Source organism: Leuresthes tenuis, unplaced genomic scaffold (genome assembly GCF_036924035.1).
Source record: "Leuresthes tenuis unplaced genomic scaffold, fLeuTen1.0.hap1 SCAF_8, whole genome shotgun sequence".
Taxonomy (NCBI): Eukaryota; Metazoa; Chordata; class Actinopteri; order Atheriniformes; family Atherinopsidae; genus Leuresthes; species Leuresthes tenuis.
The window spans coordinates 35,089,657-35,140,905 of record NW_027325362.1 but is presented as its reverse complement, the minus strand read 5'-3'; the positions used below and the strand labels follow the sequence as shown (position 1 = coordinate 35,140,905).

The window sequence follows — 51,249 nt, the reverse complement described above, 5'->3', positions numbered from 1 at the left end:
ACAAGAGAGAAAGATGTGGCACAGTGAAACATACCACTCCTTGTTAACAGGACTAACCAGGTTTACAAAGAAACAAATGCATAACAACACAGTCTCTCTCTCTCACACACACACACACACACAGAAACCTTTCTTATATTTGATGTCACTCCTTCGCCTCTAATTTTTTAATGTTTTTTTTTTTAACATTTGAACTAATTTTTCCGAATTTAGAAATTTATGCTGAGTAACTGGATTCTGGGTCCTGATAAGTGTTTACAATATTTCAGGCCATGCTATTATTTCAGCAGGCCACATCATGACAAGCAAGTTCCTGAGCTTCATGTCCGCCTCTCACTGTTGCGTGTTATCATTCAACATGATACATGATACATGATAATAATGCTTCATGTATGCAGTCTATAATCTTCGCACAACAGGGATGTAAATGAAAACAACTCTGACACATTCTGAAACTTAGTTGTTGTGCTTCATTTGTAAATGTTTATAATGTAAAAGGGGCCTGATTAGCTGATTAGCTATCATTAGGCTGAGAAAACAGTTAAGTCCATTGGCTCATGATGTCTATAAATGTCTATGAAATACAGCAATATCCAACAAACACTCAGCAATGTCATTGGCTGAGAGTTATGAGAAGTATTTCTAAATATAAAAATACCTTCTGGAAAATGCAAGACCTCACAGAGCTAAAAATGAACCCAGGTTGGATCAATCAAGTATTACCAAGCATCTATGGGTTATGCTGAGGCACAGATAAAGCTAACCTCTTGTTGATTTATTTTTAATTTGCTCGATGAGACCTAATGATCTTAATATTTTGTCAACTTGACAACACATTGAAATAATGATGTAATCTCAAACTAATCACCTCTTTTCATTCAGTAAGTAAATGTGTTACTAGCGTCCTTTTACCTCAAAACCGGCAGAAGGGAATTTTTCTTTTTCCCCACACTTACCCACCACCCATTTCATGTTCAGGACTCACACATTAATGGAAGTGAAGAATTGATTTGATCCATTGGTTTCCTTTTCAAGGCTACTTTTTTACAAACTGGATTTTATAAATGCTTTCATTTAGTTAAATTGGTTTGTATCACTTTATAATTAATTAATCTGACTTGGCTTGGTTTATAACTAGACTGAATTGGATTGTATTCAATTGGACTTGAATTTAAGTTGTCTAATCAGATGATTTTTCTTAATAAATTGGGGCTGTATTAATAGGTTGACTTGAACTTGATAATATTTTTCCAATTCTCTATGAGCAGAGCTGAATATAATGTTAATGTTCAGTTGTGCTATACTGCTAGTTTCATAAAGGTATCTAACGTGTAGAGTTGTTACATCTGATTTGTGCTGTTTAAGTTTGAACGTGAGGGGAAAAAATACAATAAATACAAACTTGTAGCAATCCAGAAAACAAGAAATATCGTGTTAGAGGAATAATTACTACTTCATTATGCTGATTATTCAGTTTTCTTGTAAATTTTCCAACACAAATTTAAGCGCTGATCGGGTGAGCTGAAATGGCTTCAACGCCCTCCTGACCAAAATTCATACCAAAAAAAAGACTGAGTCACAGCCCAACCCTTCAAACAAATTAACATGATGAAGACTGAAAAGGGTGTTGACACAATAATACCATCACTAAACAATGAGTAACTGAATCTAGAGTTCTCAACTAGGAAAAGTGGGCTGACTTAATCTGTTAAAGGACTCTGAATCTAATTTGATATAAAGTAGAGTCTTGTTTTGTTTGACATCTTGCAGCTTATCTCAACAGTAGTGCTTTGTCATCAATTTGATATGACTTAATCGCCCCTCCTCTTTCAGAGGACCTCAGGTAATCTGTTATCAAGATCAACCATGTTTACCAGCTTTTATTCTAAAACTATTTTCAACACGACCAATTTTGCAAAATTCAGTCAGATTGACAGTACTTTTCTTAACAGTCAGTGCTTTGGTAAGATGAGTTTCATTTACATGACAACCTGGAAATTTCAGCTGTTTGTTCATTATACTTGACATTTTCTCACAACTTTACAAACTTTATAAGCAATAAGGTGAGAAGATGTTTATTTTTCTCATTTATCTATTTATCCTCTCAGTTGCTTATGGCTTAAACCTTTTAATTGATTGCTTGATTCTTTAAATTTTATGGGAGACTGTGGGCTCCTGGGTACAGTGGTTGTCTGCCTTTGGAGAGTTGATGGTTCAGTCCCTGGCTTCCACAATCCACATGTTGAAATGTCTTCAGGCAAGACACTGAACCTCATATTGCCCCAAAGTGTTTGTCTGTGTGTGAGGAAAAGCACTGTAAACTGCAGGTGCTGCATGAATGTGTTTGAGAATGGGTAATCTGGCTTTGGTTTGTAATGTGCTTTGAGTTGTCAACAAGACTAGAACAGTGCAACATTAATGCTGTCCATTTATCATTAATCATTACAATCATTCTTCAGAATTTGTACCTGGGTGGACCTTTGTCTCATAAGCAGCTATATCGAAAATATAATTAAGATGATTATGCTGATGATGTTTTACTTTTCCTTCAGAACTCTCAAACGTCTCTCACTCACACGATCACACTCATAAATAAATTCTCAGCACTTTCTGACTACTCTATCAATTGGTCTAAGACCACAGTTCTGCCCATTAACTGCAGAGTCCAGAATATACCTGCAATCACTTTACAGTCAGGAAATATCAGATATTTAGGCATAAACATTTCCTCCAGGCTCTCAGAGCTAACAAAGCTAAATTATGTGCAATTATTAAAGACAGTAGAGGACGATCTCTCTCGTTGGAAGTCCTTACCTATATCACTTATGGGGAGAGTTACAACCATTAAAATGATGATACTACCAAAAGTTAATTATTTGTTCTCAATGATCCCCATAAAACCACCTGCTACTTGGTTTAAGTCACTAGATTCTTGCATCTCCAAATTTCTGTGGAACAACAAACCACCACGTATTAGTTTAAAAACTCTACAGAAGACCAAGGACTGTGGTGGATTAGATTTACCTAATTTTCAGCACTATTCCTTAGCCAATAGGTTACAGTATATATCAAAATGGTTTAAACCTAGCCCAATAGATGAACCATGGATAAATGTAGAACAAGCATTGTGTGATAATCTGGAAATCTCTGACCTGCCATTTATTAGTCAAAACGTAAAAATTCACAAATGTTTCAAAAGCATTAACATCAGCACCTCTCTGACAGCCTGGTGGGAATTTCTTAAAATAACAAAGTCTTCAATTGTCCCGTGTAAGCTTACACCCATCTGGAACAATCCTGACATACTGCAAAACAAAAAAATGCTAAACTTTACTCTGTGGAAGATCAAAGGAATCAAACATCTGGAACATATAATCCAAAATGGACATTTTATTTCATTTGATGAGCTCATATCACAACACGAGATAGGAAGCAATAAATTCCTAGAATATCAACAACTTAAGTCTATAATAACAAAGAAATATATCCTCCACCAACCAGACTTACAACTCCCGATTAGGGTAGCAGAATTTCTAAGCATCTGCACCCCAAAACTACTATCAAAAATATATAAATTATTGTCTAAAATAGATGACACAATGTCTCTTCCATCCTCAAAATGGGAGGCAGATTTATCCATCAGTTCTAGTCATAGCTTCTGGCCACAAATATGTTTGAACACCTTCAGAATGACTCAGAATTCTAATTTACAGCTCATACAATACAAAATCCTTCATAGAACACACTATACAGGACAAAGGATGTTCAGGATGGATCTAACACACTCAAACATCTGCTCACATTGCACAGATAACACACCTGATGATTATGCACACGCTTTGTGGTTCTGTGCGCCTGTCCAGAAGTTCTGGCTTGAAGTCTGTGCGGACCTATCAACATGGCTAAAGTGTAGCATCCCTGCATGCCCCAGACTGTGCATACTGGGTGACTTAGACAACATCAACATGGAAATTAACTCAGCACACATGGTTCTCACAGTGTTATGTATCGCAAAGAAAACTATTCTCATGAACTGGAAAGCGAAGAACAATCTGTGTATTAACCAGTTTAGAAATTTTCTTTTAGATTATATTAGCATGGAAACAATGTCTGCCTCCTCAAAACATCAATTGGCTGAATTTAACTCTCTCTGGTTCCCGCTGATTAGCTTTATCACATAGTGGTGGTGGTGGGTTGCTGTCCCGTCGCTCTGGGCGGTTGGGTGTGTGCTGGGGGGGGCTGTGTGGCTTCGGGCGTCTGGTGGTCTCGCGGGTCGTGGGGACCGGGTTGGTCATTGCTGGGGGGGACTGTGTGTCGGGCTTGGAGGGCAGTTTTGGGGGCTTGCGGGTGGGACTGTCTTGCGGTGTGGGGCGGGGTCACTTAGAGGCCTTGGGGTGGTGGCTGCTGGCTCTATGCCGGGTGGCTGGGCCGCTCCGGCATGGGTGGTGGTGCTGGGCCTGGGCCCTGGTGGCTGGGCGCTGCCTTGCGCCCGGGGGGGGGGCCTGCCTGTGCCTGGAGGGGCTGGGTTGTCCTGGACGCGCCACAGTATGGGTGGGTTGGTGCAGGTCCTGGTGCCGGGCTTGTTGCTCTGGGACCTCCAAGGTGTCCGCAGATGGTTGTTTTTTTTCAGGGTGTTGGGGCGTGCGGTGGGGGGGGGGGCGGTGCTTTTCCCCTGTTGGGGGGGGGGGGGGGGGGGGGGGTGGCCTGTGTGATGGTGGGTCTCAGGCCCGGGCTGCTGCGACTGGTGTGACCGGGAGGTTTGTTTGTTTGTTTTTTGTTGTTGTTTGTTTGTTGTTTGTAGAGGTCCTCCGGGGTGGGGTGGGGCGGGATGGGTACCTTCTGGGGGTACAGTAGCTCCCGCAATATGGTCGCTGCAGGCCCCGAGCCTGGTGGACATCAGCCCCTCCTGCCCTGGGTTGGCTCCCAGGTAGCGGGGATGCCTATTGCAGCCAGTCCCTGGCTGCCTTCTCCGGGGGAGAGTAGCTGCCCCGGTGTATATCCCCATACCCCTCTCCCTTCTGGCTCCTGTACACAGCACACACTCACACATGAAGGGTTTTGGGGGCGTGTGTGTTCGGTGGGGTGTAGTGGATGGGGCCACGTAGGTGGTCCCCTTTGGTTGCACTCTGTAGTTCCCCGCCCCTGTTTTAATTACACCTTAGACATTACTACTTATCAAACACACACTCACACACACACATTAGGTCTTGGGGGGTGGTTACACTGAGTGGCATCTGGTGGGCGGGGCTCTTTGGGTATGTAGGCTGCCCAGAGGGCCGCGCTCCCAGTCCTACAAGTTGGGCTGCCCCTCAATTTTAATCGCTCACTATTAGAAAATATTGAAGAGCCAGAAGGGTGAGGGGAGGGGTCTTCCTCCCACACCCCTGCTTCCTGGTTGCTGCTCGGGGCGGGAGGGGCCAAGAGGATTAATTAATTGTTCTGCTGGTTCGGGGTCTGTGGTGGCTGGGGGGCTGCTGGCCCCCTGGTGTGCCCGCTGCGCTACAGGCCTGCCTGTGCTTCTCCCGATGGGGGGGCGGCGTTGCCTCTCCCCGCTGCTCGCGACTTCACCCACCTGTGGGCACGTCTTGACTCCCAGGGCACTTGGCCAGGGGCGCTGGGGCAGGCGCTGACCCACTGTGTGGCTGTCTGGGGCACTTGGCCCTCCTGGGTATTGGGTGGGGCCTCTGCCGGGGAGTTTGGGGGCGCTCGGGCTCCCGGGGCCCGGGTCCAGTGCACGGCCCATGTCTGGGCGGCTGGGACCTGGCGGGGTCGGTGGGCTGTTGCCCCTGGCTCCCGGGGGGCCTCTGCCCTATGCTTATGGGGGCTCTGTCCGGGGGCTTCCTCTGCAGTCTTCTGGGTGGATGCGTGGTTGTCCCTGCGGTGGGCTTCGTGGGTTCTGTGCTCCGTGGGGGCTGCTGGTGGCCTGGGTCTTGTGGCCCTCTCTGCCTGCTTCTGATTGCTGGGGGGGGGGCTGTGGATTGTGGCCCTGTACACTTATACACTCATAACTAACCACGGTTACCATGTAGATCCTGTGCCATGGGTGTTGCATGTTCTCACGCACACACACACACACACATTCATTAGTCCAGTAGCATGGTCGCTAAGCAGTTTATGTGTTATCCTGTGGTTTCAGGTCATCTCTCCACAGCTGTGTTGTATGCGATTGCCGCTTCTTGTGCTTGTTTTTGTTTGTTTGTGTGTTTGTTTTTTCTCTGCTTTCAGGTGCTCCTGGTGGCGCTAAGGCTGGATTCCCCTCAGAGGCCGTGGATTGTTGTCTGTTTTGTTTTTTACAGGTGTAGCAGCTGGTTGTCTGGTTTTTGTTTCTATTTTTGTTCTGTTTCCTCTTCTTTCCTCTTCTTCTTTCCTTGTCCCCCGGTCCGGTTCAGTTCTATTACATGTCATATATTGTAAACAGAAATAAATAAATGGGCATCAAGGGGAGCTTTACATTTATAAAACTTCCCTTGGCAAAGCAAATCTGTTTGGCATCAAAGGTATTCAGACTACAATTCTGCTGCCATAATGCTGAACAGGACAAGGGAAAAAAAAAAAAAAAAAAAAAAGAAAATATAATTAAGATTTTTACATACAAAAGCATGGACCAGCGAGGGAAATGTTTTTTTTATTATCCCAACCAGAAGGATGACAGACTTCCTGTTGAGAAACTGATATATTCATCAGTACAAAAAGGATTAATTCGGTGCCAGAATGTATAGAATATACCAGGTCGGTCATCCAGCTGATCAGGGAGTCACAAGAGGTGCGCTGCTGATACTGTGGCTGGACCTTGCCAACCCATAAGGGTCAGTCCCTCAAAAGTTGATTTAGACCACAATGGACTGACATCACAAATCAAGCAAATCAAGGATGTCATCCTGAATTAATATGAAATTTAATATCTAACTGGTATCAACTTGAGAGAGGTATTATAAAAGGTTGAATCATCTCAGTTATTCCATGAGTACATCAGCCAAGGCAGCTTGTACTGATTGCAATAGCTGTCTTTCATCAGAGCCTTATGAATGACCTGACAGTAACACTTCTGCCTGACAGCAAATCAATCATTCAGGGCCTGATAAAGTCCATCTGCTGGACAAGAAAGAATACCAATTTGATTAAATCCAGCTCTATGATCCTGAAAATGAAATACCATCCATCATTAAGAAATCAGTCAGTAGTGTAGACAAGACCTTTAATAGCCTCTGAGAAGCAGCAACAATCAGAGCAACCATCAAGAGGCTTGCAAGTTGGCTGCCTTCAATAGAAATGTCTGGCCTACGCAGGAGGTTTAAGGTTCAGATGTACCAGCATAGCATCTCATCCCGTATCCTCAGGCATATCCTTGTGTATGGGGTGGCCATGTCCACAGTAGAGTCCTGTATGGCAGGAAAAACAAACTGCTTCCCATCAGCAACATGGGCATTGAGATCACAGTTTCCCACACAAGATAGGAACTGCATTATTATAATTCCATTGACTCCAGAGTGGCATCAGCAGGCATAGTGATGACAGGTAGGAAGTGATCAAGGGGGACTGGAGCTGGCAGATTCTCTGTTAAAACTCAAGGATGTAATGGACACAATGCAAACCATGCTGGGAAGCATACTGCAGCCACAATATGACAGGGCCCATGGTAAGGACAAATGCCATCTAGTCCTGGAGGAAGTGTCGGCAGGTCTCAAAGAGTTCAAGGTCAGCAGGATGTGAGCATGCAGCAGCAAGGGACGCAGACGTAAAAAATGAGTCTCCATCACATCCTCTTTGTCCTCTCTGAAATGCTACACAGAAGCACATACTGACAGCTGCTCAACAGCCCAGGGAAAAGGACATTACTGCTGGCGATACAATCAGGTGTTTAAGGCAGTGGCCAAGGTCATATTCAGTGTAGTAGTCAGCACCTAATATGTCTAGAACAAGAGGAAAGTCTTCTTTGTATAGGCTGGATATAAGGCACAACCACAGCCTCACAACATCAGCAGCAGACTGAGAACTGAGAGCTGACTTGGACAGGCAGCACATTCCTACAACATATTGACATAAACCTCTTTGAGACCATTACTGGTGCCCACATCCACTTCTTCAGAAGGGGTCCTCTTGGTAAAGCTGATGGTCCCCTTGGAGGATCGGCAAGCACAAGAGTCCAATGAGGACAAGTGGCTCAGGTATTGCATGCTAGTTTAGAAGTGCTGGAGGAGTGGCTGGAAATATGTCAAAGTGGTTTTACGTTATCACCTTTGTGACTGTTAAAATGATTCTTAGTGTTAATGGCATAAAGGAATTACTGTGTAATCATAAGTGTTGTTTTGAATATCTCCATGTAATGTTAATAAAACTAATGCACCTATAAGGATGTTTGCCACACGTGGTGCCACAATGCTCTTATCATGCTCGTATGAGTTAGCAGTAAGTGAATGATGTGTTTTCTAAGGAATGTGTTGTAGCGGAGATGATCTGACTGATCTGATCAAATTCCACTTCCAACCCATTATATTGTTACACTCTGCATTAATTTACATTTTCTTTTACTCAGGCACCCAAGTTTTCTGCATAGAAGTCAGATGCTGTTACCATCCCCTTTTTACAAGGCAATGTAGTAAATATGTAAAATCTGTACAAACAAAACACTGTCAACTTTATGAACACTCACCTGGCTCCTTATGATTTTTTGTTTTTACATTTTAAAGAAATCATGTTGTAATTCATTCACCCAAAAACAGACTTGTAACAGTTTATGTTACATTCTGTTACATATATATATAAAAAAAATTAAAAATCACTTCTATTGATTGTAATAAAACTGCAAGATCAATGGCAAAAGGTCAGTGTGTAAAGTATGCATAGTGTGGTTTGTGTAATACTCTGAGAGCAGCAGTGTTTATGCTTAAGTGTGAGCTTTGACCAGGGTTCAGAGGGAGGAATAAGAGTTGCTATGACTGGTAACCAACTGAAGGCAAGACAAGGCAACCGTATTCATATAACACAATTTTACAAAAGGTGATTAGAAGTCATTTACTCGGAACATACAATGCATTCAAATAAAATGTTCAAAAAATTGAATTTAATCTAGTCGGTCAAAGGTGGTGGAAACTACAGTTGAAAGTTTTAAGATTTGACTTAAAAGAGGCGAGAGCTGACACAGAACTGCAGCTCTCTGGGAGTTTATTCTACATGGTGCACAGAAAGTAAAAGCAGCCTCATACGAGGCCAAGTGTCAGTTACATTTTAAGATATTTACTCCTTTTCACAATGGTTTGGATATGTATATGGATCATTCAGCATTGATACTGAGTTGTAATTTGTCTGCCGTGTACATTAATTGATATATAGATTGATTGAACTTTGATAGAACTCCACCAACTTTCACCGATGACAGATATGTTGTAGAGTGTTGGATTTGTGATATACAAGAACACATTTGCTTGGATTTATAATCCAACTATCAAACATTTGCAAAGAGACTATGCAACTGTTCAAACTGTAAGTAAGGGGTCTATGGGGGATTTTTTTTGTACACGTCTGTTAGCCTATGGCTTCTTTTCTAGAATCAGAGAGAAAGAGGGAAAAAAAACTTTTCTTTGATCCATGTTTCGTTTGCTGTCTCCTCTTCAGGTCTAAACTTGTGCTTTATAATGAATACCTGTAGAACTGTGTTGAGCAGGCTGGGGTGTGTAAAACAAAGATGCAGTCACATACAACACATACACCTCTGTTCTTACAACATCATGAATATTTGCAGCAGACATTTAAACTATTTAGAGGTTTTGCAGCAGAAGATTGTGTTTCCTAGTTGTTGAGCAGCATTCTCCTCATAGCTGGTCCTCTGCTCACTTCAAAGCTAAATTCCTCTTTTATCAGCACTGAAATGCATGGTTGGGGCTTTGGTGCTGTGTAGATGTTGCTAGGTGACTTCACTGACATTGTCATTGCAGTTGTGTTCTCTGTTGTGTTGTGGCCATAGTGAGGAAAGGCATGTGGAGGAAAGTGAATAGCATAAACTAGTACTGAAACTTAACACTTCACACAAACATTCATATTCATTCCAATCCTGAAGCGTGCCAAGGGCTACATAGCACATGTTTGTCATGTTGCAATACATGGAAAACATATTTGAGATTGCTCAGTTAGATTAGAAGTCAAAACAGGAAATATGGTACACAAGAATGCAAGTGACTCAAAACCAGTCATCTTCTCATAAGCTTACACAGCAGTGTGTCGTGTGGGTCCAAATTGCTGGCCAATATCATTAATACAGAAACAAATCTAATATGAGCATATATCAAACAGAAATAGGACTGATCCTTATTAAATGACTAGTTGATCAGCAACTATTAACTATTAGCAAGCTCAACCAGAAATGGCTCTAACAAAAAGGTCTTAGTGAAACCAGAAGTTCTTGGCAATGTTCTAAAGTAACACAACCTTACTCAATCTCACAGTGATGTGTAATTTGCAACTAAAAATCTTAAAGTATCGTTATAGGCAGTTTGGTTACATTCAATTTAAATCCTAAAATTGTTTTATTTCTTATCTCTCAGTGATTCAGATCAGCTTTTTTCAGTTTTTATTTTTTTTCAAATTATTTTTTGGCCTTTTATGTATGTTGTGCTATATGTGTTTTGTTTTTTACCACCATCTCACTTGACAGTAGCTGATGTATTTTGATTTATTTTACTAATTGTACTGTGTAACTAAAAATAACATTTTAATGATATGAACATGGTCCCTCCCTATCGTGTATGAAAAATGTGCTGAAAATCTAATGCACAGGGGTCTTCAGTCCTCTGCCAGATATTCCCAGTTCACCCTCACTACTGCTTTGGGTTTACCAAGTCTGTCTGTCTTTCCCCACTGCCATATCTAGCTGGGGGAGGTGGTCAGTTGACACCTCTGCTGCTTTCTTCACCCAAGTGTCCAAGACATACAGCTGTAGGGTCCATCAAGGTCTTTGAATCACACTTAGACTGACCCTTTGAGACCCTACCAGGGTCTAAGGTCTCTATACAGCTCACGGGATAACTGAGGTACTCAAATACCTCCAGCACTTTAGGATGGCAATTTTGCAGCTGTAGAGTGGCAGACTGGGATTGTGGTCCCCATTTTTAAAAGGGAAACAAGAGAGTATGCTACAATTATCAGGATATTACACTACTCTGTCTCCCTGGGGAAGGTTACTCTAGGGTGTTGAAAATAAGGCTCTTACTGATTTTCAAACCTCAATTCAGGTGAAACAGTGTGATTTTCACCTGGGACAGAGAACAATGGACCAGATCTTTACCTTTGCAGAGCTATGGGGGGGTCATTCATCAAATTTATGTTGGACTCTGGGATCCCCCTTGTCACCGGTCCTGTGTTTGGTGTTGCTGGAGAGGCTCTTGAGGCATAGTTGAGGAGTGGAGGGTATCTAGTTTGGGAACTCCAGGGCTGCATCTCAAGCCATGAGTTCCAACTTGCACTGGAACTGTTTGCAGCAAAGTGTGGAGTCCCCAGGATGAAAGTGAGTCCCTCAAAATCCAAAAGGCAAAGTTTTTTATTTACTTCCTCCAGACGGTGGCTGGGCTCAGCCATAGGATAAGGTCAGAAGCTCATATATCTGGGGGGACCTAAAAGTAGAAATGAGTTAATATCTATTGAAAGGTGTCAGCTGAGATGGTCTGGGAATCAAATTAGAATCCCCCCTGTTTGCCTCCCTATGGGGTTTTTATGGGCATGTACAACTAGAACAGGATCATGGGCCAGATTTTATTTTATAGATTGTATATCTCTTCTGGCTTGGGGGACACTGCAGGATCCCCTGGAAGAATGTAACTGGGGGGAGGGTATGTCTGGGCCTGTTGCCTCTGCTGCCTAACCTTGAATAAGTGGTGGAAAATTGATGGATAGATGGATGGCGTGCCAAACACTTTATACACAATACATGGACTTATGAGTGGACAATGTTGATCATGTCACTCACACACCCAAAACACAGGAAGAGAGACATGAGGTAAGCAGTTGTTTTCAGAAATTACGTTTGGAAAAATATTATCAGCTTTGCATTTCTTACTGAAAAATTACATTTTTGTATTCACAGCTTTGTGTAATAAAGTCAGTGCATATATGCCTGTGAAAGTAAAATATGCACCTGCCTTCTCCCCTCTCTGACTGTGAGGATGTGGTGAATGGTTAAAGAAGACTTCCTTTCAGCGAGATGTCATGAGAAGATGGAAGAAATGTGTCAATTCTTACCCTTTTTTTCCAATAATTTCTCATGTCCAATTGTAGCATTGACAATTAAACTTGCTCCAACACTAAGATCACGGTAGAGAATTAAGGCAAGAGTAGAGAGGTGTTGCTGAAGATAAATATGCAAGGTGTCTGTTTGCCACTTTAATAGGACCACACAAAGCAAACTGGATTACATTATTTGATTTTTAAAGATGTCTTACAATAAAATTGGATATTTGAGCACATTACACAGTAGAAGATACATACTGGAAAATGAAAATGGAACATTGGGCTACTTAAAGTAGTAATAAAGTGCGGAAATATACAAGCCTGTATTACTATTAGAGCCTGCAGTCACCAAAGTGTGGGACTCACATTTTTGCATGATAGCAATCAAACTGTAGGTGTGGACAGTAGCAGGTGTTAAAGTTCCATGAAGTTAGAATTACATCAGTCCATGATACAGGAACAATGCTGTACAATAATGTGCAAAAAATGTAAATGTAGGTATCTGCTCAGTCTAAAAGTCTCTTTGCTAACTTAGTTCTGTCGTTTGATGTTGGTCAGAAATTAATTGCTCACACTCCCGCAGTTCTGCTTCCTGAAAGTTTGTTTTAACTAAATAGTTCAACCTGATATGAATTAATATTAAAAGCCTGTAGACCTATTTAGCCAGTAAATGTTATACAATGAAGTACTTATTATTGTGTTGCTTACTTAGATACCAATGAGAAGAAGCAACAGTCAGGACACCTGATACACTTGCTGTTCATTTCATGTTTTAATGGGAATGTGGTAAACCTGCATTCTTAGCATACTGTGGTGCAGAGTGGAGACACATCACTACAACACTTTAGTTCATGCTGTTACAAACAAACACTGATAAGACAAACAAAATTCTGCTGTAAATAGTTAGACTAATTGGTATTATGTGTTTTAAGTGAATTAAACTGTTCATCTACTTTGCTTAATTCATTTCAGAAAACTTATACCAAACATTCTCCATTTATTACACAGCAGAGCATTTATTTCCAAAGCGTTCCATAAGAAAATGGATAAATATGCTTCCATAACCTGTAAAATAATCCAGTGTTTCATTTAATTGACAACTGGACATGTGGAGTGTATCCATGCTCCATGTTGACTTAATAACCCCCATACTGAACAACAATTTTCAATGTTGGATCATGTGATCCAACATTGTCATTTAAAACATACCATAAAACATACCATAAAGAATATAATACAGATAGTAATTAAGTATAAAGAATAAAACTCTTAAATAAGGTGCCTGTCCTAACAAGTAAGCAGGTATCGGGGCTAAAGCAGTCAGGCAAACACTTAGCTGGCCCTTGTGCAATAGTAAGTCAGGCTGGTTGAGTAGAGACAGAGACATGTTTGGTATCTCTGAGAGCTCAGGCATTCTGCCCAGCAGCAACGCTGTGGAATGACTAATGTTAGAAAATCCTCCATGTGCGCGTATATCTTCTGACAAATCTTGCACACTATGACAGTCCTGAGTGACTTTTCAGATTAAAGGTCACCCTCCCATGTAGACATAAACTAATACAAGTCATCTTCATGTTGTGAGGTACCAGCACAGAAATGTAAGAAAACACTCAATTAGGAGGAAAAGTTTAGTACACTTATTCCCAACCATTCATGTTAGGGATTATGACAAGATCAACGACACAGTGGAAGGGGGTTGTAATTATTATTTTTTTAGTTGTCGTTTATTGCAATTCTGGAAAAAAGGACATTTTAACGTGTGTGCAGGCGGATCCTACTATACACTGCTTTATTTGTTGAGTATCGTGTACCAGAAAAAAAACAAAAGATAAAAAACAGACACTGGTTTAACTTGTAACAAATCACTGCATTTCAAATGTAAAATGTTCATCCAAAACTAAGTTCTAACTATCAGCAGCAACAATCTAACAGGATCTACGATATCAAAGTACAGAAGTGAAGGCAAAATACAGCAGAAATGAGCACTGAAGCTTGAGCTACTGAAGTTACAAACTTCAGCACCCACACATGTACTGACATTCCCCTACCCGCTGAAAGCACCTCGCACTGCATAGGTCACATTTTTACCTCATCTTGATTAATTGTGATTAGATATGATAGACATTAAGTGAATGTAAAACCAGGTACTGAACTAGTGACCCACCCAGGAAGTATCCTGTCTCTTGCACAATGGCAGCTGGGATAGGCTCCAGCTCCACCATGTCGCTGAATGATGAAGTGGGTGTAGAAAACAGATGAAAAAAAAAATTTTTAATAAATAAAAATCAGCCACATATCAATCAAACACATTTAAGAGTGCACTCAATCTGAGGTCATCTGTGAAAAGAGATGATTCACTCAGTTTTAATTGCTCAAATCCTGCATACTCAATATTGTTCTGAAGGCACAAAGTGCCTTCAGCCTTGTCGCAACATTCCTCAGCTTGCATGCAGGTAGAGAATTCTCAGTACACACAGGTAAACATTGTGCAACATTTCATATGGACATCTGTTTATAAAATAACAGATGTCCAGTTGTGCTCAAGTAACAGGCGATAAGAAAATGCAACCTCACATGACAGCTCGTGTGCAATGAAATGAATCCAGACTAGGCACAGAAGTTTCTTGGATTAGAAGAATGGAGTTTTATTAAAAACTATACACTAAGAAAACAGGTTGATGAGAAATTGTTAACATACATGGTATGTTTAAGAGCTTTTCCCCCATACAGACCACTTGGTACAGAGTGAGGCATTCAAAGCCTGCTCAAATATTGTGATAAAGTTTAGTTGGCTGATGTCAGCAAGTTGTCTTTGACTGGAGACATGACCTCTCCCGTCTTAAAGGCAGTCATCCTCTGTGTGTCCCTGAAAAAGCACAGATGTGGAAGTTTTACACTTTTACCATGAGAAAGTACTTCACAGATAAAAGTTAAGCTTGCGATTTAACATGAATATGTGGCTTCTGCTTTGACAGCATATTTTCAACCCTTGAATACAAAAAATTATGCAAGCTTGAGCTGGCCTCAGAAAATTATTGTAACCTATGTGTTATGGTCTTTACAAGGAAAAAACATGATTTTCTTTCAGTGAAACAGTGATGGATAGATGAGCAGCATAATGCCAAAATGTTGCTCAGATCAGTGTGTAAAATAAACATTTATTGGTGCCATATTGGGAAGGGACTTACATGCTGCTTTCATTTACCAATTGAGCTATTAGTCAGCTGTCAAGATGTTTAAAAAAAAAAAAATCACTGCCATATGTGGCCTTATTGGGTTTTTCCCCTTTGTTTTTTAAACTCTTGATTAAGTTTGAAAAAGCTTCATTGAATTTTCACTGAAAATTCATTATGTTCCATAAATGACAGTCTACACAATATTATAAAGAAAACGGATTGTTGCGCTTCACTGCAAAGTAACTAGAGTGATACTTTTTGAAAGTGAAGTTCTTCCAGAGGCTGCTGATGGTGGCCTGGACACTGGGGTTGTTCTCGTTGTTGGTGGAGGAGCCTTTCCTCCCAGAACCAACAGATTTCTTCCTCAGTCCACTGGCTCTGGCTGGGCCTAATATTTGCTCTTTCACAGCTGGAACCTGGCTGTTGGACCTCAACTTTGACAGTCCTGAAACCTTAACACAGAGAAATATCTTTAATACACAGCTAAACGTAAAAACCTTTTCTTTTGACTGTAAAGCTTGTGACTTCCTAAACAGACATCCTTGCCCTCAATAACACAAATGCAATATTTTTGGCTGCAACACTGAGCTTCACACAGTATGCGGTAACATTTGTAGATTATTCGATAAGTTCTGGGGGCATGACATAATGTCAACTTTCTTGTTGTTTAACAATCATATGGGATTTATTAATAGCTACAAAGTAATTTATTGTTGAGTTACATTTTCATAATTTTGCCTCGCTGAAGTTTGAAAGAAGAACAGGAGCATCAGCTCTCGCATTCCCACTTCCCTTTAAAAAGGGGAAAAGCTGCACTTGCGAGAAGTTTGAAATTCAAAAGCTTAAGAGGAGGACAGAACCAGTGCAGAATCAAAGGTGTTGGTCAAGAGGTCAGAGTTCATGCTGAGATTTAGTGCTTCCGCACAAAGATGTAAATCTCGCTCATAGGCACACCCTCAAGTTTAAAGGCATCTAACTTTGGGCTAAACCCAGGTGGTGGGACATTTTAATGGTGTATTTAATTTTTTACTCACTTTATTCAAATATACAGCAATATAGCTTTGTTGTGTTTGGAAATACAAAGACAAGAGACAGACTATACAGGAGGGAAAGCAAGAGGATGTGAAACGTCTATTCTGTCCCCAAGCCTGTGAGAATAAACAATACCTGCTAGCAGGTGTAATTCTGAAATCATATGGAGTAGAGAAAAATCAGGTTGCCGGCCTCCAAGATACCAAGGTACAATTCTGCAACTTTTATCATAGCATTATAACAGTAGCACAGGGAACCATATATCTTTAAAGAAAGAATTAAAACTATTTAAAATAATAATAATAATCCATATGCAACTCTGGCATAAACCCACCTTTGATCTTAGCATGCCGGGTTTTCTGTCTGCTTCTGCTGAACGCATGGGACTGTCCGGCTCAGGCTCTAAATTGTTGCTCAAATTCATTTCCTGAGGAAGTACACAACAGACACACATTAGAACTCAAAGCTGCATTACCAGAATTTTTTCTTTCTACCTCCTTATAAAACATTAATGTCTGATGATGTGTATGTGGGTTGACCCAATCACAAGGGATTCAGAGTTTTCTGTGAACGTACAGATGCAGCATCCTCCTGGCCGGACGCTTGGAAGCTGTAAGTGAAGGTTTCTTCTCTGTGGAGGGAACTCAAGAAAGCCTGGGACTGAGAAAAGTAAGCGCTGTCCTGGGAGCGAGGTGAATCTGAGAGATTGCCCCTGTCCTCCAATTTCCCGTCAGGGGAAGACGAGTCTGCATAGAGTCCATGTGCCTTCTGAGAGAAGGAAAAACTCTCCTTCTTATATTGAAACTGCTGCAGGGTGGCGAGGCCTGTAGTTGACTTTGGTACCGTTGACTGTTGGGTTGAGGAGGAGCTACCTGACCACTGGAACAGCCTGAGGCCCTGACTGGCTGACGTGCTACTAGGGGATGGTGGTGGACTGGGAGTTTCCAATGACGGGATGTCAGGACCATCACTGTCATGGATCTTGACGCTGAGTGAGGATTTGTCTCCGCTGAGATCTACAGCCGTGGTCTCAACTTCCTGGTTGGACTCCTTTGTGCTCAGATTAGCTGCTGAACTGGAGCTGCTGAAAAACCTGAATGTCAGAATAAACATAGCCACATTAGAACATACAAAGGGTTTCCAGAAATACTAAAGCTGCAGAAAAATAGTAAAAGAGACACATTTATGGTTGCTATATGAATACCATGGTACAATTTATATTCTCACAACAAAGAGCCTCATCTGTTTTTCCTCAAAGTTTTGTTAAGAAAACACTGATTTTCACAGCCAAATCTTTGCATCATATCCTGTCACCTGCACCCTATAGATAGAAGTTTCTCCCTTGTATTTTCGTCAGTGAGAACACATCCAGACAAATAAGCTTGGTTAACAGTTATAACGTGGCCTTTAGTTAACGTAGGACAGGTCTCTTAGCAAACTGTCCCGTCTTTATTCATTCATTTATTTTAAGAGTTAGCAAGAATGAAATGCTAGCCTGCCTGATATTTGACAGTTTATGTCCACTAATTTGTAAACTATCAAAAAGCTCAATGAGTTTAGGAGTTTTTCCAACTAATAAAATGTTCATTGAGCTCATTAATCTCTTTATCAATGAAATTGAGTTAACTAAACAACATGTTGTGGGGTTTTTCTTTGTTATCCCCAAGTAGAAATCCATCTGTGCATCCCACTTTTGTAGTAGTTTGATAAACTTGATCACTTTTTGTACATACAATTATTCCAAAATGGCTTCATGGGAGAGACACACACGTATATACATGGGGAAACTGCATTGAAAATACTAATTTCGTTACCCCTAATCTCACCTTAAAATGAAGTCATGTTTTCCATGTTTGTGTATGCCCACTGATGAGAACTCTAACAGATGTCCAAACGGTAGTATAGATACTACCTTTCAGGTCAGCTATGCCAACGCTTTGCATGCAGGGATGTGCAAATTGGTCTACAGTACATTGTGGAGGTGTAGATACAGGGGATTCTCCTGCAGTCTCTCCTGAAAACAAGTGGACCCTCACAGACTGGTGAGGATGGGCCTAACAGCTGCTACTAACCATGACAACTGAATGCTTAACTTTAAAACTAACTGTACTTTGGTCCCAGTGTTGACTGCAAGTTCCCTTCAAACAATGTCCTGCCAACTTGTGGCCCCAATCATGAAATTAAAAACTCAAACACACACAAAAGAAGGGGCAACATATGTTGAGAAAACAAAAAGGGATTTTTCTAATCACAGACTTTCTTTTTCTTGATGTTAACATTTTCAAGTGGATTATGATCTCAATATACTTCTTTCGTTTGCTTTCTCTATATTGACTCATAGTGCAGGCCATTAGATGCCTTGGAGAAATGTTTGTTGGTGTGGCAGCAGTGGTTTCAAAATTGTTCCATTTTTCATCCTGTTAACGATCAACAACTCTTTTTGTCAGGTCTTTACAATTGTTCATGTTCATGTCACAAAACACCTTCACAAATATGTGAGGGACAGGCTTTTTAAATATAAAGTGAGTGCCCACTCACACTCAGTTATCACTCAGTTGACTGAAGACTTGACTCCAAAGGTCCAAATACTTTTACAACTCTATTTACAATATTTATGTGTTATTAAATCTGTCATTTAATATCAATTTCTTTTTTTTTTTAATCTTTAAGACACTTGTTCAATGTAGAATTACCATATTTTCCTGACTATAAGTCGCACTTTTTTCATAGTTTGGCTGGTCCATTGACTTATAGTCAGGTGCGACTTATATTAGGGATGTGAAATCGGCCCCGTCTCAGATCAGTGGATCGTGGCCACTGTCGATCGCTGATAGGCGATCCGATCGAAAATCACTCCATCCCTATTACAGCCTGTTATTTAATTAGAAATATAGGTTTTGCTCCACATCTGCACAGACAGAAATGTCTGCGGCTCAAGATTATATTTTGGTTTGGTTATTTGTGTGAGGGGCATTTAATTTACGCACGCTGATCCCTCGATTTAATAGAGTTATTGCAGTTCAAATACATGCATTAATTATTTCTTTTGTGACTAAAAAGAAAGATAATATCGCACCCCACTTGTGGCGCAGAGAAAAGTGTTTGGTAAGCAAGCATCTCAGAAAAAAAGATGCAACAGGGTGTAATTAAGAGTTTAATATTCACTCCTCAGTTGCACAGATCAAAGGGCTCTGTATGCAGACATGCTGCTCCATGAGAAACATTTTTAAGTACACAGTAAAGCGCAGGTTCTAGAGATTTTTTCTTTCACGTCTTATGGCATTAATTTAATTCAAGAACGCCTTAAAGATCGCCTTTGAAAATAAAAAAAATCACTCCATCCCTAACTTATATATCGAAATATATGTAATTTAACATGTTTTTAAATGTTAATTCATACTGACTGACATGAACCAAGGAGTAAACATTGCTATCTACAGCAGCACGAGGACACGCTAGGCTTGTGGCAACTTTATGCTGCTCCTGTACCACTGAAACATTAACTTAAAGACAACTGAGAAAGAAAATCCTATTCTGCAGATTATAAACTGCAGGTGGTAAAATATGCAGCAATCAAGCAACAGAAAGAAAGTTTGGAGTGAGTGAGAAACAACCGGTGAGTGAGGGAGTGGCATAAAACAGAGCTTAACCCTACTGCAATGAAGAAAACAAAGAAAGCTAATCGCAGGCTGAAAGCAAGATGGCCAGAGCTGGAGGAACCAGTCCACAGGTGGGTGCTTGAACAAGGTCCTGCCGGGAGAGGCTCGTCAACGGTGCAGTTACGTCTCCATCCCTGGTTCTTGCCAAGGAGAAGAATATAAATGACTTTGCAGGTGGGCTTCTTGGTGTTACTGCTTCATGCAACACAACCGCCTCTCTATCAGAGCCTGGACCACAGTGTGTCAGGATTGGTCTTGGATTTTGTGAAATAAATTTCGACATAAATGTGACTTATAGCCCGGTGCGACTTATATACCGTAAATTCCGGACTATAGAGCGCACCTGAATATAAACCGCACCCTCTAATATTAAAAAGAAAATCCATTTTGTACTTGTATAAACCGCACCGGATTATAAGCCGCGGGTGTCCACATTGTAGTATGAGATATTTACACAGAAAGATGTTACACGCGAGGATTTTTAAACTTTTAATTAAATCCGTATGGTAACATAAACAAATACTGTAAATGCTTTTTTTTGTACAGTGCCTGTAACACAGATGGTTTTAACTTAAATACCTATCGGTAAGGCACAAATATGTGGCGTAAATGCTTTTTTTTTTCTTCCTCCTCGAACAGCTTCTAACACGGCTGGTTAAAAAAAAAAAAAAAAAGGACAGTAGCCTATCAAGAAAAGTCCTCGATCGCCTTCTTCATCTTCCTCCTGCGCACTAAAACCATCAAAGTCATCTTCTTCAGTGTCCGAATTGAACAGCCTCAGAACTTCGTCACTCACTGCATCATATGCATTTCTTCGTTTGTTTTCCATGTTGAGGGTGAGTACAAATGAACAATTTACCATAATTTAGCAGTGTAAGTGCGTTTGATTTATCGTACAATTTCATTGGACCACTGTGAACTATTCGTTCATTTTATTGGTCTCATGCTACAAGGCAAAATGTTTTTGGCGGCATGAAAAAAGAAAAAAAAACAAACAAACATGTTAGCTGCACCGTATTATAAGCTTGGGGAAAAAGTAGCAGCTTATAGTTTGGGATTTACAATATATAAACCAAAATATTCATGAACTTTAAGTTTTATTATAAATCTTGAGCTACCTATTTGAGGAGGAAGTGGTCCGAGTCTCAGAGTGTGTGCCATTTTGGTTTAACCAGAGATTTCTCTGAATTTTTAACAGTCAAGCTAAATTCCCTCTACCTTTGGTCCTTCAGTTAAACTACATTAACTTGACATCAACACAGTATTAAGTCAGACATGGAAATATCAAAATCAGTACAGATTCTAATGTGCATCTACAATTCAATAATAGAAAGTCTGATAAGTTGACAATCACATGTGGTAGGATCACAGTGACTTCACCTGCTGCGGATGGCCTGGCCGTCCTCCTCTGGTTCCTGGTTTCTCTTCTGCAGCAGCGTGGCAAAGCGATTGCGTGGCTGGATGCTTAATGTGGACTTGTCTGGCTGCGGGTCTGACTTGGATCGCTTCTGCCCAGAAGCAGAGTACTGCTGGAGCACTTCCTCATCAGATATGCATGAGTCTACAGGAGGACAAAAACAAAGATGAGTTCAGATAAACTAGTGCTCTGTACAGTGCATATAAATAACTAATGTTTTAGTATTACTTAATTTTGTTTTGATTTCCATTTATTTAGATATTTTTTTGATTATTCGTGCTTCTGTTCAACAAATGGAAAAAGAGTCATGTCTCAAGACAAAACCCAGACGATAGTCGATTCCCAATTAGTTTATTTTTCTAATCTAATCTTTTTTTAATTGCTAATGTTAAATGCACATGTTTAAGTTAATTTGCACTTTGAGCCATAAATAAATAAAGCTACAAAGAAAACACATTTCTAATATTAATGACACAATCAATTATTACTTATACAATAAAAAAAAAAAATCAAAAAGACTCTTTGAAGCAGTTTTTATATATATATACACACACACATAAACAAGTGGAGCATCTACAAAAGAAAATCTACTAGCAGCAGAAAAAAAGAAAAATCTGCCCAATATGATATGAACTCCATCACTTTTCATGGTTATAAGAACTGGTCTCAGTAATTCACAGGGAAAGACCTCAATATAAATATGAAAAATCTTGGTTTCCCTTTAAGACAAGCAGCACACAATGCAATTCTACATATTTCTGCATTTTGTATGATTTTGATTGGTTTATCTATCTTGTGGACGATTTGTATCTATTTATGCCAGGGATATATACGACATTAAAATATGTAAAGAGAAAAAACATCAGCTAATCAATAAAGAAAATACTCAAGAGTTGTTGTATTACAAAATGAAAAGCAATGTTGGAAGTGCAGTAATTATGAACCAATTTACTGCTAATCAACTACAGCAAAAATAAAGAGAAATAAAAAAATACACAGTGTAATAAAACTCCTTTCCCTTATTGCAGATCGGAAGTTAGGAAGTTGTTCAAGATGATATATGCTTGATCACTGTTGAATACAGTGATGATGATATGACTTGCGATATATAAACAAATACTTAATTATGGAGTGTGGTATGCTCAGGTGTATTCATAATGGCATATTCTCTGCTTGCTGATTAGTTGTGCAACATGTACAAGAGCTGACCTTCCTTTAGGTAGAATTCAGCCTACATTTATACACTTGTTCTACGATTTCAACTAAATATCAGTGAAAGAAAAAGGCCTAATGATTCCCCATTTGTTGCAGTCCATCTGTCACTTTATGTTGCTTCATAATGCCCAATTAGTTGAGAGATATTCATCCGGTAAACCACTAGTTCTAACGTCACTCCTTCATTCTTTGTTTTAAATGTCTTGCTGGAATCAGTTTTTACAATAAATATATAGAGAGCTTAAATCATGAACATTTTACACATCATCTTAACTTTTCAGTGAACAGGGTTGTTAATAAAAGGTTTTCAGTACCAAAGGGGACAAAACCATATAAAGTATGATTCAATACAACACAGTTTTGATTTTACTTATGAGTCGCTTGCAGTTGGACAGAAAACTGGCATGGCTCAACTGACAAAACTAAGGCTGGGTGTGGTCAGTCAAACTGAGCTGAATGTATCTACTCTATAAATTACATAGAATGTAAAATACTTAAACAAGACAGATACCTCCCATAAGTACTAAAGTACATTATTTTAGTAAATGTTCCTGGTTGTCTTTCATTGCTGAGGAATGAGAGCAAAGCATAAACAGCTCACCCTCTCTCGGCCTCTTCACCTGGAGCTCTCTGCAGGGCAGCCTCAGGCCATCCAGGCTTATGACTCTCTCCTTCCCCCTAGTGGAGGAAGGCTTTTCTGGAGAAGCAGCAGGCCCAGGAGGACCAGCTGGGGCTGGTGTGAAGCTCCTGCTCCAGATACTGGGCCCAGTGGAGGTTGGTGCAGCATTCCAACTATGGCTACGGGGTTTAGACAGCTGAAAAGAAATTTGGAAAGCTGTCATTAATAAAGAGATTTCATCTTGAGCAGCATGTCACCTTTAACTGGCAGGTATTATCTAATACCTGTGGCTTGAGTTTGTCTGGATTAAAGTCGTCTATCCTCTTCATGGTATTGATGTCAAGGTTTCCCAAGGCCATGTCCAATCCTTTGTCATCTCCTAGATTTCTGAATTAATTACTATAAAGGACACAATATTGTTTAAGTAATGGAGAGGAATTTCTCATGTCTAAATCAGTGATAATGACCAAAAACGACTCTACACCAGATATGCTTCACACAAGAGGATACAGTCCAGCATAGGTGAGGGTGGCAGGGTCTATGTGCTCTGGGTACGGGTTGAGAGGTACAACCTTTCTCCTGACAGGATCAAACACCAACTGGTAAAGGAAGGTGTTATTGGCTCTTACAAATCCTTCGATGTACTGTTCAGGAATGACTAGATTCATTTTCAGATACTGGCCCATCTTTTTAATCACCTGATGAGAAAAGGGTAGTTCACAATAAACAGTTTCCAATCAGAGCAGTACAACATTTATAGAAAAGTGTTGAAAATAGTCCAGTGTAAAAGAAAAAAATGCAAGTGACTTCTTGTGTGTATTAGCTGAAGTACTATTATATACTGTGTATATGTACACACATACATATACACGTGTATGTGCATGTGACGCGAGTATTATATCAGACTTCTCATTCTTTCAAGGCACAATGATCATCTTTTCTTAAGAATATTAATAAGAAACATAGTATCAAAGTCAATCATTTACAAAAAGGCAAACATTACCAAACATAACTTCAAGTGTTTTTTTTATTTTATTTCATAGGTTCTATATTTTCTTTAGTGGCTGAGAAAAAGCAATGCTCAGGTTATACCATTTATTTTCAAATTGCACCTTTGGTCTAAATGGATTTAGGTGACATCAGTCTCACCGTCCGTACCAACCTTGAGGATGTCAGGGTCTTTGGCAAGCCGGAGAAGCTTGCAGGACTTTCCAAGACCAATGCCATGCAGGGAGGCCAGGTAGTCACAACCAGCCAGGATGCACATGTAGCGAAACTTCTCCTCTGTGAAAAGATTCCCCAGGGAGCGACAGCGGCCCAGGTTACTCTGGTCTATCTCTAGGCCATTGCCTTGCTTGTCCATTTTGAGAATCACCTGCAAAATTGTGAGACAAGTTTGTTGCTATAGCCTTGGTTCCCCCTAAAAGTTGTAGAGAAAACAGTAGCTTTCAAAAGGACTTTATTCTACATTAATTCTAAACTGGCAACATTCTAAATTTTTTCTAAAATGTTTTTATTTTGAAAAAAAAAAAATTATTCAAAAATGTCAAAATATATTGATTTCATGACTGATACTGCTTTACTTCCCAAACAGCCCAGCAGATCCCCTACAGTTAATCATTTTTCTATAATACTATAACTGACCTGACAAAATAAAACTAGTTAAATGTTGACCAAAGTAGCACATTTGTATTTGTGTAGCTTGCAGCTGCTTGCAGCTCCTTAGTAAAGTACTAGATACCGTTTTGCAGCCAAATGCCAGCAAGTCAGAATCCTCTGTGACGACCGCCTGGGCCAAACCAGATTTGTTGAGGTACGCCAACTGAGCATCAGCTTCATAGGGAGCCACAACACAGTCCACCCCTCTTGTCCTCGCAGCCTTTTTAAAAAAACAACACCTTTAATCACGGCACTGTATCGAGTTTACAGTTACAACACGTCACCATGTTTACAGTTACAACATGGGAAATTGGTGGTTGGAATAGAAAATGTTGGGGAGGTTCAAAACATTCCAACCGGACAAGATTTTTATTTCATTTTAAATTTTTAGCTTGCTCCTCAGCAACAATAGGTCAAATCTTTAAAAACCTGACCAGAAGAAGGGTCAGTAGATAAGATGAGCCAACACAACACTTGGTTTACTTTCTTAAAAATAAAGTAAAGTAATCTTAAATAAAGGGGGAAAAAATAGTATCATACACAATTTCTTTAAATAATTTTTTTCAAAAATAGGCAATAGGGTTGTTCTGTAATACAAAGTCTTCTTTAAATTTACCCATAAATAGGTTAGTGTAGTGAGAAGAACATGCACTTCCTATGCAAACTGATTGGCAATGCAGATTTAAAAAAAAAAAAGACATTCAAATTCAAATAACTTTTTCTTTAAAAATCTACTTATTTGAGTTCTAACAGACTACGAGTAGGAGGGATGTCTCTTGGACTACGTTCAGTGATCAAAGCATTTGAGAGCTTGTATTCATTGCAATGTATTGAGCCAATATGAAAGAAGGTCTTACCTTAATAAGATTATGAGCCATGGATGGAGTGATGTTAATGCAGCGAGTAAAACAGTCTCTGGCCTCAGACAGTTTGCCTTCGCGTAGCAGCTGTCGACCCTTTTGAAGGTTAGCTTCCCTGCGTCTGAAAGGTGCACGAGTGAAACAGACTTAAAGTCTCTGGAATTTATAATAGCAGTAAGTTAAGTTACAGTTTGTACCTACAGGAGAACAGTGGTCTTGTGACAACACGAGTAGCAGCAGAAAGAACCTGGCAGAAACCAAAAAGTCCTAGCTCTGCCTCCTTGTTAAGGATAACAAAATATTGGATGCCTTCTGTTCCTTGATGTACAACTATACGCTTGTGAGGAAAATGTCTACAGGTCTGTACATTGCAGTTCTGCACCACCACATGTTTTGGAATGCAGAGCTTCAAATAAACAGAGTACTGCCATAGCGTGAACAAACAAACAAACACACAACCACATACACATGCAGATATGCATGCACTGAAGACCCTGACACGCCACAGATCTCCCAAACCAGTAAGCATCACATTGAACCAACTTCTAATGGTGGATGGGACCCACCCAGACTGGCTAACCCTAGGTCAGACAGTCCTGATGATGAAAAATCCCCAGCAGCTCTCCTGCAGAGACCTTGGGATCCTATAGGAAAATGACAGCCATGAGGAGGCCACAAGTAAGTCAGCCACAACCAAATACCTGCAAAAAGTGAGGCAGGTCCTAAAGAGTCAGCTGAATGGGGAAAAAAGTCTGAGCTATCAACCCCTTACGACCTGCCAGTCATCAGATACCCTGCTGGCATAATAACCTGGCCAAAAGAGGTGATAGAAGCCACTGATATCAAGACAAGAAAGCTCCTCACAACGCATGGAGGGTTTCAGCCCAAGCCCAGCACCCTGAAATTGTACACTAAAAGAAAGGAGGGAGGACGGGGACGAGTGCGCGTCAGAGCCACTATCCAGGATAAAACAACAAAGATCCAGGAATGCATCAGAAAGATGAAGAATCACTCAGTGGGTTTACATGATGGGATTAACTGGATTATAGCTATAGTTGTTATGCTCCTTATCTGAGGGTAATTATCCTTGGATATATGGCGGTGAATGAATGGAATCACTGGCACAAAGCATGTCATACCCCGGTACCATAGGTGGCGCTGTCCCCATTTCAGCTATCGCTAATAGAGCCACTTCCTGTTGACGTCTTCACCACCACCAACAAACTCAGGCATTCCAGAAAGATGGCGAACGCAGAGCGAGATGAAGCTACGTCTCTCTACATTTAGTTTGTGATGAGCTGGTTATGGCACAAACACGATGCACAACGGCACATCCTCCATTGCGTTGTTTGTTTCTGACGGTGAAAAACTCTCGAGCATGCGCAGAACGTTCAATCCAATCCACCACGTGCTTCTGACATCTAGATGCACATTTGGTGTACGTTTGGATCGAGTTGTCTCAGGGTCTTAATCCGATCGCGAGTAACCCGATCCGGTTTTTTTTTTGTCAGATTGAGGTGTCTCCATGAACTGAATAACTCAGTCTTATTGTAATTTAGCCTTTAATCCGATGGCACTCATGTAACCCCATTGAGTGACTAGAAAAAGCTGGTCTGAAAGACAGCACAGAGGCACTAATAATGGCAGCACTCGACCGGGCCCTGAGCACAAGAGCAATAGAGGCCGGGGTTTGTCACATCATACAGGACCCAAGGTGCAGGCTGTGCAAAGAGGACTGAGACAGTGCAGCACATAGTAGCAGGGTGTAAGAGTCAGGCAGTTTGGATTGGAAGTCCCAAAGTCAAATTGACACCTCAAAAGAATGACAGAGCCAAGATCCTGGGGGTCTTTCAGATCCAAACTGATAAGCAGGTGATGGCCAACAACCATTGTGGTTGACAAACTACAGTAGGAAGGCAGTAGCGATAGATGCATCAATTCCCGGTTGGGTATGTGTGGGTTCTCTCTGGGTACTCCAGCTTCCTCCCACCGTCCAAAAACATGCATGTCAGGTTAATTGCTGACTCTAAAGTGAGTGGGCCCAGTGAGGAGTGAGTGTGAGCGTGTGTGTGGTTGTTTGTCTCTGTGATGGACTGGCGACCGGTCCAGGGTGTACCCCGTCACTCGGCCAATGACAGTTGGGACAGGCACCAGCTATTTTTATAGCTTTTTATAACTGCTAATTGGTAAACAAAAATAACTTTCAATATAAGGATGGGTTTTTTTCTATAGTCAAACTACCTTTGACCGAGCAAGAGATAGGGATATGTATATGTAGATTAGAGGTGGAGAACAAGAGTGCCGTCTATCTTTACATTCATACACAAAGTAAATACTCACTCTCTGCGAGCCTTTTCCACCTCTTGCTTGGAAGGTAGATTGCGTCCATCAAACACTAGAATTGGTTTGACACCGAAGTTCAACAGCATGTCTACCAACTTCATGCAGTACCACACATACCTGGTATGGACACATTGAAAAGACAGCATTGGGGTTTCAGATAGAATGATCCAGTGTGTTCCAGATTTTATTACTAATTTTATTACTCTGCACAATTCTTTGTGTACTAATCATACTCACATAGACTCTGTTTTTACAATTCAGTGTGTATCATACAAAAAATATTTTTCACTTTTTCATTGATAACAACGAAACTGCTTACTGGTCAGTTTGTTCCCCTTTAGCAAGCTTCTCAGCACAAGAAAAGGCTCCTTTATGTAGCCAGCAATAGGTGTCCACAGCCACCGTCTGGCCTTTGTATTTTTTCACGTTGATGGGCTCTGCTGCATCTTTGATGAACTGCAACAGTCCAGAGATTCCCATTTTCAGCTACTTGGCCTAACCACGATTATTGTGAACCTGAGAAAAAAAATAAAAATTAAAAAAAAAAAAAACCAATATGAGCACTACAGCAGGTGTAGTGCTCATACAAAAATAACAAAATATTAAATTATTTTAGATGCCCATACAGTCCCCTTAATTGAAACACACTAATCCTCAATGCAGAACATTTTAAGTCCTCTCCTGTTACTGGTTAAACTCCATGAAACCAATTTCAATTTAATACCACAAAACCTGACATCTTTTGTAGAACTTATCGGTACATTACAATACCTCCTTATGGTTGGTAATGAGCTTTTGCGCCTCTAAATTTGACGTATTTGATATTAAGTGGCTATTGGCACAATGAATAAATTGAGAAAGACTCGAACAAATTCAACACGTTTTCACATATATGATAGGTCTCTCATTAGTGTTGTGTAGAGCCAACAATATTCTAAACCCCGTCTAATTTACCTGTCTGTAAGCAACAGAACGACGTGGACAGTTTCGTTGCTAAAGTAAACGGTCGCGACACCGAATAGCCATGAAAAGCACGTTTGACTAGGGAAACACACAAAAACAACAAAACGGATGATTGAACTCAACTCACCTTTTTGTTATTAATATCCACACGTACAAACAGCCTGGCAGTGAAAAACTAAAGCGAGTTTGGTTTTAGCGGCAAAACGGTGTTTCAGTAAGAGCTGCTGCCATTGGTCATATAGACTGAGAGGCGGGACTAACCGAAGAAAAAACGGGTTGAGCTTTTTACGTCACTCTGGGTTGAGCCAGAGCTATAAAGTATATACAGAGTTACGACACGCTTTGATGTCGCCACTAGGGCTGTCACGTGGTTCATGTAAGCCTCAATAGTTCCAACGGTTACAACCAAACGGCAAACTGTCATAGTTTCGTATGGTACAGCGTGAGCTATTGCATGGTAAATATGAAAGTAAACGTACGTTGTATGGGATGTATTATGCTTTTGAGCTGTGGGGTTGACAATTGAAAGTGTTTTGATTACTCTTGAATAATAATAATACATTTTTAGAGGTAAAAGTTCGTGTAGCTTCGCTAGGTTACTTACGTGAGTGATTCTAAGTTTAAAATGTTGGTTGTTCTGCATTGGCAAATAGATCAACAAGTTACCATTTAATTTTTACCATTATTTGACTCTAAGCACTGTCAGCACTTACCTGTTTTGTGAAATGTCATCTTTTCCAAAGCACTTTTTATCTTTATTACCAAGTTTAGTTATTTTGAAAGGATATGTATCAGAACCATGGAGATTTTAAGATGAGCAGGACTGAGCCATGTACCAGATCTATGAAACAACCACTAATTAGGCTTGAATATTAAATATTTAATGTTACAACCGATGGACTGGAATAAGTATGACTGGTACAAACATTGTTAAACAAACAAGATTTTATTAAAAAAAAATATTGAAACAAGAACAATTGTGTGTGTGTGTGTGTACAAGAAAAATAAAAAGAATAATATATATTTATTGTTATTACTATAAATAATACATATAATTGATAACTAATGAAAAGAATATTACATATATATATATAACAAGACATTTTACGGCAGTTCCATTCACATTTCATGCTTTTCATCTGCATCGTGTAAAAAAGTAAACAGGGACAGGGAGATTGGTTAGATAACACAGCAGGTAGCGCTTAGTCTATACTTGATATAATACATTTCCAGCATCATATCAATGGGTGGAGACTGCTAGATAAGCAGATAGACAAATGACCCCCCCCACCAGCCCCCTGATTGATATTAATGCTTAGAGAGAAGCCTGTGATCTTTGATAATGTTGAAGTTCAAGACAGCTATGGTTCAATCATTTTGTAGATCAGTGGTTTTACCATGGTTGGCTATGCAGCCTTTGGATGCAGCAATCGATCAGAGAAAGGATTCCGGATGTATGGCTTCCCCAAGGACATTAACCGCCGGAAAAGATGGTTGGCGATGGTCAGCAGGCAAAACTTTCAAGTTAAAGATGACAACAACAACAGAAAACTTTGTGAAGTAAGTAATGGCCACAGAGGTTTTATGATAAAGTTACTCAAATTTCAAAGGGCCTTAAACACCTGAATGTAAAGAAGAACATTACAATTAAAGTTCAACAGAAAATGTGAAGTATGCAGGGGAAACTGATCTTAGCCTACGACTTATGACATCATTACCTCCTGGCAGTTACACTTTGAGGACAACCAATTCACGAACACAAAAAGAGGCACACGGAAGTTGAGAGCAGATGCTGTCCCAACCATCTTCATCCATCGCCCCAAGCCCAAGAGGAGGAAAACACCTTCGAGGATGATGGCTTCTGCAGAAGTTAAAACATCTGATGACCACACTTACTGCATAAAATCCAACCTTGGTATGATACCAGTGAACACAGTCTTTCCACAGTTTTTCTCATTTCGTGTATTTCAAAAACAAGATATTGTAGTGTAGGTGGCATAAATACGTATAACACCAACAATACGTTGTTATTACAGATATTGAGGGACAAACTGAGGTGCAGTTAGAGGCGAGTGAGAGGGATGTGTCAGGTGACAGTGAAGCAGAGGTCAGCAGACTACCAGGTGCCAGTCAGTCATGGGCCACTCATCCAGGAACCAGTGTGCCAGGGGCCAGTCATGACAGGGCCAGTGTGGAGGACCTGCTGAGGGAATTAAGAAAGGAAAGATATAGGAGGATAAAAGCAGAGAGCACTCTAGCACGACAAAAAAGAATCAATTTGGCACTTAGGAGGAGAAACAACAACCTTCAACAAAAATTTACTTCAATTTTCAATCGGGACCAGATTCGTGCACTCAGCCAAAAGAATAAAAGGGCGATTCGGTGGGGCAATGAGACTATCAAAAAGGCTATTCAAATTAGATTCACAGCAGGCACAACAGGATACAAAACCCTGCAAAACATGAAGATCCCTCTGTCCAAAGAAGAATGCAGCATGTAAAACTGAAGCCTGGAGTGTTGGGGGAGGTTTTTGACATGCTGAAGCTAAAGGCTGGTAGCATGAGCCAAATGGAGATATATATACTGTATACACTCTATAGCTGAATGTGTCAGCTGATTGTCACACTTCTCTGTCCTCTCCACTCATTCATTCAATTTCTTACAAGAAATAAACCAAATCGTTGTGATATCTATGGTAGTTGTCCTCCCCACTATATTGCTTTTATGTGTCTATATTGGGTAATTGTGTCAGTAAATTGTGCATACAGTAAAATGTGGACAAATGTGGAAGTAGATTAGATTAGATGTACTTTTTTCATCCCACAACGGGGAAATGTACTTATTACAACAGCAGAAAAGAAAAGTGTAGTATACACTACAGACTGAAAGTAAAAGGGGCAAAAACACAAAAAACAGACAGAAATATCTATAACCTACACAGTAAACAAGAAAACAATCAACCTGCAAACAGACAATGTGCAAAAACAAGTACTGAGGACAAAAAAGTTGCGTGATATAAAAAGTATTGTCATGTAAAGTGACCATAATATAAGTAATATTGCAAAAGTAAGTGACCATAATATAAAAAATATTGTAAAAGTAAGTGACCATGACATAAATAATACTGCAAGGCATGAGTTAAATAAAAATATTGCAATGTAAAGTGATCATGATATAAATACTATGGTAAGGTAAAGTGAATCCATGATGATATAAATAATCTTGCACATTGTAAGTGGAAATACAAGTATTAAAATATTAAAAATTAGAAATATAAATACAGAATAAAAAAGATAGAAATACAGCCATGGGCAGTAGTAGTGAGTAGGGACATGAATGGGAAACTACATCATTATCAGGTGGTGCGGGTGTTGTAGAGTCTGACAGCAGCCGGGATGAAGGACCTGTGGAACCTCTCCTTCTTACACCGTGGGTGTAACAGCTGGAACAGTCTGCAGCGGAAGGAGCTGCTCAGGGACCCCACAGTGTCATGTAGGGTGTGAGAGGTGTTGTACATGATGGATGTCAGCTTAGCTAACATCCTCCTCTCACAGACTTCCTCTATGGAGTCCAGAGGACAGTCCAGGACAGAGCTCGCTCTTTTAATCAGTCTGTTGAGCCGGCTCCTGTCCCTGTCCATGCTGCCCCCTTTCCAGCCGACCACAGCATAGAAGATGTTTTCCTCCTGAAGTTTACGATCATCTCCTTCGTCTTGCTGGTAAAGCTCTTAATGACCGAGCTCCATTGTATCCTAAAGATCTCATTTTTGGATATTTTTCCAAAAGAGCACTTTGCTCTCAAACTGCAGGTTTACTTGTGGTTTCCAGAGTTTCTAAAAGAGCCTTCAGTTATCAGGCCCCTCTCTTGTGGAATAAGAACTTTCCTTTTCCTTTTCTATAAAAGCTTATAGTTAAGGGTTGGCTCAGGTGACACTGAAACATCTCATTGTTAAGCTGCTATAGGCTTAGACTGCTGGGGGAGCTCGTCTGTCACACCTTTCCTCACTTTGCTCTCTTTTTCCCCCTGTTTAATTTCTCAAATGATATTATGCATGCTCAGGACGGTAGATTGGACTGAAGAGAAGTTTCGGTGCAATCTGTTGGTTTCTGTAGCTAGGAAATTGTTTTTTGATTGACTCTATATGAATGAAGTGGATTATTTTGAAATGAATTAATTGGGTTTGATTGGTGTGGTGGTTAGCACCATAGACTCACAGCAAGAGAGTTCCAGGTTCAACTCCCTGCCAGGGCCTTTCTGTGTGGAGTTTGCATCTTGCCCAATGACAGCTGCGGTGGACTCCAGCCCCCCCACGACCCAACCGGCAGATTGAGTGGGTATAGAAAATGGATTTCATTGGATTATGATTACAATGAATTGAACTCTAACTGGATTTTATTTGGACTATATTATTTAAGTGCATTTGTTGTAATTTTGCGCTATGTAAATAAAACTGAATTGAATAAATAAATAAATTTGAGAGGATCATTTCAACAGTCACCTTTAAAAAGCCTTATGGTTGTTAACCACAGCCATACAAACATGATAACCCTGAAGGAACTGGAAAGTGCCACAGGGGAGACCGTTGCATCTAACAGCAATGGTTGAATGAAGCCTTGTGCAGCACTGAGGCTTTCTTTCTTGTACCGAAAACTATTTGAAGCTACAGCGGTTCACTGTGAGGAAGAACAGTGACATTTAGGGGACATTTAGGTTATTTCATCATTTGACCAAAGCACCTGCACAAAACATCATTGTTTCAATCCCAAATCTGTCCATTAAAACTAATTTAAAGCTGCACGTCCAAATCCCAGCTGGGGCCTACCTGTGTGGAGTTTGCATGTTCTCCCTGTGGTTGGGTTCTCTCCAGGTACTCTGGCTTCCTCCCAAACATGTTAAGTTAATTGGTGACTCTAAAATGTCCCTAGGGGTGAGGGTGTACTCCGCCTGTCACCCAGTGACAGCTGTGATAGGCTCCATGACCCTATGGAGTTTTACTTTATTTTATTTTGAGAAACAGGATTATTTTCCACAGTGCTGAGCCCTTTTCTGACAAACTATTTCAAGGGACAGGGGACAGAGCTTGCAGCTATACATAGATACTTTGGGCTTTGAATAAGTTGAGAAACACTGTTGTCCTGGTCATCAAGTACATCAGAGGGTCTTCAGATCACTTTTTATAATTTGTTAATAAGCACATAGGGAATGTACACAACACATTACCTTTCCACTTGCATCTCATCTCCAGTATCTGACCATAGGGCTATAAGCTGTACACTCTACAGAACTGGGCTTTATGAAAGGGTTGCCAGAAGAAGAGTCACTGCTTATAGAAAAATCAATCAAAAGGAGACTCCCAAAACATATGGGAGAAGGTCCTCTGCTCAGATAAACAAATTCTGAGCTTTTCAGCAATCAAGGAAAACACTATCTGACAAACCCAACACCTCCCATCGAGCTGGGAGAGGATCACATTTACCACTGTGTATCAGTCCTGACATTCCGTCTGTCTTAGAGAGAACTAAAGGAAACAATTGTTGGGAAATTATTTTATTCAGCAAATCTTTCCTTTATTAATATGAATGGTATGAGTTTGTCATAATTTATACAGTTTATCAAATCTTTGTTTGTTTCAATAATGCATTAAGTCTTTTCACTGAATGAAAAAATCTGTTCCGTAGGCAAGAAATATTGTGTTTTAATACATCCATACTGCAGATGATAATGTGCCGCTAACAAACTGGTGGGGCCCAGTCTCTTTTAACCTGGAGGACGCATATGGATTATCACATTTTGATTATTTAGAACAGCCCTTGAACGCATCGTAAGACGTGTCTCATCCCCGGCTTCCTCTAAACTTCCGCCTTCTCTCCACCGCAACAGTGACAGGCGGAACAAAAACAAAATGCGATAGTCAAACTTCACTGGTGAGCTGGGATCAATGACAGCCCTGTTAACGTGTCCCGACATATTTTACTGACCGCAGACTTAAATGTCATTCCTCTGGACCCTGGGTGTGTGGTAGTAAGAGAAAGTCAACTATGCAGTTCTCTCCCACCAACGGAGATTTCACATTCGTCTCTTCTTCAGAAGCTGAAGGTATGCTAACGCTTGAAGCGCTCCACAGATAGTAGGCCTAAAAAGAGAAAGACACTTATTTGTTTATGCTTTTACATTAACTGTTGATGAGTGACGTTGAGGTAAACCATATGCTTTCAAGAGGAAAAGTACATGGGCAGGAGGACATTGTTAAAATGCTAAACGGACCTTTTCAATAGTGAATGTGAGCTAGCTTTTAGCTATGCTATGCACTGATACGTGGCTGAAATAACGTAGATAAAAAGCACCACTTAAAAACTTGTTTGCCATTTTTATTACGAGATCTTTGAAAGAAAATCTTTAAAGGCTGCTCGTCCTTTAACTGTGGCAAAGCACAATTGTTAACTATATTTGCTGGAAACCAAGACCTTTGTGTACACTTTACGCTTACACCTTCAAGCACGTCGTAACATGTTAACCTAACTATATTAAAAGTGTAATACCAGTACAAAGACAGCTTCAGGACTCAACGTGTTACTGTGTGGGAATAGATGTTTATTCTGTTTGCTGTTTGTTCCACATTTGATCGATTTATTTACTCTTGATATGGGATTTCAAAGATTTCCCCAAAAGGCATCAACATTACATATTCGACATTAATCCACATGTGGCTTAATGTGGAATATGTAATGTTGATGACACGGTCTGCTCTACCACAGGAAGATGCGTGTAGAATACTTTTAATACATCTCAAACAGTTGAGCTGTTTAGAGTTTGTTAAATAAAGAACAAATGATTAAAAACCTGTGTTAATTGTGTTTTGATCCAATATATATATAATATGTATATTTTGACCCACAATATTCATGTTTGTATGCAGCATTAAACACGTTTTATTGTACATCCTGCTGCTGTGTTCTTACCTACTGTTTTCCCTCTGAAAACCACTATGTTCATCACAGAACTCAGCGGCACCATCAGCACCCCAGATGTTAAACTGAACATGGGCAGTGACGGTGGTAAAGACCCGTATGCCACCACCTTTCTCAGGCAACGAGGCTACGGTTGGCTGCTGGAGGTGGAGGAGGAGGACAATGAAGAGAGCAAACCTCTTCTGTGAGTGCATGTCTTACTAAAGCAACTACAGTATTTGTTTAAACAAATATTTTTCCTCTTGTTTGAAAAAAATGCAGAAATTCCCAAAAATCCTTAGTAAAATCATGCCAGGCCAGTAGGTGGCAATAACAGCAACATTAATGACGTTCCAGATTTCATATTTACTGCATGTGCAGTAAACTGACACTGCATGTGGACCAGAGGTGTGAATGAGTTTTAGTGTATACAGGGTCTGAATCTAATAAAGCTGGAGAGTAAATGATGTGACAGCAAGCTGTAAAACAGCCTTTTTCTTTTTTTAAATGTGTGGATTTGGAGACAAACAACAGTATCTGCCAGCATGCTGCATTCTCTGAACTTTCTAATTCCTTTTAACTAGTTTGAGAATGAAAATTCATTTTAATTTGATGGCTAAATCAGTTGTTTGAGTTCTGGTTTTATTCATATTTATGTTGTTTTCAATGCACTACACAAAATGTATTTTAATACATGTCCCAGTGTGACTTGAAGGTAGCTTAAAGGAGGAGAAGCCATGAGTGAGTGGGCCACAGATGTGTCCTTTGTGATGTTTTTCCTCTGACATAAACTTGCTTGAACACAATAAGCCTTACTGTGATGCAGGGTACTTGTTTCCAGCTGAGATTTGACCTCAGCACCAACCCAGATGATATTTACTGTGTTATGTTGATTCTATTTCCAAGTTGCTTTTAACCGGTGTCAAATCAAAGTTCTCATTATGATAGTGTGGTCTCTTTATATGAGCAGGGAAGAGCTGGACATTGACCCGAAGGACATCTATTACAAGATTCGGTGTGTGTTGATGCCAATGCCGTCTCTGGGTTACAACCGACAGGTAGTCAGAGATAATCCTGACTTCTGGGGCCCTCTGGCTGTGGTTCTTCTTTTCTCCATGATCTCAATCTATGGACAGTTCAGGGTGAGCAGGGAGCAGTAAACACCACTGGATTAATTGCATGAATAGAATCAAACTGGGTTTTGTCACATTATTGTCTGTTAGATATTAGATATATCTGTTAGACATTTTCTAGTGTAGAAAAATCACTTCCTATAACCTCAACCATTTGATGCTTTGGTTTCTGTTGTTCGTCACAGACTGGAATGGTTTGGATACCAAACCTAAAATATGGTAAAACAAATGTAATCGGTTTTACCATATGTAATCGGCATGATTGGTAATTTTGAATGGGTAATGCAGAACTTAAGAGTTTTTCTTTTCTTCTTTCTAACAAATGAGAAGATGCAGTACTACAGTTATTCTTATGACCAAAAAAGCCAACCTTATCTTTTATGACAGCACCTCAACCGACCCCTGCATTTCAGCAGCATTGAATCCTGAGCCCAGATATATGGTCCAAACATTAGGAAAATGTACAACAATCATAGTTAAGAAATCATTTTTAATGTATTTTTCGAGTTACCAAATATATAATTTATGAAAATACAATATTCCTATTTGTTAACAGTTTTTAAGTCTAAACCAAGACCACAGATGCCTGAAGCCACAGCTTTGTTGTTAAATTGTGCTCTGCATGAACAGGTTGTGTCCTGGATCATCACCATCTGGATATTTGGATCACTTACTATCTTCCTTCTGGCTCGGGTTCTTGGTGGTGAGGTAAGTGGCGCAGACCACTAGTCACTCCCTGCTGCTGGACAAAATACACATCAAGTTGTCTCCAACTTCTTATTGTTCTGCATGAATTCTTTTCCTGAGTCCTGTTGTTTTTTGAGCAGGTTTCTTATGGCCAGGTTCTCGGAGTGATTGGGTATTCCCTTCTGCCGCTCATCGTCATAGCCCCTCTGCTCTTAGTGATTGGAGGATTTGAGGTGGTTTCTACTCTAATCAAAGTGAGTCAAAGGGTTTCATCGGATCAATAATTGCTTAAATGATCTTGCTTGGAGGTAGATGTGCAACGTCCTGGAGCTCTTAACCTGGATTGTTATGCTAGTTATTATGCTAGTTTCATGTGAGCAGGAGACAGTACTGTAGAGGAATAAAAAGTTTTAAAGCAGTAAAATGAAAAATGTCCTCAGGATAAATAAACGCATTAGTGCAACATTCAACAACATTATTTTGCCACATGTTGGATTCATAAAATCCTGATTAACACACCAGGCCAATGTTACAAATAGGACCATTGTTAAGGAGGCCATACCAAACTGAGCCTGAGCTGAGCCTCTCATTCACTGATCGATCCATCTGGATGGTGCCATTTTTGAAGTCTAGGACAGGTTAAACAACTAGGATCAGAATAGTGTGGTGCACATCAGACCCTCACACTTTGTTTGATGCACTGTTTTTGACAGTGTTAGTAACATCATTAACACACACAAACTCCTGTGAGTAGCATTGTTCCAGTTAAAGCCTTCATTTTCAGACTCAGCCTGACGTGCAACATTACCTTCTCTCATACATCATTGTAGACTTCAGGTTTTGGCCTAACAATTGAGATATTGAACATCTTAGTGGGCTCTGTGAAATCATGATAAAGACACAGGCCTGGATCCACATGAATCATTTTCTTTTTGATTTATTGGTTCAATCTTTTATTGTTTCACTACAGTCAAAGTTGTGTACATAACGTTTTTGGAGAAATTAACTTCAGTAAGATAGACATGACTAATCTTAAAATTCTATCTCATGAGCTGCTAATGAGATTAAAAAGCTGGAAATGGATGAATGTATAATCGGAAGATAAATATGGTAAAAAAAATAGTTGCCACTGTTCATTAAGGCAATAACCTCCTCTCCACCTGTGATTATTTAGTTCCTGGCATGCTGTTTGTGAGAATGTGCTGATACTTCTCCTGCTCTCACTTTCCAGCTGTTTGGAGTGTTCTGGGCTGCGTACAGTGCTGCTTCACTACTCGTTGGAGATGAATTTAAAACAAAGAAGCCCCTTCTCATATATCCCATTTTCCTTTTGTATATTTACTTCCTGTCACTATATACTGGTGTGTGACTAGATGAGTTGCAACTGTGGACCTTTTCACGGACAGTGATCCTGGTGCATGAGGGGAAGACATTTAACAATAACAGAAAGTTTTTAAAATCTGTTGATTTCTTTTTTAACTGTATTCAGTTGTAGACTGTGGCGGTGTGGGGAATATATATCACTGTATATAATGTTGTCCCTCCTGTCTTTGGTAAATAAAATGCTTGTGATTTTGCAGCTTAAACCTTTTTATGTGGACACCTAGTGCAATATGGTCTCCTTATTCATGTATTTGTTACTACTTCCTAAAACTGGACAAAACTGCAGGGTTGTTTTACAGTGTTTTTTTTTAATCACACTTAAGAATGTGGTGCCAAATATTTGTGTATACATGGTGGGTGATGCATTGAAGAAAAGAGATGGTTCCACTTGGTTACACATTGTAATGTTTTCTCACAGATGCACATTTATGCTTTTCAGTTTTCATTTATTTAAATTTTCAATAGCAGAAGCAGGTTGTGATAAGAAAACGAAGTGTCTGATAAATTTGGTGCCTTGTTTGCTCCCCTCTTGAGTCATGTTTTTCAGCTGTTTGATTCAGGTATAATTTGATCAATAATTACAGTAAATTAGTCATTTGTCAGTTAATCATCTGGTATCTTATGATTGATCACTGCTTTATATGCAGTAAACACAATTTATGACATTCGGTTATTCAACAGCACTGTACATTGCAACGTTAGAGTTACTAAAAAAATCTATTTTAAAATCGTATAGAAACATTGAGACCAAACCTGTGTCCTAATTCCGTACTACTTAACAGATTACAAGTATTTAGTGGAGAAGATAAAAATTTCTCTCAGCAGTTACTTAATAACCTCACTTGTGGCTCGATGAGTCTGCCTTTAGGCACGGTGATTTCAGCTAAATCCTAATCTATACTGTGTTGCTCCTGAAGCTGTGTCCAATCAATGACATAATTACTGTACAATCCTACGTGTTGTTGTACGCTGCTAGACATAGTAAAGGAACACTCGTTGCATAAAAACTGATTTGAATGGTTCCTGACAATTTAGTATGGTTAGGTCATTTTTGTGTCTGGTATACTTTTTGCAGCTGTAAGCTGCAGTGTATCGAACAGTTTGAGTCAGTACTTACAAAAAGCCCTGTAGCTCTTTCATATGCGGGTTTGATTATACATTTTTACAGTGAACAAACTATTTACTCAAGATCTGTTTGAATTATTATGTTAGAGGAGCTCAGGACACGTCTACTAACAGTTACTGATTATTAAGAAACACAAGTGGAGGCTGATGGCACATATTCATAATTTTGCAGATATTTGGTCACATCCTAAATAACTGAAGAAATAAAACAAATTTAGATATTGTGTAAATATTATTGTGGGGTATAGTATCACGTATCTGTGTAATTTTTGTGGAGCCATTTTAATTAAGAAAACCTCTGCGAAACCAGCTTCAGCTGGTTCATGTCCCACCATTTGAACTGTCATTTGGATCATTTTTGAGGAGTCTAGTTGAACAATTCTGTCAGCTTGAAATATTGTCACGGTTAATCTATCCCCACATTAAAGGGAATTGGTATGTCCAGGTCATTTTAAGAAACTGCCTTTTGCTAAACTGCTAAACTAAAAGCAGGACTGGATGACCATCGAGCTGTTGACAGTCATTTAAACACTTCAGGTGAAATTGAGCATCGTTTCAGTGAAGTGTAAGGGTATCTACACCACTGGCCATGTCTACATTAGACAGAGAGCTCTTAACAAACTGAATGTGGAAAAATGTGCAGGGACATAAGCTATTTTGACAAGTGTGTAATGATGATGACCAGACAACAGAAAGATAGACTGTCCTTCATAATGTTGAAGACAAAGTCTCATCGCTCTTTGAGTTCTCCCTCTGCTCCTCAGTGTAATTCAGGCACAATTAAAGTGCACCTTCCTGAATTTAATTCAAAATCATTTTCATACATGTTAGCTCACAGTTCCCACGTGTAGAAATTACATATTTACATATATACAACACTTTTCATACATAGTCTGCCTCATTTCAGGGCTCCATAATGTGTGTGACACTTGACTTCCTAGGTGCTTGTCATTACTCAGGGGTGTTTCATTGCTTCATCAGCGCAGGGATAAGATATCTCAGCTTGCTTCTCTGGAAGTCTGTCGTTGCCATTGTTCAGCATGAGAAAAGCTCTGCCAGTGAAGGTCAAGGAAGCTATTCGAGGCTGAAAAACAAGAATAAATATATTAGAGATGGGTCAAATCTCAGGATTACCAAAATGTCTGTAAGAATTAAGAAGAAATACTGCACTGGTGAGCGCTGTATTTGCAGAAGAAAGAAGAATCCTCACTATGGCCTATCTAACCACTAGCTAGCCACAAAAACAGGATGGCCAGATTACAATTTGTCAAAAAGTCCTTAAAGGAACTGCAGAGTTCTGGAAAAAGGGTTTTCTGGACAGACCAGACCAAGATGAACCTGTGTCAGAGTGATGGCAAGAAGAAAGTGTGGAGACCAAAAGGAAGTGCCCATGATCCTTTGTTAAACATGGTGGTTGGGATGTTATGGCGTGGATATGTATAGCTGCCACAGGTACTGGCACACTTATCTTCACTGATGATGGAGCTGCTGATGGGAGCTACACAATGAATTCTGAGCTAAATAGAAACATCTGATCTGCTAATGTTAAAAAAATTTAATTCTGGCCAAGACCAGCATTTGATTGAAGTCCAACTGAGCATGCCTTTATGCTAAAGAAAAAACTTAATGGAACAAGCCCCGGAAACAGCAGGAGTTGAAGATGACTGCAGTAGAAGATGCTCAGCACCTGGTGATGTCATCAGTCGCTGAGTTCAAGCAATCATTGTGTGCAAGGGATATGCAACAAAGTACTAAACATGGCTGCTTTAATATACCTACTCTGTCCTAAACATTGTGGTGCCCTGAAATGAGGGACTGTCTATTTAAAGTGTTTCTACATAGTGGAACTGAAATGTATGAACATTACTTAAATTAAAGTCTGAAATGTGCACTTTATCACATCTGAATAGTTTGAATTAGAATTTAAGGAGAAGAGGGGGGACTCGGAGAAATGCCCAATATAAATATTTAGTTTAGGAGGGAAACCTAAATATCCCTCTCCCAACTGACACATTGCAGCTCCTCTTGGGTGAGCTCAAGGTGTCCCCAGGCCATAAAGGATATATAATCTCTCCAGCATATTCTGGGTGTGTCCTAGGCTTCCTTCCAGTTGGACACATCCTAGGACACATCGTAATCACAACCACCTTTACTAACTCCTTTCAACAAGGAGTAGCAGTGGCTCAACTCATCAACTGATTGTGACCCCATTCTTCAGGTCACCCCCCAAATCTCGAACCCTGTGCACTTGGGTAATATTCTATTTGCTGAGGGCAATCGCTTGAAGAGGCCAAGATAACTACAGTATATTACTAGCAAAAAGCAGAGATACAACCCTGAGCTTCCAAAACCAGACATCCTCCTTGTACATGTTTTCATAGCAATGTAACCCTGATATAAGAATGAGTACATGATTTACCATAAACAAAACTGTCAAATTTCACAGTGCCTGCAGAAAAAGGTGAGTCACCTAAAAGAAAACAATGCATTTGTGTTGAGGAGATGCATTCTCTAATATTTTTTTCATGCCATCCAGCAGACTTAAAGTTATATATTTCAGGTGACCTCTGGTTCCTGTGTCCAGTAAGTTTTGGGCATTTACCCGAAGGACTGGGAAGCTAGTAATTAAAGAAAAGGACATGTTGATGCGAGATGTTGTTACAGGATGAGTTTTAATGTAAGCCATGTTTTCTTTACCTTAACCATCTTATTTTTACTTGGCTACCAAATAGGCGAGTGAAAGGGCAAGGACGCAGTGACTGAATGCAATCCATCCATCCATTTTCCATATGCTTAATCCAGCTCAGGGTTGTAAGGTGGCTGGAGCCTATTGCAGCTGTCCCACACTGGACAGGACACCAGTCCATCACAGGGCCACATAGAGACAGACAACCAGTCACACACACTGCTAGGGTCAATTTAGAGTCACCAATTAACCTGTTTTTGGGTGGTGGGAGGAAGCTGAAGCACTTGTAGCGACCCCACGCATACACGAGGAGAACATGCAAACTCCACACAGAAAGGCCCCAGCTGATCAATCTAAGCACGCAAAGAATGTACCGGGCACAGGGAATGTAACTTCCTCTGCTCCTTAGATGCAAAAAGAGGGGAGTAGAAACTTTAGAGCTTGGTCACCATGGAGCTGTAGTCAGACGGAATAACCTTAGGATATTTAAGCTGACCGTGAAAAATTTCCCTCGAGTCTCAGAACATTGAGCAAATGTCATGTCATCTCACGTCTACATCTTCGTCTTCCGGGTTAGAGCAATGCTGCCGTCTGGTCTGTTGACTGCGGCTTCTGTCCCAGACCGTGTTCAACGTTTATTTTCTGTTCCCAGTGTGCTCGTCTTTTTGTTCTATTCATGTTGTTTCTGTGTCTCTCCAGTCTATCTCACATCTCTACAGCTCCACTTGCACTCATCTGTTCCCTTTTTCACAGACTTTTAGTTACGTTAGCCAGCTAGCTAACAGCTGGCTAAACCTCACCACCACCGAATCCATCAGCCTCCTGGCTTTGTGTGTGTGACCGCTCGCTCTGGACTTAGGTGAGTACGCTTGTGTGATTGTGGTACACTTTTCACCAACGATTTCATACCCACACTCGCTGTGCCCTCAGTCTCTGTCAATGATCTGGTTCATAGTTTCAGCTCTAAAGCTATGAATATTATGGATAATATTGCCCCCATGAAGGTCAAAGTTGTCTCTGGTAAGAAAAAACCACCATGGAGGAATGCCACACAGGTAAAAGCTCAAAAGAGAGAGTGCAGAAAAGCAGAACGCAGGTGGCGAAAAACCAAACTCCAGGTTCATTATGATATCTATAAGGAAGGTCTGCACATCTATAGCTTGGAGCTAAAAAGGGTGAGGAAGTCCTTTTTCTCTGAGGTTATCAACAAAAATAACAACACACAGACTTTATTTACTGTTGTTGACAGACTGACAAACCCATCAGCGTCAGTCCCTCCTGAACTGCTATCCACCAAGGCATGCAATGACTTTGCTTCTCTTTTCACAGACAAGATTTCAAAGATAAGACAGACAGTCTGTAACTCCAACACAGTGGCTATTTCACCTGTGCCTCATAAGACTACTAAGTTAATTTGGCACTTTTTCACCCATTAAATTATGCTACTTTGAAAGACATAGTTAGAAACCTTAGGTCCACTACCTGCTGCCTTGACACTCTGCCTACAAGCTTTTTTAAAGATGTATTTAACTGCATAGCATCAGATATACTACAGATAGTCAACTGTTCTCTTCAGTCAGGCCTTTTTCCAATGGCCCTGAAAACTGCAGTCATTAAACCTCTCTTAAAAAAGCCTAATCTGGACCTCAGTAATAAATAACTACAGGCCCATATCAAACGTACCATTTTTAGGAAAGATCATTGAAAAAGTTGTTTTTCAGCAGCTTAACACCTTCTTGGAGCATAACAATTTATTTGATGCCTTTCAGTCTGGATTTCGAGCACATCACAGCACTGAGACTGCACTTGTAAAAGTTTTAAATGACATTCATCTGAGCAGTGATGCATCAAAGATTTCGTTTCTGGTATCACTGGACCTCAGTGCTGCATTTGACACAGTTGACCATAACATACTGCTCAACAGACTAGAGAAGTTTGTGGGACTTTCTGGCACTGTGCTAAATTGGTTTAAATCTCGTTTACAAGACAGGGATTTCTTTGTGTCACTTGGCAATTATGAATCTGTGCGAACAAAGATTACATGTGGAGTTCCTCAAGGGCCCATTCTTGGGCCTCTTCTGTTCAACATCTATATGCTCCCTCTTGCTTAGATTATGGAATATCATAACATCTCCTACCGTACTTAAGCAGATGACACACAACTTTACATAACAGTGTCACCAGATGACTACAGTCCCCTATATCTACTATATAAGTGCATAAATTAAATCAATAAATCATAAATTAAACCAGAATTTTCTACAACTAAACACAGAAAAAACTGAGATAGTTGTTTTTGGCCCCAAAGACCAAAGATCAATAGTCAGTGCTCACCTTGACGCCATGACACTAAAACCTACAAATCAAGCCAGAAATCTTGGTGTAGTTCTGGACTCAGACCTAAATTTCAATAGTCACATTAAGACAATTACTAAATCAGCCTACTACCACCCCAAAAACATAGCAAGAATAAAATAATTTCTTTCTAAACAAGATACAGAAAAACATGCTTTCATTTTCTGCAGGCTGGACTATTGTTATCTCTCCCATGAGCTGTCACCTTATCGTGGTGGGGGAGTTTGCGTGCCCCAATGAGTCTGGGAGCTATATTGCCCGGGGCTTCAAGCCCCTGGTAGGGTCACCCAAGGCAAACAGATCCTAGATGAGGGACCAGGCAAAGAACAGCTAAAAAGACCCCTTATGATGAAAAATAAATTTGGACAACGTCATCCCTTGCCCGGATGTGGGCCACCGGGGCCTCCCCCTGGAGCCAGGCCCGGGGGTGGGGCCCGGCAGCGAGCGCCTGGTGGCTGGGCCTGTGCCCATGGGGCTCGGTCGGGCATAGCCCGAACACATGACGTGGGTCCCCCTTCTGACGGGCTCACCACTCGTGGGAGGGGCCAAGGGGGTAGGGTGCAGCAGCCGAAGGTGGAGGCCTTGGCGGAACGTGGAATGTCACCTCTCTGTTGGGGAAGGAGCCAGAGCTGGTGCGCAAGGCTGAGTGGTTCCAGCTAGATATAGTCGGACTCACCTCGACGCAAGGCTTGGACTCTGGAACCACTCCTCTTGAGAGGGGTTGGACTCTCTTCCACTCTGGAGTTGCCCGTGGTGAGAGGCGCAGAGCAGGTGTGGGCATACTTATTCCCCCCCGGCTGTGTGCCTGTACATTGGGGTTTGCCCCAGTGGACGAGAGGGTAGCCTCCCTCCGCCTTTGGGTGGGGGGGTGGGGTGGTTCCTGACAGTTGTTTGTGCTTATGCGCCAAACAACAGTTCAGAGTACCCACCCTTTTTGGAGTCTCCTACCAGAGACTCTCTCGTTCTGCTGGGGGACTTCAATGCTCACATGGACAATGACAGTGAGACCTGGAAGGGTGTGATTGGGAGGAAATGTAAAGCACATTGAATTTCCTTGTGTATGAATGGTGCTATATAAATTAAATTGCCTTGCCTTGCCTTGTGGTGGCGATTGTGCCAACCCGGTCTGACGGTTGCATCCCTCACAAACAACCTTAGCCTAGATGTCTGGCTACCCAGCTGGCTTTCTCATGGGGAACCTCCACTCCCTGTCAGCTCGCCAGCCGTGGCCTAGCTGTGTGCCGACATGGCACAGTGGGGTTTGCATACCGCGCGGGTACGGTCAGGGGCAACCAACACCACTCCCTTCACCAACATCAACAAACGGTCCACTGCTACTTCCACACATCTTACTGTGTTACCCCCTATTGACTCCTTCCACATCCTAGACGTCATCACCGCATCCAAGGCAACCACTTGCTCTCTCGACCCCCTTCAAATGACCCTAACCAAGGCCTGCCTCCCTGTCCTCCTCCCTCACCTCACCACCCTCTTCAACCAGTCTCTATCCTTTGGTCACTTTCCCACAGTCTACAAACTCGCCTCCATCACCTCCATCCTCAAAAAGCCCACCCTGGACCCAGCCAACTTCTCTGACTATCGCCCCATCTCTAACCTCCCGTTCCTCTCCAAAACGCTGGAATGCATTGTTGCCGACCAACTCCACAACCTCTATGAACCCTTCCATTCTGGATTCTGCCTACTTCACAGCACCGAAACCACCCTTGTCAAAATCATCAATGATCCCCTCACCTCTGCAAACTCTGGTAAATGGTCTTGGACTTCTATAGCGCTTTTCTAGTCTAGCTGACCACTCAAAGTGCTTCATTCACCTCTTAAGATTCATAACTACGTGCTTTTCTAATCATTCATACACACATTCATACCCCCAATGATACACTGGGGGGGCAACGTGGGGTTCAGTGTCTTGCCCAAGGACGCTTCAACATGTATTCTGGGGAAGCCAGAGTTGAACCACCGACCTTCCGATTGGTGGGTGACTGCTCTTCCTCCTGAGCTACAGCCGCCCAACAGTGCCCTCAACATTCTGTTACTACGAGACCTTAGCGCAGCCTTTGACACTGTTCCATCCTCCTTCAAAGGCTGCGCCAACAGGGTGTTGAGGGCACTGCACTTGACTGGCTCACCTCTTACCTCACCAATAGGCAACAGTTAATCTCCCTCAGGTTCATCTGCCTCTCTCCCCCTGCTGCCGAATCCCTCATCCACACCTTCAACTCCTCCCACCTCGACTACTGCAACTCCCATTGCCTCCATAGACTCCAACTGGTCCAAAACCCTGCTGCCCGCCTCCTTACCTACAACCGATCATATTTAGGCACAGTGCATCAACTTCAAGATACTCCTCCTCACCTTCAAAGCCCTCCACCACCTGGTCCCCCCTTACCTGTCTGACCTCCTCATCTCCCACTGCCCTACCCGTGCCCTCCGATCCTCCTCCACTCTCTCCCTAACAATACCGACATCCAAATTCAAATCCTTCGGCGACAGAGCCTTCTCCCGAGCAGCACCCCGACACTGGAACTCTCTCCCCCAACCTGTCCCCGACTGACCTTCACTCCCCATATTCAAGTCCCGTTTAAAAACATACCTCTTCTCCCAAGCTTATGACCTCCCCTACCCATAACCAGTGTTTTATCCTTTTTTGTTTGTACCTATCCCCCCCTTTTTGCTCATCATTCTGTTGTCCCCGGGTGCTGGATAGTGTAATGGTAAGATTGCCACCTTGCATGTGGGAGACCTGGGTTCAAATCCCCTGCATGAAAGGTATTACCTCCAGTAGGGGTCCTTAGGCAAGACCCCCTTACCCTATCTGCCTACCTGTAAGTCGCTTTGGATAAAAGCGTCTGCTAAATATGTAAACAATGTCCCACCCTGTATGTCTCTCTCCCGTTCCTTTTGTAAGCATCTTTGGGTTTTTGAAAAGTGCTATATAAATTAAATGAATTATTATTATAATCATTATTATATCTGAGCTGCCACTGAGGGTTGAAGCCTTTGTTTGTCTGGAGAGCAGATCTTCCCCCAGATTGAAATGGCGTGGGATATGATAAAAAAAAAAAAAAAAACACTGCAACACAGAGTGAGCTAGGTGTAACGGGGAAGTGAACTTGTCCTTCTGAAAAATGAAAACTGCTGACTCAAGATCGGTGAGCCTTTCTGAAATTCATGGCAAAGCCCTTTGCCTGAATATGAGAGAACTAGCAACAGATGCGCTGTAGCCTTGACACATTTCGTAAAGGTGCAGGGAGCAAGCGACAGACCATAGGGCCACACCAGGTATTCGTAGGCCATGCCCTTGAATGCCAATCTCAGAAACTGTGATTTGGGTGTATTGCTACATGAAAGTGACACCGGCTCACTAAAATAAAGACACTATCTCTATTTTGGATGTTGGAGAGAGTCAGCCACAGGGGCCTCTGCACCACCACAGTGGATGTCTTTCCCTTACCCAGGGAATAAGCCGCGTTGCAGGACACATGAAGGATGTAATCCCTAGTGATTCTGTCAAGGGTTGTCAACAGAGTACTGGGCACCCGGCCTTTTTAAAACTGCTGATATTCAGCAGGAGGCAGTCAACAAGTGACAAACGCCATGGCAGCAGCCAATCACCTGTTGACAAACACTCAATGATCCTCTACAAAAAAGATGATCCATTTAAACACTAACAACCACACATGGGGTACTTGAAAAATGGTTTAAGGGGTTGGGATTCAAATCTCCAATCACCCACATGAAAAATGACAGTCTTAACCACTACGCTATCCAGTCACTAGAGTGTTGATGAGAACTAAGAGGACAGACCATATTTCTCCAGTTTTAGCTTCTCTTAATTGGCTCCCTGTTAAATATATTTTTTCCCTTTGAACTGTCCAGCATAATGGCAGCAGATCTGTAATCTGAATACCGATTTATGCCAAACACATTTAGTTTGCCATGGAAGACATTATGAATGTAAAGCTCCCCTTGTTTCCAGAGTACTGTTTATTCGTTTATTTTTATAACAATACTTTACACGAAATAGTGCTGAACCTGACAGGGGAACGGGGAAAGAGGAAGGGCAAAGAAAAAATAGACGGGACAGAAATTAAAAGAAATGTTTGGAGAAAACAATGAAAAAACAGACAACCAGCCGCTACACTGTCACACCTTTCATCACTGTTCTCTCTTTTTTATTTCCTCATATGACATTATGTACATTTGGCATTTTTGTTGTCATTAACTTGTGTTTCTCTGTCTCAGCAGGTATGTTGTCCCCTCTTTTCTGTCTCCTCAAACCCCAGTTGGTTGAGGCGGATGGCCACCCTTCCTGAGTCTGGTTCTGCCAAAGGTTTCTTCCAAATAAAAGGGAGTCGTTCCTTTCCACAGTCGCCTTATACATTTTTTAATCGGCTCTGTATGCATGAATTGGACTTATATTGAATGTAATCAATTGGATTTGACTGGATTATGATTACAATTAATTGGACTGTATTATTGAAGTGCCTTGAGATGACAATTGTTGTGGTCTACTGTGAGGGACCGAGCTGGTCAAGCACGCAGATAGATTAAAAAAGAAACAGGTTTTATTTACCCAAAGAACATATCAGGGCCCTTAAAAGAGGTCAAATGAACAAAACAAAGTAAAGTCATAATAACTTCAAACCAACTGTTCAAATTATAAGTAACTTAACACAGAAACCATACTAACTTGACAAAGAACCAAACTGACCTCCCAAACAGGAAACAAAGGAGAACTTAAATACTGGCTGATCAGACCAATTTTGAACACAAGAGGGGGTAACACATACTAACAAATAAAGAAACAGAACCTAACAGTTAATTTAATAATCACTCAAACAAAGAATTAACTAAATAAACAAATTACTTGTAAATCTAAAGGAATACATCTTAACATCTAAAGGATGTAAACTACACCGTGTCCCCCTCTGATGAAGCTGCCTTGGCACAGGCTCATTGCACTTCCTGTGCATGTAGCTTTGCCTGCAGCTTGTGCTCACTTTTGCCCCCCCAGCTCTCATATGGCTCCCCCCAGCACCGATAGAAGAAAAGAAAACAGGTTTAACATAAAACAAATTTAACAAAGTTGAAAATACAATTAGATCTAAATGTGCGTGCTTACATACAGAAATAATGTATTTCAACTTAGTTTAAACATATGTAAACAAAATGATATCAAAGAATACACAGAACATAACTGAAAGTGTCGCTGCATGGGGTTACCGACTATTTAGCTGTGCGGCTGTCGGTGCAGCCGTCACATCTACTCACCCTTTCAGGCAAGTAGACAATTCAGAGGCGATAAAGACTCTAACAACATGCACATTCATCAGGGCGTTCAGTGATACATGTGACTGGAATGACCCTCTCTGCTTATAAGCTCATACTCCCCACCATCTTTCTCAGAAGTGAAGCCTTCCACATGAGAGGTGAAATGTCTTGAAGGTCCAAGAAGTCCAGTTGTCCATATTCAAGCTCTCATGATTAGATGACTGAGAATCTTCATCAACATACAACCTAATGGGTCCTTGCAGGGTGATTGAATCTCCTTGGATTAGTGCCATCGGATTTGACTCCAATTATCTTCATGAGCACCCTGCCTCTCGCCCACTTGTTCCTGAGAGGCTTCAGCCTAACAAATCTGAAGTAATGGTGAATGATTTTCAGAATGAGAATGCAGATATTCTAATGTATCTTTGATCAGACTAAAATTAATGTGACAGGAGATTTATGTGTTGTTATGCTTACGAAAG

The 51,249-nt window shown here is 40.9% G+C and overlaps 2 protein-coding genes across 2 annotated transcripts; one reads left to right on the top strand and one right to left on the bottom strand.

Moving 5' to 3' along the window:
- Positions 1-14,757: 14,757 nt before the first annotated feature.
- exo1 (exonuclease 1) lies at positions 14,758-29,355 on the bottom strand. Its single transcript, XM_072391557.1, has 14 exons — positions 29,287-29,355; positions 28,516-28,712; positions 28,194-28,313; positions 25,851-25,974; positions 25,076-25,213; positions 24,497-24,709; positions 23,845-24,032; positions 23,619-23,721; positions 23,317-23,530; positions 21,464-21,644; positions 17,001-17,517; positions 16,759-16,851; positions 15,648-15,844; positions 14,758-15,082 (listed from the first exon to the last, which is right to left on the bottom strand). Exons 2-14 carry the CDS (start codon positions 28,674-28,676, stop codon positions 15,001-15,003), a joined length of 2,331 nt encoding a protein of 776 aa, XP_072247658.1. The 5' UTR covers positions 28,677-28,712; positions 29,287-29,355; the 3' UTR covers positions 14,758-15,000.
- A 5,652-nt stretch (positions 29,356-35,007) lies between these two features.
- yipf4 (Yip1 domain family, member 4) lies at positions 35,008-39,512 on the top strand. Its single transcript, XM_072391556.1, has 6 exons — positions 35,008-35,255; positions 36,158-36,311; positions 37,077-37,248; positions 37,870-37,947; positions 38,067-38,180; positions 39,158-39,512. Exons 1-6 carry the CDS (start codon positions 35,198-35,200, stop codon positions 39,293-39,295), a joined length of 714 nt encoding a protein of 237 aa, XP_072247657.1. The 5' UTR covers positions 35,008-35,197; the 3' UTR covers positions 39,296-39,512.
- Positions 39,513-51,249: the final 11,737 nt, after the last annotated feature.

What these genes read in the sequence shown, in the direction of transcription:
- yipf4 (XM_072391556.1), top strand. Translation starts at nt 35,198, where the DNA reads ATGCAGTTCTCTCCCACCAACGGAGATTTCACATTCGTCTCTTCTTCA. An exon ending in CTCTTCTTCAGAAGCTGAAG is followed by an intron (nt 35,256 to 36,157) that starts GTATGCTAACGC and finishes TGTTCATCACAG; the next exon opens with AACTCAGCGGCACCATCAGC. An exon ending in GAAGAGAGCAAACCTCTTCT is followed by an intron (nt 36,312 to 37,076) that starts GTGAGTGCATGT and finishes TTATATGAGCAG; the next exon opens with GGAAGAGCTGGACATTGACC.
- exo1 (XM_072391557.1), bottom strand. Translation starts at nt 28,676, where the DNA reads ATGGGAATCTCTGGACTGTTGCAGTTCATCAAAGATGCAGCAGAGCCC. An exon ending in GGTGAAGAGGCCGAGAGAGG is followed by an intron (nt 21,645 to 23,316) that starts GTGAGCTGTTTA and finishes GTCCTCCTGTAG; the next exon opens with ACTCATGCATATCTGATGAG. An exon ending in GCCAGGAGGATGCTGCATCT is followed by an intron (nt 16,852 to 17,000) that starts GTACGTTCACAG and finishes GTACTTCCTCAG; the next exon opens with GAAATGAATTTGAGCAACAA.